We start from the raw sequence: 71,754 nt of genomic DNA, 5'->3' as shown, positions 1-71,754 counted from the left end.
TGCGATTTTACCAAAAAAATGTAGAATACATATCGGCTTAAACTTGGGAAGAAATTTTTTTTTTTATATATATTTTGGGGATATTTATGATGGCAAAGTGTAAAAAATATTGCTTTTTTTTTTTTTTTTTTTTTTTTAATTGTCGCTCTTTTTTTGTTTATAGTTTTTTTTTTTTTTGTTTATAGCACAAATTTTTTTTTTTCCAAACTTGTCCTTCGTTTTTTCGGCTCAAAAACATCCCAATGATTATCGATTTTGTGCCTGTTAACTGGATGAAAAACAAATGAACTGTCTGACCGAATTTTGGCCGATTTTTCATATAGTGTGTGGGGCCAGCATAAGATAAGATTTTCGAAAATTCTTTCGAAAATTCGCACAGATTGCTGCCATTACTATTAAAAAAAAAAAAATTATAAAAATGCCATAAATCTATCCCCTATTTTGTAGACGCTATAACTTTTGCGCAAACCAATATACGCTTTTTGCGATTTGTTTTTTGGCAAAAAACACTATTTTGTACTTTTTGCTATAATAAATATCCAAAACAATAAAAAAAAATTCATCGGTTTAGGACAAAATGTAGTCTGCGACATATTTTTTGTAAAAAAAAAATCACAAAAAAATCACAATAAGTGTATATTGATTGGTTTGCGAAAAATTATAATCGTGTCTACAAAATAGGGGATAGTTTTATGGCATTTTTATTTTATTTTTTTTATTAGTAATGGCGGCGTTCTGCGATTTATTTTTAGTTTTTTTAATCGTGACTGTAACATTGCAGTGGACAGATCGGACACTTGACACTATAAACAAAAAAGAGTGTAAATTTTGAAAAAAAAAACACAACATTTTGTACTTTTTGCTATAATATTGTTATAGCAAAATATAATATTTTGCTATAACAATAATAATAAAAAATGTCGTCCTTGGTTTAGGACAATATGTATTCTACTAAATACTTTTTTTTTTTTTTTCCCAAAAGTATTTTGCAGAATACATATTGTCCTAAACCGTTGAAGATTTTTTATTATTATTGTTTTGGACATTTATTATAGCAAAAAGTACAAAATATTGTGTTTTTCAAAATTGTCGCTTTTTTTGTTTATAGTGTCAAGTGTCCAATCTGTCTGCCGCAATGTCGCAGTCACAATTAAAAAAAAAAAAAATTGAAGATTGCCACCATTACTATTAAAAAAAAAAAATAAACGCCATAATTCTATCCCTTATTTTGTAGACAAAAAATAAAAATCGCATGATTTCCGCCATTACTAATAATAAAAAAAAGAACAAAAAAAGCCATAAATCTTTTCCCTATTTTGTAGACGTTATAACTTTTGCGCAAACCAATATACACTTTTTGCGATTAGTTTTTTGGCAAAAAACACAATATTTTGTACTTTCTGCTATAATAAATATCCAAAACAATAAAAAAAAAATCTTCATCAGTTTAGGACAATATGTATTCTGCAACATATTTATGGTAAAAAAAAAAATCACAATAAGTGTATATTGATTGGTTTGCGCAAAAGTTATCGTGTCTACGAAATAGGGGAAAGATTTATGGCATTTTTATTTTTTTAATTAGTAATGGCGGTTTATTTATTTTAAAATTGTGACTGCGACATTGCGGCGGACAGATCGGACACTTGACACTATAAACAAAAAAGAGCATCAATTTTGAAAAAAAATATATATATATTGTACTTTTTGCTATAATATCCAAAACAACAATAATAAAAAAAATTCTTCATTGGTTTAGGACAATATGTATTCTGCAAAATACTTTTTTTTTTTTTTTTCCAAAAGTATTTCGCAGAATACATATTGTCCTAAACCGATGAAGATTTTTTTTTATTATTATTTTGGATATTATAGCAAAAAGTACAAAATATTGTGTTTTTCAAAATTGTTGCTTTTTTTTTGTTTCTAGTGTCAAGTGCCCAATCTGTCTGCCGCAATGTCGCAGTCACAATTAAAAACAAAAAAACGAAAAAAAAAATCGCAGATTGCCACCATTACTATAAAAAAAAATCTATCCCCTATCTTGTAGACAAAAAAAAATCGCAGATTGCCACCATTACTAATAATAAAAAAAGGGAATAAAAAAACGCCATAAATCTTTTCCCTATTTTGCGGACACCAATCAATATATACGCTTATTGCAATTTTTTATTTATATTTTGATACAAATTGTGAGACCCAAAGTTGCAGAATATGCAAAATGCCATGTATCTATGAGAGCCATTCGCTGCGACTTCAGAAAAGGCTCTTGAATTACTTTTACTGAATTACACTCTCCGGCATTAAAGTTTTGTCAAAGTCGTAACAAAGTCGGACTCCAAAGTTGAACTGAAAATTGCGCAACTTTGGAGTCGGCTAGTGTAAAAGGAGGCCAAAAGCTTATAGAAAATAAATATTTTTTGCAAGTTTTCCTGATGCATTCACCATTTTTGAAAAATGTCCTCCTCAAATATCAGATCTAAATAAATATATAAAAAAATAATTTTTTTATAGATATATATATATATAATTTTTTTATTTTATTTTTTTCAATAAATGCCAGTGTTCAGCTTTTTGCTTTTCCTCCTATCCATCCCTAGGGACGGAGATCTGCATTCTAAATGTTGTGATCCCGTAAAACATTTTCTGTTTAGTTGATATCAGTTCTCGCTTTATTTGTTTTTCAATATTTTCAGTATTTGCTTGAGTTATAACCACCTATGTATTATGTTGTTGTTGTTTTTTTTTTGCCCTGCACAGCACTGAATCTTATTGATCCAAGAAGAGGAATAGTCACTGTTTTATTGTAGAGTATTTAAATTTTTAGTATTTTTCGATGTCGCACGGACTGTGCTCATGTTGTACTGTACGATACCACATACTTGATTGGAAAAATAAAAGGAATATAATTTAAATGCAGACTGTGTGATCTGTCTTGCCTAACACACTTTTTTATAGTATACAGTGCCTTGAAAAAGTATTCATACCCCTTGTAATTTTCCACATTTTGTCATGTTAAAACCAAAAACGTAAATGTATTTTATTGGGATTTTATGTGAGAGACCAGCACAAAGTGGCTCATAATTGTGAAGTGGAAGGAAAATGATAAATGATTTTCAAATATGTGAAAAGTGTGTGGGGGGCATTTGTATTCAGCCCCCTTTACTCTGATACCCCCTAACTAAAATCTAGTGGAACCAATTGCCTTCAGAAGTCACCTAATTAGTAGATGGCGTCCACCTGTGTGTAATTAAATCTCATGTAAATACAGGGGTATGAATACTTTTTCAAGGCACTCTAGGTAAACCCAAGCACTACCATCTCATATAACACATTACAATGGTGCTCAAAAGTTTGCATACCCTGGAAGAAATTGTGAAATTTTTGGCATTTATATTGAAAATATGACTAAACATGCAAAAAAACTTATTTTAATTTTTTATTTTTTTCAAGTATTTTTTTAAGGCCATTTATTATCACGTATTTTTTTTTGGCTGCTTTTAAAATCATAATGATAATAGAAATCGCCCAAATGGCCCTGATCTATATTTTTATCTAGGGTGTCTGCTAAAAAATATAATATATATATGTGTGTGTGTGTGTGTGTGTGTGTGTATATATATATATATATATATATATATATATATATAATTTACCCCGTTTCCCCGAAAACAAGTCACTACCTAGTGACTGTCGGTGATGGCTGCAATATAAGCCCTACCTCCCAAATAAGCCCTACCCTGTTTCCCTGAAAATAAGACCTACAAGGACTTTAAGGCTTATTTGGGGGGGTAGGGCTTATTTGGGGGGTAGGGCTTATATTGCAGCCATCACCGACAATCATGCTAGGTCTTATTTTCAGGGAAACGGAGTATATATATATATATATATATATATATATATATATATATATAAAATGTGTGTGTTTGGGGGTTCTAAGTAATTTTCTAGCAAAAAAAATAAAAAATTATTTTAACTTGAAACCAACAAGTGTCAGAAAAAAGGTTTAGTGTTTTAAGCGGTTAAACTTTTTTTTCATTTACACATAAAGTCTATTCCATTGACAAATTGTTACAATGTTTATACTTGAGTTCAACTGATAAAGAATGTTTTGATTCTTGGCAGACTGCCCGTTTTTTTTTTTTCCTTCCTTTCTTTTGACAGCTGTGGCTTCAGAAGGGCAGAGAGAATTCTCTGCATAGAAAGAATCGGGAAACACTTTAGTCAAGATCGCGATAACGTTCACGCGGCTCTACTAGACACTGTGCCATGAGGAGGTAAAAAAGAACAGTCATTACCTCCGGGAGAATGATCTTCCTGACTGTGATCCGGGTGTGCTCTGGGAGGCTCACAAGACTGTAGTCAGGGGTGTTCTTATCAAACATGGGGCACGGATTAAACGTGAACGCACTAAACTTCTTGACCAATTACTGGAGAACCTACACATAGCGGAAGCCCGACATAAACATGCCCCTACACATTCCTCTGATACCGATATACAATTTTTACGGAAACAAATTACGGACATTCTTCATTACAGGGCTAAAGCGGCCATGCAATCCTGTCGTAAGATGACCTACGAGGCGGGTGACAAGTGTGGAAAGCTGCTGGCGCAGCTAATAAGGGAACGTAAACTTCTGACATATATCCCCCACGTTGTTGCGCCAGGGGGCCGGAAGGTTACTTTGCCTCAGGATGTTACTCAGGAATTCCGTAATTTTTATTCCGATCTCTATAATCTCCAGGCTGACCCCCCATCGCGGTCGGCCATGGTCGATTATATTGTGGCGTCCCGTATGCCCTCCATTTCGCCAGAGGCCAGTGCAGCACTGGAATCCCCAATAACTTTGGTGGAGCTTCATAGAGCTATGGGGTCCATGAAGCTTGGGAAGGCCCCGGGCCCAGATGGCTATACCCTGCAGTACTATAAAAAATTAATAGATCTACTGGGTCCGCCCATGCTCACGCTATTTAGAGCAATGGGCTCGGGCGGGTGCTTTCCTAGAGACTTCCTGAGTGCCCATGTCTCGGTGATACCCAAAGAGGGGAAGGACCCTACGTCTTGTGGTAGTTACAGGCCGATATCCCTTTTGAACATAGATTTGAAAATTTATACTAAGATCCTGGCCACTAGAATAGCTACCCATCTTCAACACTTAATCCACCTGGATCAGGTGGGTTTCATCCCCTCTAGAGAAGCCCGTGATAGTACCACGAAAGTTCTAAATCTGCTCCATTTGGTGATGACCGCTAAGACCCCATGTGTCTTGCTGAACACGGACGCCGAGAAGGCTTTTGACCGTGTGAACTGGTCATTTATGTTCGCAGTGCTCCAACATGTGGGGTTGGGGGAACAAATGCTCAACAGGATAGCAGGTGTTTATTCTAACCCCACAGCCCAAGTTAAAGTTAACGAGACTCTCTCGACCCCTTTCCCGATAACCAATGGGACACGGCAGGGTTGTCCCTTATCCCCTCTTTTGTTTGCGTTATCCCTGGAACCCTTCCTAGTCATGATCAGGCTTAACCCCGATATACAAGGGGTGCGAGTTGGACAGTCACAGCATAAGATTTCAGCTTATGCTGACGACATTCTTTTTACGCTGACTAACCCAGGGATATCGTTGCCAAATCTGCTTCGGGAATTTGAGAGGTATGGGAGGTTCTCCAACATGAAAATAAATTTTACCAAATCAGAAGCTATGGGTATTATGTTACCACCCCGATTGCTGCCTACTCTACAATCCACTTTCCAATTTAAATGGACGTCTACCACACTGACATATCTCGGGACTAGCATCCCCCCGAATCTATCGGACCTCTATGAACGAAATTTCCCCCCTCTCCTTGCTAGGGTGAGGCTGCTTTTGGACTCATGGCGGAAAGGGATCCACTCCTGGTTCGGTAGGTGCAATCTGCTGAAAATGTGCGTTCTGCCCAAATTTTTGTACCTTTTTCAGGCGCTACCGATTAAAGTTCCGCCCACGTATTTTAAACAGGTACAGGCGTTGTTTACCCGATTCGTCTGGGCCCAGAGGCAGCCTCGGATACCTCGATCCCAACTCTCTCTACCGAAACCTTATGGGGGGTTGGCACTACCAGACGTTAAACAGTATTATTCTGCTGTACACTTAGGTAGGATTCTGGACTGGGGTCGCAATCTCGATGCTAAACTATGGGCACAAATTGAGCAACAACAGTGCTCTATTCCGCTGCGGACGGCCCTCTGGTGCTACGAGGCACTACCGCGAGCGGTGAAATCCCACCCCCTCATAGGCAACACGATCTCTCAAGGCGCAAAGGCAGCACTGCAACAGTCTCTGACGACCACAGCGTCACCATTGACACCTATCCTTGGTAATCCCAGCTTTACACCAGGTCTGTCACGTGCACAATTTCAGCCGTTATGGAACTCCAATCTCTCTGCGGCCTCTCATTTTGTGCTACGGGGAAACTGGACTTCCATCCCCGGATCTTATGGACCCTTTGGGTCCGTACCGTCTGGATTTTTGGAACGCCAATCGCCTACACCACTTTCTCCATTCTCTCCCGAACCCCCTAGACTACTCCAGACTGCTTACTGCTTTTGAAACATACTGTTCTGACACTGAACCGATCTCCCGAACCCTTTCTAAAATGTACGCCCTACTTAATACACCGGCACACCCACAATGCGTCGCAGGTCTCACTAAATGGGAAGCGGACTTGGGCCACACCTTTACACAAGTACAAATTAACAACATACTGCGGTTCGCTTTGCGATCCTCAATATGCACCAAAATACAAGAGACGAATTATAAAATTTTTGTCCGGTGGTACCTGACACCTAGTCGCCTTCACCTTATCTACCCGGACGCATCTGAGTGTTGCTGGCGCTGTCGCGAAGGACGGGGCACAATTTTTCATATTTTTTGGTCCTGCCCTAGGCTCTCGGAGTTCTGGACTGCGGTCCGGACCATTTCTCAAAAATTTACCGAATGGCAGATCCCTAATGATCCAGCCTTTTTTTTACTGCATGTTTCGGACATACCCCCTAGGAAATACGCGCGATCGATACTACGACACTTAACGAATGCGGCCAAGTCCTGCATCCCCTTGCTTTGGAAACAGCAGACACCGCCTTCAGCGGCGATGTGGGTAAGGAAAGTGGAGGATATAAATAAAATGGAAGACCTGGTGCTTACAGCTCAGGATCGGCAGGAGGCGTATCGCAAGACTTGGTCTCTCTGGAACGTGTTTGTATACTCAGATGAGGGCAAAGTCCTGCTTGGCCATTAATTCACTTACTACTGGTAGCTGACAGACCGCATAGGTAAGGCCATTCCCACCCCGCCCCTCCCTCCTCCTCCCCTTATCCATAGTCTCCTCCCCTTGACTCTTCCTTCCCCCCCCCCGCCCCTCTTCCTTTTTCTTTTTTCTCTTTTCTCTGTCACTCTTTTATTTTCATCTCAGTTTTCGCTCTTTCTCTTGGCTGCGGCTCCAAACCTGCTCCCGTTGACCTTGTGCCGAGGCGCTAGGTTAGGCTTCGGCATGCCCGTTTTTTTTAGAGGGAGGCAGGAGCATCTTTACCAGTCCTGGCCAGGAAGGCTTAGCCTCCAAGGCCGGTGGATAGGACGTGTTTTACTAAAACTCCATATGTTGCCACGCCAATACATATACAGCATGTTTGTGAGGCTGCGACCTCTTTTGTTTCCTTTGTTTTCCTTATTACTGTTTGTTTTGGAGTTCTCCCCATGTGTGTTTTTGTTACTCGAAATACTAATAAAATGATATTTGTAAAAAAAAAAAAAAAAAAAAAAGAACAGTCAAAAGACCTGCATAACAAAGTAATGGAACTTTATAAAGATGGAAAAGGATATAAAAAGATACCCAAAGCCTTGAATATGCCAGTCGGTACTGTTTAGATACCTCATTAAGAAGTGGAAAATTCGGGGGTCTTTTGATACCAGGCCAAGTTCAGGTAGAGCAAGAAAGATTGCAGCCACAACTGGCGGAGGAATTGCTCAGGATACAAAGAAAAATCCCACAGGTAATCTCAGGAGAAATACAGGCTGCTCTCCAGAAAGACGGTGTGGTTGTTTTTAAGGAGCACAATTCAACTATACTTGAACAAAAAAGAGCTGCCAGAAGGAAGCCTTTACTGCGCCAATGCCACAAAAAAGCCCAATGAGGCACGTCATGGTGGTGTTGGGCATATTGTAACCAGGCTTTTGTGTGGAACTTGTACAGTAAAGGCTTCTTTCTGGCAACTTGACCATGCAGTTCTTTTTTGTTCAAGTATCATTGTATTGATACAACCACACCATCTTTTTCCAGAGCAGCCTGTATTTTTCCTGAGGGGTTTTTCTTTGTATCCCGAACAATTCCTGTGGCAGTTGTGGCTGAAATCTTTCTTGATCTACCTGACCTTGGCTTGGTATCAAGAGATGCCCAAATTTTCCACTTAAATGATTGAACAGTACTGACTGACATATTCAGGTTTGGGTATCTTTTTATATCCTTTTCCATCTTTGTAAAGTTTCATTACTTTGTTACGCAGGTCTTTTGACTGTTCTTTTCTGCTACCCATCGCTTAGTATCTAGCCTGCTTAGTGCATCCATGCGAGAGCTAACAAACTCATTGACTATTTATGCACAGACACTAATTGCGATTTAAAGTGGAAGTAAACCCATCGATTTACTAGTTTCAAAAAACAGTTACATTGCCGACATGCCGGAAATGCTAACTGTCACATTGGTTGTGCTCTCAACCAAACTGTCAAACCATCCAATGGTTGGTGTCATAACTGATCACATGCACAGCATCATGACAGTTGAAGATTAAACAGAGGCCAAGATGGCAGCCTCCTTGGCTGAAAATAATAGAAGGCTTTACTTCCACTTTAAAAAGCCACAAATGTGGGAAATTAAATTTTAATATCCATTTTAACCTGTGTGTGCCCCCTTCTGTGTCTGTACCAAGGCCAAAGATTCCAGGGTATGTAAACTTTTGATCAGGGCCTTTTGGGTGATTTCTGTTATCATTATGATTTTAAAAGGAGCCAAAAAACAATGTGATAATAAATGGCTTCATGTGATGTGATCACTATACTTGAATAAAAGACTGTTTTTTTGGCTTGATCCTTTGCTACATTTTGGCATTAATATTGAAAACAATTTCTGCCAGGGTATGCAAACTTTTGAGCACAACTGTATATCATTTTAAAAGTCATATTCAATATTTTTAAATCTGCACCTTGCATTAAAATAATATATGGTCCTTGTTTAGGCCCTTCCTGTTACAGGGTGACAACTCTCTGTCCCTGTCATGTCCCTCTTAGTCTGACGTGTCCCTCTGTCTATGACATATTCTTATCGATCTATGACATATCCCTCTCAATTTATATGTCCCTTTCAGTCTGACATGTCCCCTGTCCCTTATATGCCCCATTCAGTCTGACATGACCCTCTCCGTCTATGACATGTTCTTCTCGGTCTATGCCATGTGCCTCCTCAGTCTAAAACTATAACATGACCATCTTATGTCGCGTACACACGGTCGGAATTCCGGCCAGAAAAAGACTGATGAGAGCTTTTCATCGGAAAATGCGACTGTGTGTACTCTCCATCGAAATTTAGCTGTCCGAATTTCCGCCAGCCAAAAATTGATAGCATGTTCTCAATTTTCTCGACGGAAAAACTTTCTATCGGTAATTCCGATCGTGTGTATGCAATTCCGACACTCCAAAAAATCACTCATGCTCAGATTCAACTACGAGACAGAAGCTATTGGCTACTGGCTATTGAACTTCCTTTTTCTAGTTCCGTCGTACGTGTTGTACGTCACCGCGTTCTAAACTATCGGAATTTGGTGTGACCGTGTGTAGGCAAGACAGCTTGAGTGGAATTCCGTCAGGGAAAACCATCAGAGCTTCTTCCGATGAGAATTCCGATCGTGTGTACGTGGCATTAGTCTGTGACATGTTCCTCTCAGCCTGTGACATGTTCCTCTCGGCCTGTGACATGTTCCTCTCGGCCTGTGACATGTTCCTCTCGGCCTGTGACATGTTCCTCTCGGCCTGTGACATGTTCCTCTCGGTCTGTGACATGCTCCTCTCGGTCTGTGACATGTTCCTCTCGGTCTGTGACATGCTCCTCTCGGTCTGTGACATGCTCCTCTCGGTCTGTGACATGCTCCTCTCGGTCTGTGACATGCTCCTCTCGGTCTGTGACATGTTCCTCTCGGCCTGTGACATGTTCCTCTCGGCCTGTGACATGTTCCTCTCGGCCTGTGACATGTTCCTCTCGGCCTGTGACATGTTCCTCTCGGCCTGTGACATGTTCCTCTCGGCCTGTGACATGTTCCTCTCGGCCTGTGACATGTTCCTCTCGGCCTGTGACATGTTCCTCTCGGCCTGTGACATGTTCCTCTCGGCCTGTGACTTGACTCTCTGTATATGACATGTTCCTCTCAGTCTATTACAAGTCCCTTATAGTTTGACAGTGATCTCCAAGCTGTGGCCCAGGTGGCCGGGTGTGGTCCTTTGCTTGCCTTTATCCAGCCCTTGGGGCACAATTCCTACTGACACCAACAACGGAGCTTGCCTTTATCTGGCCCTTTGGCCACTATTCCTCCCACTGACAGCAAAAGAAAGGACAATATTGTTCCCACTGACATCTATGATGGGGCACTATTCCTGACCCTGATGCCACCAATGGGGGGAAAGTTCCTCCCACGAATAACCATGGTGGGGCATTGTTTACTCTTTTTTTTTTTGATTCCAGGGTATTTTGTACTCTCACTGGCCACAGTCCATCCCCCTCAAACTCTGAGTAAACTGGCCCTTTGTTTAAATAGTTTGGAGACCCCTGGTCTATGACCTGTCCAGTCTACTGCAGCTATTTTCACTGCCAACTCCTCTTCTCCCAGTAGAATGTGAAGTTTCCTCGTCTTCTCCTTAGAGGTGAGTCTGGGGTGAGAGCTTGGTGTCTATAGAAGCGTCTCTCACTTCTGAGTACATGGAAAAACCATACCAGAACGTTTGCCCCATCCTCCAAGCCCCCCCGGTCACAATGCTGGCACAGTCTATTCTTGAGCTTGTAGGTCTGTCTATGCCATCCCGATTTTATATCTAGGCTGTCGGTCTGTACAGGTTCAGGGCCTGTCTTTCTTTGGGGTCTTGTAGCATCTCCCAGTATGGGGACAATTTGTAGACCCTCTATAGTGACTGGTAAATAGTTTTTCTGTAAGTATATTTAACTTCTCAATTATTTGTGTAAAGTATGCAAAACTGTACACCCAACAAACAAAAATAAAATTTCAGTAATCCCACCCTGCAACTAAAACTCTATTTTTAGAGAGAGGGCACATTTTTCAAAGCACTCGTTGCACAGTAAGTGGAAAGGGGAACTTGTTTCTGGTGGGAACATCCTGTTGGTTACACCCCTGTTGCTTCAGAGTGATGAGTGTCTTCTATTTATTAAAACTCCCTAATTTCACCCACCCAGTTTAGTACTATGGAGATTATTAACCGCCATGTGCAACATTTTATGTGTTTTCCTTTGGAATTTGTCTTTCTCCATAGTTCCATTTCCTTCACTTCATCTTTCTATCTCTCTCTCCTTCTTTCTTCCTCCCTTTCCCTCTCCTCCCCTCTCTCAAATTCTTCACTGATACTCTCTCTAAATCCTTCTACCCTTCTCCCTCGTATCTCTCTCCTCCTTCTCACTCTTTTGTCCCTCTCTCCTTCTCGCTCCTTTTGTCTCTTTCCCAATTTCCTTTCTCTCTCTCATGCCTTTAATTTTCTTTTCCCTCTCTCTCCTTCACTTTTCTTCACTCTTTTTCCTTCTATCATCCTTCCCTTTTATTCCCTTCCTTCCCTTCTCTTCCTTCTTTTTCTCTTTATTTCTCTCTTTATCCTCTTTCTGTCCCCTCTCTCTATCCTTCCCTTCCCTTCCTTTCCCTTCCGGTCTCTTCTTTCTCTCTCTCTCTCTCTGTCTATCCTTCACCCCTCCTTTCTCAATCTCTTTTCCCCTCTCTCTCTCTTCTTTCCTTTTCTCCCTCTATTATCCTCATCCATCTCTCTCTATCATTTTCTTTTACACCAGCTCCCACCCTTCTCTTTATTTTTCTCTCCTTTCCTCCTTTATTCCCTTCTTCCCTTTTCTTCTCTCCTCCTCTGTCCCACTTTTGCCTTCTTCCATCCCCTTCACTTTTCTTCCTTTCTCTTATCTTTCTGCCTATCCTTCTCTCCCTCTCTTTCTCAATCTCTTTCAAACCAGCTCCCACCCATTCTCTTTCTCTAGAAAGTACTGGCCGGAAATTCAACAGCTTCTACATAGAAAATATTTATTTAAGCAGTAACATCATCCAAAAATGTTGACGCGTTTCGGCCTTAGGCCTTCATCAAAGGTTTTCTTTCTTTCTCTCTCTCTCTTTCCCTTTAGTTAACACTTTTTCTCTCTCTATCCTACATTCTCTATCCGCCTCTCTATCCTCCTTCCCTTCTTTTTTTTTCTTTTCCTTCTTTCTTTCTCTCTCTTCCCTTCTCTCTACCTCTCCTCTTTCCTTCTTTCCTTTTCTTCTTTTTCTTTTTATCCCCTTTCTGCCCCCTCTCCCTACCCCTCTTGCCTTCCCTCCCTTCTCTTTTCCTCCCTTTCTTTCCCTTCTCTCTTTTACTCTATCTTTCTCCTCTTGAAAAATATATTGATTTAGAATGTGCTTTTACAGGGTGACACTTTAAGTGCACAAAGTAGCAATGTGCCAACGTCCCGGTATTATGGAAAAGGAAAAAACTAGTTGATTTGGACTTTAAAAGGCACATGGGTAGCTGATCTAAAAATATATTTATTTTGTCAAGTAATAAAAACAATTACATATAGAGAATCGATAAAGTTGGTATTCATGGACCCTTGCACAACAAATCTGACCATTAGAGTAGTGATAGTAGCAGAATACACCATCAAATCCAGCAAATCGAGCTAATGACCCAACTACTTACGGATCCACACTTCTGACCCAACATCTCCACAATATTTATTCCTTTATCTGGAGACTGTACCTGTTTTTAAAAAAAAAAAAAAAAACAGATTTTGACCACTACTTGTAGATTTGATTGTGTATTCTGCTACTATCACTACTCTAATGATGTCAGATTTGTTGTGCAAGGGTCCATGAATACTAACTTTGATTCTCTATATGTAATTGTTTTTATTACTTGATTAAATAAATATAATTATTTTTCAGATCAGCTACCCATGTGCCTTTTAAAGTCAAGATCAACTATTTTTTTCCTTTATCTTTCGCCTCTCTCTTTCTCAATCTCTCTTTCACACCGTCTCCCACCCTTTCTCAAACCGTCTCCTTTCCTTTTCTCTCTCCCCTTCACCTTTCTTCACTTTTTCTTTCTCTTTCTCTATCTTTTCCCCACTCCCTTCCCTTCTCATTTCTTCTCTTCCTTTCCCTTCCATTTTCTCACTCTCGCAGCTCGCTCTCTCCTTTCCTTTTTTCCTTCTACCCTTTTCATCTTTTTCTTCCTATCTCTCTTTTTCTGACCCCTCTCTCTATCCTTCTATCTTTCCCTTTTCTTCCCTTCCTTTCTCTTCTCGTTTGCTCTATCTTTCTCTCCCTCTCTCTTTCTCAGTCTCTTACACACATCTCCCAACCTTCCTCTTTCCCTCTTCTTTTTTTTTTTTTTTAATTCTCAGTTTTATACTATAGCAATTAAAAAGACACCCTTGCATTTATAAGAAGATAGTTTCAATTACATTTGAGGATAACCTTCATTTGATGAACCCAAATAGTCAACTGGACGAACCTCGATTCAGCAATAGGTTTTTTTAACCTGAATTCCAGCAACTGGTTAGAAAAAAAAAAGCCCACATGGCAAGAGTTAGTACAGGTTCAGTGTAGAGAGCTCTTCCATATGGGTTGTCCATTGTGTGCCCATGGTATCCATTTGATGAACCCAAATAGTCAACTGGATGAACCTCGATTCAGCAATAGGTTTTTTTAACCTAAATTCCAGCAACTGGTTAAAAAAAAAAGCCCACATGGCAAGAGATAGTACAGGTTCACTGTAGAGAGCCCTTCCATATGGGTTGTCCATTGTGTGCCCATGGTATCCTAATGTAAGGGTATAAATCTATACAATACATTTTATATCCTTATTTACAGTATAGTTAATTCTTAAATGTTAACTTGTCAATATCTCTTCATAATGATGGTCCTCTCCTTATACATGTTATATTATTATTATGCATACTTATGCTATATGTTTATTTGATAGAATGGCATAACTTGCAATGGAAAAATATATCCCCTGAAGAAGCCCAATGGGAGGGGAAACATGTTGGGACCTTGCCAACCATGCCAAATGGGAACTGTATGAGATGACTTTCCAAATGCTTTTATATTGACAAATCATGTATATAATTTTTTCTTTTTTGTTATATACTTTTTTTTTATCATGTTTGCAAATAAATAATGGATTTTAATACAATTGTCTATATTATATATTAGCACCTTGCCAACCATGCCGAATGGTAACTGTATGAGATGACTTTCCAAATGCTTTTATATTGACCAATTATGTATATAATTTTTTCTTTTGTTATATACTTTTTAAATCATGTTTGCAAATAAATAATGGATTTTAATACAATTGTCTATATTATATATTAGCACCTTGCCAACCATGCCGAATGGGAACTGTATGAGATGACTTTACAAATACTTTTATATTGACCAATTATGTATATATATTTTTTTTTTATATACTTTTTTAATCATGTTTGCAAATAAATAATGGATTTTAATACAATTGTCTATATTATATATTAGCATCTTTAAAAATCCCCCAAAAATTCATGCATTTTCCTTATACAAGTAGTTTTTCTACTTGTTTTTCTACTCTCAGTACTCGAATCTCCGTGTATACTTTCAGTGAAAAAAGCAGCTCCAATTCTTGTTTAAAAGTTCTCCTGTTTTCTGCTTTTTCAGTTTCCTCTTCTTTCTTTTGGTTCTTTCATTATTATCTCCGTTTTCCAGACAGCTACCCACCAAACAGAACATGGGATTTTTTACGTCACTGGTTTCCACCCATTGTTACCCTGTAAGTATGAGGAACACGGAGACTTTATGAATCGATGCCCTTCTTCCCAGGTTTCATTGTTGAAGTGTGGAATGACAGACGTTCACACATAGTATATCCACCCACCAGAGAGGATTACAGGATCAGCCAGCTGAAAACTATAAACCAAACATGGATTCTCACCTTGGTTTTACGTTCGTACTCTTCTCACTCTTCCTGAGGATAAACCTAAACTTCAGTTCTATAGATATAAAAGGTATGTAATATGTAACTTCATATTTGTTCATATATTTTGGAAATGAAGAGTGGCCCCACGTTCTACTCACAGCCAAAGAAAGATGGTTTTCTACTAATAAACCTTGAAGATGGAAAAATAATGTTGTTTAACAAAATACCAGCTACTGGAAACTGGAACTTCATGAGTTATGTAAGAAGATGTCATGGATATCTTTTATAAAATCTGAAATTCTCAACCAAAAATTGGGGGAATAGAAATTAAATGGATGTTTAGCCCTCCATGTGTGGTTTAAAGGAAAAACAGCAAAAGCTACATATTCTTTACCAAGAATGGAATATCTGACCGGACTATCAGAAATTTTAGAAAATGTAAAATTGCTGTTATTGAAATTGTTGATGAAGTCCAGTGGAGGGTCATGTTGAAGTTGTTGTGTTCTAAGTATAAAGTATAATAGATTTGCATTATCGTGTCCGGTGGTGGGTCATGTTTGTGGTGTAGTTTTCTATGTATAGAGTGTAATAGAATTGTATGATGATCATGTCCAGTGGTCGGTCATGTTGGGGGATGTAGTGTTCTAGTATAGAGTATAATAGAATTGTATGATGATCATGTTCAGTGGTCGGTCATGTTGGAGGTGTAGTGTTCTAGTATAGAGTATAATAGAATTGTATGATGATCATGTCCAGTGGTGGGTCATGTTGGGGGTGTGGTGTTCTATGTATAGAGTATAATAAAATTGTATTATGGTCATGTCCAGTGGTGGGTCATGTTGGAGGTGTAGTTTTCTATGTATAGAGTGTAATAGAATTGTATGATGATCATGTCCAGTGGTGGGTCATGTTGGAGGTGTAGTGTTCTAGTATAGAGTATAATAGAATTGTATTATGGTCATGTCCAGTGGTGGGTCATCTTGGAGGTGTAGTGTTCTATGTATAGAGTGTAATAGAATTGTATAATGATCATGTCGAGGAGTGGGTCATGTTGGAGGTGTAGTGTTCTAGTATAGAGTGCAATAGAATTGTTTTATGATCATGTTCAGTGGTCGGTCATGTTGGGGGTATAGTGTTCTAGTATAGAGTGTAATAGAATTGTATTATGGTCATGTCCGGTGGTTCATGTTTGGGGTGTAGTGTTCTAGGTATAGAGTGTAATAGAATTTTATGATGATCATGCCCATTGGTGGGTCATGTTGGAGGTGTAGTGTTCTAGTATAGCGTGTAATAGAATTGTATTATGGTCATGTCCGGTGGTGGGTCATGTTTGGGGTGTAGTGTTCTACGTATAGAGTGTAATAGAATTGTGTTATAGTCATGTCCCGTGGTTCATGTTTGGGGTGTAGTGTTTTATGTATAGAGTGTAATAGAATTGTATTATGATCATGTCCAGTGGTGGGTCATTTTGGGGGTGTAGTGTTCTAGTATAGCGTGTAATAGAATTGTATTATGGTCATGTCCGGTGGTGGGTCATGTTTGGGGTGTAGTGTTCTACGTATAGAGTGTAATAGAATTGTGTTATAGCCGTGTCCGGTGGTTCATGTTTGGGGTGTAGTGTTTTATGTATAGCGTGTAATAGAATTGTATTATGATCATGTCCAGTGGTGGGTCATGTTGGGGGTGTAGTGTTCTAGTATAGCGTGTAATAGAATTGTATTATGATCATGTCCAGTGGTTGGCCAAGTTGGAGGTGTAGTGTTCTATGTATAGAATGTAATAGAATTGTATTATAGTCATGTCCAGTGGTGGGTCATGTTTGGGGTATAGTGTTCTAGTATAGCGTGTAATAGAATTGTATTATAGTCATGTCCAGTGGTGGGTCATGTTGGGGGTATAGTGTTCTATGTATAGAATGTAATAGAATTGTATTATGATCATGTCCAGTTGGCGGTCATGTTGGAGGGTCAGGTTACTTTTCAAGGCTTTAATTCTTTGTGTTTTTTGTAGGCTGAAATATCATCTTCCATATTAGTATCGTCTTCTATATTAGAATGGAAATTATATATTGCCCAGCAATCATTTTGGAATGAAAGGTTGCCATGTCAAATTATACAACTCGGAGAGTTATTCCCTTTAAATCACACATTTGAGAATGTTTCACGTGATCAGACTTCATGTTTTAATACTTTAGAAGCTCTGCTAAGACTGGGTTCACACCATTGCGAATTGGATGTGGGATCCCAGCATCAAATTCACAATAGCAGGAGATTTTGACCGGCTCTCTATGGAACTGGTTCACATATCTCCGCAGCAGGTCCAGTGCGTTTTGCGTATTTTTGGTCCATTTCAGGTCCGACTTCAACCCAAAACTCAGGCTGAAATCGGACCTGAAACGGTGAACCAGCACGTACCGGACCCCTGCTGTCAGCCTCATATGTGAAGTCCGCCTAAAAGAATTTAGTGTTTCCATGTTGGTGTGTACGGACCACACGCACATTTCCATGACATGTGCTTTTCCTGTTACTGCTAGGCTTTATGATTAGACATGTAACACCTTGTATGATACATACAGAGATTGATTTACTAAAACTGGAGAGTGAAAAATCTGGTGCAGCTGTGCATGGTAGCCGATCAGCTTCTAACTTCAGTTTGAGCAATCTCTTTTTTGGACTAGCAATCCAAAACAATGCAGTAAAATAAAGGTTGCATCCGCCTATATAGCCAAAGGCAGTAATTACAAAGACATTTTCAAACATAGGCGTCCGTGCCTTCACAAATATATTAAAGGATATACCGGCACAATACAACCATGACTCCGTCCCACCAAAAGTGCAGTCACAAGGAGACATCTAATGGAAGTAGACCTAAGACCTTTATGTTCTATTTGGGCACAGAAACAATCTCTGATATACAAGTTCCCATGGGCTGAGACCAGGGGTGTCCAACCACAGACCCCACAACTCTTCAAATTTGCCGGGGCAACCACATTGTGTAAAAATATGGTTTTCTAGGAGTAAAATGTCAGAGCGCACCCATGACTTGTGTGTAGGGGGATCCGGAGACTTCCACATTACTAGAATTAACCTATGGGTGTGGAAGAGAGTTTGTTCAATCCTTAGTTTAAAAAGAAGCAAAAAAAAACTGGAAGCTGATTGGATTCTATATACAGCTGCACCAGATTTTGCACTTTCCAGTTTTATTAACCGATTGCCGACCTGCCGCAGTAGGAAGACAGCAGCTGGTCGGCAATCGGTTAATAAAACTGGAAAGTGCAAAATCTGGTGCAGCTTTATATAGAATCCAATCAGCTTCCAATCAGCTTCCCGCGAGCCGTCATAGCTATATGTCGGCTCACGGGATCAGGATAGCAGGCGTGTGCCTCTGGAGGCTGCACTGCGGGGGGTGCTGATGCTCATGGCCGACAGTCGCAGGCACGAGAGGCAGAACAGGGACGTGTGTAAACACACAAATCCCTGTTCTGTTCCGTGAGGAGTGACAGATCGTGAGTTCCTAATAGCTAGGAATCATGATCTGTCATTTCCTGTAGGTCAGTCCCCTCCCGCTACAGTTAGAACACACACAGGGAACACAGTTAACCCCTTGATCGCCCCCTAGTGTTAACCCCTTCCCTGCCAGTGACATTTTTACAGTAATCCGTGCATTTTTGTAGCTCTGATCACTGTATAAATGCCAATGGCCCCAAAAATATGTCAAAAGTGTCGGATGTGTCCGCCATAATGTCATAGTGCCGATAAAAATCGCAGATTGCCGCCATTACTAGTAAAAAAAAAAAAATAATAATAATAAAAATGCTATAAACCTCGCATTTTGTAGACACTATAAGTTTTGCGCAAACCAATCAATATATGCTTATTGCGATTTTTTTTTTTTTTTTTACCAAAAATATGTGCAAAAATAAGTATTGGCCTAAACTGAGAGAAAATTTGTTTTTTTTTTTGTTTTTTATAAATATTTTTTATTTATTATAGCAAAAAGTACAAAATATTGTGTTTTTTTTTCAAAATTGTTGCTCTATTTTTGTTTAACCACTTTCAGACCGGACCATTTTGCTGGTAAATGACCAGAGGTCTTTTTACAATTTGGCACTGCGCTGCTTTAACTGGTAATTGCGCGGTCATGCAATGTTGTACCCAAACAAAATTTGCGTCCTTTTCTTCCCACAAATAGAGCTTTCTTTTGATTGTATTTGATTGCCTCTGCGATTTTTATTTTTTGCGATATAAATGGAAAAAGACCGCAAATTTTGAAAAAAAATGATATTTTCTACTTTTTGTTATTAGAAAAATCCAATAAATTCAATTTTAGTCATACATTTAGGCCAAAATGTATTCAGCCACATGTCTTTGGTAAAAAAAAAGTCAATAACTGTATATTTATTGGTTTGCGCAAAAGTTGTCACATCTACAAACTAAGGTACGTTTTCTGGAATTTACGCAGCTTTTAGTTTACGACTGCCTATCTCAGTTCTTGAGGTGCTAAAATGGCAGGGCAGTACAAAACCCCCCCAAATGACCCCATTTTGGAAAGTAGACCCCCTAAGGAAATTGATAAGAGGCATGTTGAGCCCATCGAATATTTTATTTTTTTGCCTCAAGCGATTGAATAATGACAAAAAAATATATATATTTTTTTTTTTATACAAAGTTGTCACTAAATGATATATTGCTCACACATGCTATGGGCATATGTGACACCCCAAAATAAATTCTGCTGCTTCTCCTGAGTACGGGGATACCACACGTGTGGGATTTTTTGGGAGCCTAGCCGCGTACGGGGCCCCGAAAGCCAAGAACCGCCTTCAGGTTTTCTAAGGGCGTAAATATTTGACTTCACTCCTCACTACCTATTACAGTTTTGAAGGCCATAAAATGCCAAGATGGCACAAAACCCCCACAAATGACCCCATTTTAGAAAGTAGACACCCCAAGCTATTTGCTGAGAGGCATGTTGAGTCCATGAAATATTTTATATTTTGCCACAAGTTGCGGGAAAATTACAAACTTTTTTTTTTTTTTTTTTTCACAAAGTTGTCACTAAATGATATATTGCTCACGCATGCCATGGGCATATGTGAAATGACACCCCAAAATAAATTCTGCTGCTTCTCCTGAGTACGGGGATACCACACGTGTGGGATTTTTTGGGAGCCTAGCCGCGTACGGGGCCCCGAAAGCCAAGAACCGCCTTCAGGTTTTCTAAGGGCGTAAATATTTGACTTCACTCCTCACTACCTATTACAGTTTTGAAGGCCATAAAATGCCAAGATGGCACAAAACCCCCACAAATGACCCCATTTTAGAAAGTAGACACCCCAAGCTATTTGCTGAGAGGCATGTTGAGTCCATGAAATATTTTATATTTTGCCACAAGTTGCGGGAAAATTACAAACTTTTTTTTTTTTTTTTTTTCACAAAGTTGTCACTAAATGATATATTGCTCACGCATGCCATGGGCATATGTGAAATGACACCCCAAAATAAATTCTGCTGCTTCTCCTGAGTACGGGGATACCACATATGTGGGACTTTTTGGGAGCCTAGCCGCGTACGGGGCCCCGAAAACCAAGCACCGCCTTCAGGCTTTCTAAGGGCGTTACAGTTTTGAAGGCCATAAAATGCCAAGATGGCACAAACCCCCCCCCAAATGACCCCATTTTGGAAAGTAGACACCCCTAAATTTAGGGGTACACTAGTGAGACTAGGTAATAAATGGCGGGTGCCCTGAAACTATAAAAAAATAACTAACCAACCAGCGTCACCTGTAACAGTTATATGGTGATCACTGGTGAAAGGGTTAACTAGGGGGCAATCAGGGGGCTTTATGCGGTAGTATATGGGGGTCCCTGGCGCTATAAAAAGCTGCGGCGAACCTAAATACCTACCTGCCTAACTAGCGTCACCTGTGACACTAATACAGTGATCAGAAAAACGATCGCTTATTAGGCTGGGTTCACACTGGAGCGATGCGGGAACGCCACGAATGCGCGGCGGGTTCCCGCATCACATGCCTCCCGGCGGCAGTTCACACTGCCCTATGCGAACTGCTGGGAGTGTCAGTGAAATGTTAATGACACCCCCAGATCAGTTCGCATATCGCAGTGCGATCTGCAAACTCGGATCGCATGGTGTGAACACCCATGCGATCCGATTCTGCTGCGGACCAAAAAAAGGGTCCCGTGCGAGTTTGCGGCGGGTGCGGCGGGTGCGACACGAATTCAGCCATACTATCTGTATGGCTGAACTCGAATCGCACAGAGATCGGATGTGATTTGCACTGCAGTGCGGTGCGAATCACATCCGTTCTCATAAACCGCTGCAATGTGAACCCAGCCTTAGTGACACTGGCGACGGGGGGTGATCACGGGGTTAAACCTTTATTGGGGGGGTTAGGGGGGTACCTTAGAACTAAAGGGGGCTAACCCTAACTGCCCTAACAGTTATTACAGTCACAAATGACACCCGCCGGGTGATCAGGGGGTTAAACCTTTATTAGGTAATAAATGGCGGGTGCCCTGAAACTATAAAAAAATAACTAACCAACCAGCGTCACCTGTAACAGTTATATGGTGATCACTGGTGAAAGGGTTAACTAGGGGGCAATCAGGGGGCTTTATGCGGTAGTATATGGGGGTCCCTGGCGCTATAAAAAGTTGCGGCGAACCTAAATACCTACCTGCCTAACTAGCGTCACCTGTGACACTAATACAGCGATCAGAAAAACTATCGCTTATTAGGCTGGGTTCACACTGGAGCGATGCGGAAACGCCACGAATCCGCGGCGGGTTCCCGCATCGCATGCCTCCCGGCGGCAGTTCACACTGCCCTATGCGAACTGCTGGGAGTGTCAGTGAAATGTTAATGACACCCCCAGATCAGTTCGCATATCGCAGTGCGATCTGCAAACTCGGATCGCATGGTGTGAACACCCATGCGATCCGATTCTGCTGCGGACCAAAAAAAGGGTCCCGTGCGAGTTTGCGGCGGGTGCGGCGGGTGCGACACGAATTCAGCCATACTATCTGTATGGCTGAACTCGAATCGCACAGAGATCGGATGTGATTTGCACTGCAGTGCGGTGCAAATCACATCCGTTCTCAAACCGCTGCAATGTGAACCCAGCCTTAGTGACACTGGCGACGGGGGGTGATCACGGGGTTAAACCTTTATTGGGGGGGTTAGGGGGGTACCTTAGAACTAAAGGGGGCTAACCCTAACTGCCCTAACAGTTATTACAGTCACAAATGACACCAATGCAAAAAAAAAAAAAAGCAATTGGTGTCACTGTGACTGGGGGGCAGGGGTAATTGGGGGATGATCGGGGGGTAAAGGGGGGGTGTGAGTGTGCCTGGCATGTTCTACTGTATGTGTGGTGTGTTGGTGCAACTCACCGAACCTCTCTCCTCGGTGCCGGAACGAAAAATACCGACACGGAGGAGAGAATACATCACTTCCTCTCCTGTGTTTACATTACAGGACAGGAAGTGATGTCGAGAGCGATCGCGAGGGGGTGGCCATGAATGAATGGCCGCCCCCTCATCCCGGATCGCTCTCGAAGGAATGCCGACCGCCGCAGGCACCGGGGGGGGCCCGATCGGGCCCCCCACCTGCGGGCAGGCAGGGACTTATATATACGCCCATATGCCTGCCCGTGCCATTCTGCCGACGTATATCGTCGTGCGGCGGTCGGCAAGTGGTTAAAGCACAAAAAAATTAAAAACCACAGAGCTTATCAAATACCACCAAAAGAAAGCTTTATTTGTTGTGAAAAAAAGGATGTCAATTTTTTTTGGGTGCAGCGCCGCACGACCGCGCAATTGTCAGTTTAAAGGGGTTGAAAAAGCATCTAACAATACCGGCCCCCCCAGCCCACCCCCCTGTTTTACTTACCTGACCCCTCGAAAGTCCCTCACTCGCCCCCGACATCCTCTTCGCCACTCAGCCTGGCCGTTGATTGGTTACAGTGGATGGATTGAAAGCAGAGCATCCATTGGCTCGCGCTGCTGTCAATCACATCCAGTGATGCGGCGCGCCGGGGGGGCGGGGCCGAGTGATACAGTGAGTGGCTGCCGCTGAGGGACCCCAGAAGACCAGGTTCAGGGCCACTCTGTGCAAAACGAGCTGCACAGTGGAGGTAAGTTTAAAAGAAAAAAACGTTGCTCTGTAAGTGCCCAGTCGTGGGTTGCGTGCACGCCGCCTGCGGCAGGCTTGCGACCTGGTCCTGAGCTCCATGGCCGCGGGACCCGCGGACCCGATCGCCGCTGGTGTCCCGCAATCAGGTCACAGAGCTGAAGAATGAGGAGATGTCTGTGTAAACAAACCTCTCCCCGTGCTTCCTAGTGTGGCTGTCACCGATCGTTTGTTCCCTGTTATAGGGAAAGACCAGGGCTGTCTTTAAGGCAGGGCGAAAGGGGCAGCTGCCCTGGGCATTGTCATTGTTGTGGGGCCCAAAGCAGCTGCCTCATACTTGCCAACTATCCTGGTTTAAATTCCCTTGTCCCTTGAAGTTTTAGTCCCGTGCTGTGTCCCGATATCTCGGTGTGAAGTGCTGGTACTAATACTACTCAGCTCTGCCCTATTATTGTGTACAGATGACTCACCTGCAGACCCTGTGTTTACTTGTAAATAATCAGCATTTGTATGTAAATAGCGGCCGCATTATTAAGTAAATAGCTGTGGCCGGCAGCATTGATATGTAACTAAAGGTGGCATTCATATGTGTATCATGCTCCCCTGCAGTGAGGAGATGATGTGCTGTAACCTCTAGCAACCAATCAGTGAACAGTATTACTGTACAGTAATATCTAGTAACCAATTAATAAGCAGAAATCATTTGCTGTAACCTCTAGCAACTAAACAGTGAGCCATAATGTGTGCTGTAACCTCTAGCAACCAGTCATTAAACAGTAAAGATATGCTGTAACCAATTGCTGCCTTGTCTGATACAGTAAACTGATTCTAATTCTAGCTGCTATTTATTGTATGTCTCAGAGCAGGTGGAGAGTGAAATTGCATGGGGGGGGGGGGGAACCCAAGAAAATTTTTGCCCAGGGTCCAATCAATATTAAAGTGACATCACATGCCAAGCTACGCCCCCAACAGTAAAAAAAACACACACGTCACACATAACCCCTCCCCGCCCGCCTAGTGGTTAACTCCTTCACTGCCAGTGTCCTTTACACAGGAATCAGTGCATTTAAATAGCACTGATTGCTGTATAAATGACAATGGTCCCAAAAATGTGTCAAAAATGTCTGTGTCCGCCATAATGTAGCAGTCATAATAAAAAACGCTGATCACCGCCATTACTAGTAAAAAAAAAATATATTAATAAAAATGCTATAAAACTATCCCCTATTTTTTAAACGCTATAACTTTTGCGCAAAGCAATCAATAATTGATAATTGCGATTTTTTTTTTTTTACCAAAAATATGTAGAAGAATACGTATTGGCCTAAACTGAGGGAAAAAATTTTTTTTTATATATTTCTTTGGGATATTTATTATAGCAAAAAGTAAAAAATAATGAATTTTTTTTTCAAAATTGTCGCTCTATTTTTGTTTATAGAGCAAAAAATAAAAACCGCAGAGGTGATCAAATACCACCAAAAGAAAGCTCTATTTGTGGGAAAAAAGGATGGCAATTTTGTTTGAGAGCCACGTCGCACGTCCACGCAATTGTCAGTTAAAGCGACGCAGTGCCGAATCGCAAAAAAGGGGCCTGGTCCTTTGGCTGCAAATTGGTCCGGGGCTTAAGTGGTTAAGCAACGCAGTGCCGAATCACAAAAAAGTGGCCCGGTCATTCAGCAGCTAAATCTTCCGGGGCTGAAGTGGTTAAATCAACCCCATAGTATACATATACATATACTAGTGCAATACCTGCCTGAAATTTTCTTGCCTAAGGCTAAAACCTTTGTTGCCTCTGACAGATCCAGGCCCATCACTGACTCTGCAGTTTTTGTCAGAGTAAATATTTTCTGAGCCCCTTAAAGAGGAAGTAAACCCCTTCAAACCACTTTGACCTACAGGTAAGCCTAGATTAAGGCTTACCTGTAGGTCCAAGCAATATCTCCTAAACCTATATGGTTTAGGAGATATTTGCCCGAAAATGGGCACCGCTGTCTACGGCGCATGCGCCGTAGACAGCGGCGCGCAGGCGCACTAAATGCGGCAAATCCAAGAATGGATTTGCCTAATTTGTCGACTCCCGTGCGCATGCGCGGGAGTGACGTCATCGCGGCTTCGCCGAATGGCAGAGGCGGAGCTGCGAGACGCGACTCCCGTGCGCATGCGCGGGAGTGACGTAATCGCGGCTTCGCCGCTGTCATTGGTCGGAGCTGCGAGACGCCACCAGCAAGATGGATGTGGCGGACTACAGGGATCAGCGGCGACTTCGCTGGCTCCTGTGTCAGGTAAGTGACACATAATGAGCTACTATGCGATGCATAGTAGTCCATTATGCTTTACCTTTGCAGGGAAAAAAAGAGGAAGTAAACCCATCAGGGTTTACTTCCTCTTTAATGACCTGCAGGAGCCTGCCTGTCTTTGGTGTGTTTCCTGTTTTTTTTTTTTTTGTTTTTTTTTTTAAATCTTTATTTAAGGAATGCTGAATACACAAGTATGCCAGAAAAACGACATAACAATCATCTGTAACTGTATTTAGTCTATTTATAATGCTGTAAGCCCTTGCACACACGGTCGGACATTCTGACAACCAAATCCGTTGGATTTTGTCCGACGGATTTTGTCCGAAACTGTTGCATACACACGGTCGGACAAAGTTCTTGGAAAATCCGATTGTACATAACGTGATGATGTTATTTGGTTACGACAGGACTACGGTCAGGCTAGTAGGCAATAGCTTTGGTCTAGGAATTTGATCTGAGCATGCGTGGCACTTTGTCCGTCGGAGTAGGCTACACATGATTGGAGTATGTCCGATAGGAGCATTTTGTCGGAAAATTTTACGGACAAGTTGGAAAACAGTCCGATGCAGACCACACACAGTCGGATTATCCGACAAAACGGTCCGATAGGACACATTCCGTCGGAAATCTCCGACTGTGTGTACAAGGGCTAATAGTAATCAACGATCTGACATAACGTACTGGTAGAGTTCAACCTGATTTATCTAGCAGATCAACCAGGACAGCAAGAGTAACCTTCCGCCCGGCAGGAAATATCAACATAGACTGAACATAGCACCAATAGACCTGTGTTGCTTATTTTAATATGACCATCTGAGTGGAGGGAGACCCTCCAGGGAACAAGACTAGTTTATCCCTATTGGTCAGATAACCAGGTAGAATATTTGAATGAGCTGCATCTAAGCCCCCGCACACACGGTCGGACATTCCGACAACAAAATCCGTCGGCTTTTGTCCATCGGATTTTGTCCGAAACTGGTGTTGCATACACACGGTCGGACAAAGTTGTTGGGAAAATCCGATCGTTCGTAATGTGATGACGTTATTTAGTTACGACGGGATTACGTTCAGGCTAGTAGCCAAAAGCTTTAGTCTAGGAATTTGATCTGAGCATGCGTGGCATTTTGTCCGATCGGAATTCTCTACAAACGATCGGACAAAGTCCGATCGGATCATGTTGTCAGAAAATTTTTATATCCAGTTCTCAAACTTTGTTGGTCGGACTTTCCGACCGAAAAAGTCAGATGAAGCCCACATGCGGTCGGATTATCCGACAACACGGTCCGATTGGACATTTTACGTTGGAATGTCCGACCGTGTGTACAAGGGCTAAGCGTCATCTTTTTCTTTAACATATAGGGCTCACTCCTATGACACTATTGGCGTCACTGAAAATAGGAGGGGATAGCGATAAAAAGGGGCAAGAGCAAGGAAATAAGAGGAAAGGGTGTGGATGAAGCCCTGGCGAGGCCGACAACCCCCAGCCGCAATCTGCCAAAGGGCGACCTGGTTAAATGTAGGACCTGTATTCATCTAAAAATCGAAACAGATCCCAATGTGTCCAACGTGCGTTATGTTCTTCCTCCCTTTCCCCCAAAGCAGCCGTGATGCGCTCCATCCGCTGGATGTCGCATACCCTAGCAAACCACTGCATCACTGTCAGAGGTGACCGCTGCTTCCACATACTGGGAATACACGCCCTGGCTGAATTCAGGAGGTGCTTCAATAGTGATTTACAATAGCGCTTACTGGACATTGGAGTTACATTCAGTAGTATTGCCGCTGGGTTGTCTTGAAGATCAACATCAGTTAGTTTGTGAATGATTCCTAATGCCTGTCTCCAAAAGGGGGTCAAAACTGTGCACTCCCAGAAGATGTGAAGCAATGTGCCATTCTGTGTGCCACATCTCCAACATAAGGGGCTATGTCCTGGGAAAATGGATGCTAGCACCAAGGGGGTCCTGTACCAATGGGTCAGTACTTTGTAGGTGATTTCTTGATATCTGCTACATATAGAGGACTTATGTGCAAAAAAGAGGATTCGATTTTCTTGATCTTCTGTGAACGCCGTATTAAGATCTCTTTCCCATTTCCTCAGGTACGGGGGATCATGTAGGGACGTATGAGTCAGCAAGATATTGTAAGAATAAGAGAGGGATTTCTGTATTGTTTCCTCTCTCAGGCATAAATCTTCAAAGGGTGCAAGTTGTCTGCGGAAAAACACTCAATATCTGGAAAGGGATCTGTGAAAGTGCGAAAGTTGTAAGATCTTCCATGTTCCCAAACCAGAAGAAGTAAAGCTAGGATATATGTTTGAAGGGTCACTCCATTCCGAAGGACCGCAAAAGGAGGAGGCACTGACCAATGCCTGCTCCGGGTGGAGCCGCAGTCTTGTCATATAAGGTCCCCCATCTGATAGTGTCCGCTGTGTACTGCGCATGAGCAGTACACAGCAACACAGATTCCGAAAATTGCAGAGGATGAACGGCGCCTGCGCCGTGAGTCCAGGTTCCATCCCCACTATCCAAGTGGGAATAAAAAAGAGCCGAGCGCAGCAAGGCCGAGCCCGAAGCATGGCGAGCTAAGCTCGCCCACGAGGGGCCCTCTAATATTCACAACCCTATGTCCGCTTGGATGGTGGGGCCACCACCTCCACTCACGGCGCAGGCACCGTTCAACTTCGGAGATTTTCCGAAGCTTCGTCTGCTCCTTACTGCGCATGCGCAGTACGGGGCGGACGCTATATGATGGCCGGACACTATATGGCACAACACCGGAAGGACTTGTCAGATAGACCCGTCAAAAAGTCTGGGTGTCCAATTATAGGTGTCAGCGGGGAGGGAAAACTGCGTCTCTGCTATTCTAAAGTATCTGTGATGCTCTTGTAGAGTGGGCTCGATTAATGGATGGGAGAATCTGGAAGACCTAGTTCCGCTCCATGGTAAGCCTCCAAGAGGAAGCGGTACTGATTCTTGTTCTAGACTGACCCATAGATTGTGTGATTCATGCCTGCACCAGTCCACTACCCTGTTCATGTGGACTGCTGTGCAATACAAGGCAGGGTCAGGGAGACCGGTCCCTCCTCTGAGTTTTGATCGTTGTAATAGCAAACTTTTGAGTCACGAGGGTTTGCCATGTCAGACATATTTAATAAAGACTGTGCGCAGCTTATGGAAGAAGTTCTGCGGAATCTTACTGGTAGAGATTGTAAGAGGTAGAGCAATCTTGGCATGACGTTCATCTTTAATACATTGCACCTCCCAAACCAGGAGACCGCCAGGCCCTTCCATCTGTCAAGGTCCGAGGAGAAAGTATCCAGGAGAGGTTGAAAATTGAGTCGGTAGATAAGGTGCAAGTCAGAGGTGATTTTTGTACCTAAGTACCTGATGGCTTGAGGCGACCACCGGAAGGGAAAGTTTTCGCTAAGGGAAGCCCGGGAGCTAAGAGTTAGAGAGACGTTCAGTGCCTCTGATTTTTGGAGGTTAATTTTAAAATCTGAGAGTACCCCATATTGGCGTATTGCCAACAATAGGATTGGGAGTGAGGTATGTGGGTTTGAGATGTAAAATAGCAGGTCGTCTGCATACGCGGCAATTTTATGGTGGTATGTGTTCGTTTCAATTCCTCTTATATCCGGGTTAAGCCTAATATGGTGTTGTAAGGGTTCTAGGGAGATTATGAACAGGAGTGGGGAAAGTGTGCACCACTGTCTTGTGCTGTTACTTATCTTAAAGGGGTTGGATGTCATAGGTATACCAGTGCTACTCCAGGGACTCCTGAGTCCTTATCCTAAGGAGCCTGTGACCTTCTGTGAGGAGGGATCACCGCTGGATGTCCTCTTTGATAGTGTAATTGTGTAAATGACAAAGGTCGTCCCTGGGTCTGTCTGCAGTGGGACCCCCAGGACCCAATGTTCTATGAACCCTGTCAATTGACACTGGTGTCTCTGGTGGGCGTTCCAGGCAGTTGTTAAATATGGCCGTTACGGTTGCCTTTAGGTCAATCTGTCGGGTCGCTTTTGGTAAACCGCGTATTCTTATATTACGCCTGCGGTTGCAATTTTCCAGGTCGTCTATTTGTCTATTTTGAGGTAAAACTGTGCAATTTGTTCTGTTACCTCTTCTTTAGTATTTTGTAGGTCAGAGACCTCTTGACGGAGGGTTGAGGTGTTTGTTTCAAGTGTGGAGACTCGGGCGGTCAGGTCTGTCATCTCCTGCCGCATCCCCGCTATCTCTCCGCGCAATGCCCCCTCGATTCTGGATGCCACTGAGTCCAAATCGTCTTTGGTGGGTAACGTTTGCAAAAGTGCCCCTATTGCTTGCTTATTACAGCGCAAGGATTCTTGTGAGAGTAATCCCTGTGGGGTCAGTGTGACTTGCTGCTGCTGCTGTATAGGAGGTAGCGTTGTGTGCATGATGAGGAATGCTGGGAGGCCAGGGAGCCACGCGGTCCCCACTGTACAGACCCGTGGTGTTCTCCCTCTGGGCTGCCCAGCGGTGTCAAAGTTAGTGAGCCGGGGAAGCAGGGGGAAAGATCGTTAGGCGAAGAGAACGGTGGCATGTCATTACAGAGTCCGGATCGCTCACCTCTCCCCGCCGGCGGTCCGGGCTCCGTCGTCCTGTCTGATGCCGGCTCCACCTTGGCCGGGTCCGGAGTTGAGGCCGGTGGCTGAAGAGGGACCAGAAATCTCTCCATTCTGACCGTGGAGGTCTTTGGGCTGTACCACCGTATCTCCGGGCACCAGTGCAATGCAGGGAGGCTGAAATGTGGGGTAATGCTGTAGCGAAGAGCCGCTAAGGAGCCACAGAGCTGATGGCTGCCAGCCAATAGCACGCCGTGCACTACAATTTAGGGTCCTCTGTACTTGGACAGCTGTCCCTGGTCCTGAAAATGCTTCCCTAGACATGTTTATATGGTATCTTGAAATGTATTCATCTAGCTCTTCAAACCAAGGATACTAAAATATACTACTTTCCTATGCACGCAGCCTTTCTCAACCTTTTCAACACAGAGGAACCCTTGAAATAGTTCTCCGGTCTTTAGGAACCCCTGCTAAAAATTATAAATCTATAACTCATGATACATTAGTGTGATGGTCAGTGGGAGGAATGGTCCTTACACTTGCGGTCATTGGGAAGAGTTACCCCCCTACAGATAGCTAAAAAGATCAATGGTTTCAGTGGGAACTTATCTGAGAGCCAGAAATTGCCCAATGCTGAAGGAACCCCTAGCAACCTTTGGAGGAACCCTGGTTGAGAATCACTGTATGCACGGCACATTCAATTCTTAATCTTTGTTAAAGAATTCAGGGTATGGCATTTTTACATAGTTACATTGGATTAGCTTGGACCAATAACTATGTATATATCATACCGGTGTGACCCCTCTGTAAGCTGAAAATCAATGTAGTGGACCTTACTACTCCAGTGATCTCCACTGGCTTCCGGGTCCTGCCCTGAGTGAGCAAACAAGCAGGACAAAACTCTGGATAGCCGCACACTGGAAAAAGACTTGAAATCCCACTTTTAATTGAAACAACATTGGTCACATCAAAACAAAGTAAAAAAATCCACAGCAAAAGGAATAACAGGGTACAGGAAAAAACTGGCGCGTTTCGCACCGCAATCAGTGCTTACTCATAGCTTGACCTTGAGTGGCTGCCCTGCTACATTCTGAACACAGGAGGGTCGGCCCCTTGGCACAGGCGCCATTTAGAGATTGCTTTGCATCTCCTCAATGAATGCAAAGTATTCTCTGATTGGACAAGGCAGAGTTGCGGGGTAGTGAGGTCATGATCTCCGCGTTGTCCATTGAGAAAATGCTTGGCACGGGGGACCCGGAAGCAAGTGGAGATCACTGAAGTAGCTTAGTCTACTATGGTCATTTCCAGCGGAGCTCCGGGCTCCTTCGGAAAAAAAATATAAAGGTCAGCAGCTACAAATGCTGTAGCGGCTGACTTTTAATATTAGGACACTTAGCTGTCCACAAATCCAGCGGTGTCTTCATCTCAGCCATTTTTTTTTCCAGTCGGCTGCTTTCCCGGCTCCGTCTCCACTAAGGGAAACCGGCAGTGAAGCCTTGCAGCTTCACAGTGGGTTCCCTACTGCGCATGCGTTTGTAGAGCAAACCAATTTGCTCTACAAACTTCAGAGATGGTGGTACCGTATTACTTTTAACTTGTTTGGAGCTGACCTCTGCCCATACTTTTGATTGTCTAAATATTTGTCGACTATTACTTTTGAGCCGAGGTGAACTTCACCCTATCAAAAATGACATTTAAAATCACTAACACAGTGTTGTGTTCATGGACAACCCCTTGCTCTACTCTCCGTGCTCTGCTCTTGTGCCGCCATTTTGCAGCAAGATGACAGCAGCCTGCCCCATACAGCCGATGCTTCAGTTATGAATGAACACAGTAAGTGATCAGTACCGATCACTCATTGTGTTTATTCTGGAATGGAAGCGGCTAGTAAATATGACATAATTCCTGGACCCATCTCCCGCTCTCAATTTTGAAGGATCCTAATGTGTGCTTGCAGCTGCCAGCGGGAAGGAGAGAAGGGAAGCATAATTCTATACATGACAATGAGAAAAATAAGATTGCGCTATGGACAAATTTACCTGTTCACTAGACAAGTTTGAAATAATTAAAGTAACTAAAATAAAGTGAACTGTGAGGGGTTAAAGCTGCCTGTGCTTGAAACCTATCCCTCTAAGTGGGAATAGGCTGGAAATCTGAAAAAGAAAATTAAGCTATGGCGCTAAAACCTTATTAGTGTACTATAAATATAAATGCTGATACTCTGCAAAATCAAACGAAACCTAATGTAGAATTTCCCAAACTCCACTATATGCGTGGTATTAAACAAATTGCGTGAGACGAAAAAATGTGAATGAAATGTGTGTCTTATCTTACAACACAAACATGCACAGGTGTAGTGAAAAATACGGTTAAACTAACACGGCTGAAAATATGGGTGCTTGAGTAAAAAAGTGCTTTTGCTCACATGTGTGAGCCAATAATTATACTCCAAAAGTGACAATCAGAAAAGCATTGTGAAAAAATATCAAATAAGAACACCAAAAAAATATTTTTTATAATGTCCAACTAAAAATATTTGTTCAAAGTCGCATCTTCTAGTTGTTATAAAAACGCATAAAACTTTTTTCTGGTAAGGAAGGTAAAGCAAGGTGACTGGTGTAAAGGGTTGGATTCCTCTCCGGTGCGCCACTCTGTGTTAGAGAAGAAATATATATATGCGCTCACCAGACATCAAACCCTTAATGGGTTAACCAAGCAGTCACAGTATGAGCCACTGTGCAGCTCTCGCAGGGCTCTGCCTCCGCTGTGCTGTGGAGATATTTTGCACTCTTCCTTCCGTGAATGGTCCGTTTAGCGTTTATGCATAAAGGGAAATAGAAGTACAGCCATAGTGCAATACTGTTGTATAAACGTACTTGTTTATTAAAATCAGGTTACTCACATAATCCAAAAAGACAAATCGCTGTGAAATTAGTTGCGCCGGCGTTACTGCTTGAATAGCGGTGTAAGGTGCACGTCCTAGGCCACGCCCTACGCGTTTCGTCAGAGCGACGTCATCCAGGTATAAAAGTGCCAGGGCAGCCGCTCACGCTAGCCGTAGAGTACTTGTACTCTATTTTCAATTTATTTGAACCTGAGGCTATACTCACATATTGTCAAATATGCATACATGTTGTATGATTTTTTTTAGATATGGTGTACAATAAAATTGTATAATTTTACAATTTTACAATATACTCCGTGTTTGGCCTATATAGTCCAATTTTTCTCTTTTAATTGTAGCGGATGACATTTGGGATCAAATGTCACACGCATGTCAATTTAGTTTTTGGCCTCAGAACAGTAAAGGTTCTGAGGGTTGATTATGTAGGTTAGACCTTAACATCAGTCTGGCCAGGCTGTGTTTGGAAGTTCTGCCTGGTGATGTGAACAGTGAGGTGCACATGACAGGTTAGAACCAGGTCTGGTTGAATGTTTAGGTATCGGCCTTCTCAGAGCCAATCAGTGGGAGTGCCAGGGCCCGCTGAGGAGTCTGGGAGGGGGTACTTAAGGGGGTGTGGGTCACGTGTTCGGGGTTCCGGAGTTGTTCGTGAGACCCGCATGGTCTGGTCTGGTTCCAGGACCGGGGTAGCTCCGTGAGGGGTCCCAGTCACGGGGTGTTCGACACCCCGCAACATGTTCCTGTCAGTGGCCCCTGATAGACCTGCTTGGTCTGGGGTAGGGATCCGTCCGTTCCCGAGTCTCGGAACCTGCTGGTCCAAGGCGCAGTAACTGAGGATTCAAGGTGTCCGGGTGCGCTCTCGGCTTGGAGGGACACCGCAGCTCGTGGAAGTGACCGGGGGAGGACTCTTCGCAGGAGGGCTGCCAAGTGGCATCCTGGGAAGTGCCTGGCTACTGAGTTGGGAAGGACATTGCCAAATTCATACTTTTTCAGTACCATTGAGGAGATCGGAAACGTTCCAGGTACGGAGGAAAAAGGTTCCTGTTCACCCTTAGTTGATTGTTCAAGTTTGAGTCAATGTGCTGACTGCCATGATCTCTGGCTAGAGATCTGTTCAGCCTTGAAGTACCCAGCTGCGAGTGGCTACTCTCTGGGTGGAAATAGAGACTTTACTAGACCTTCAGTTCAAGGTGCCTGAGTTCTTCACCCGTGCCCTCTGTTCCTTAAAGCGGGAGTCCGCCGGGACTCCGCGTTTTTTTTTTTTTTATTTAAAAGCCAGCAGCTACAAATACTGCAGCTGCTGACTTTTAAAATAGTGACACTTACCTGTCCAGCGCGCCCGCGATGTCGGCACCCGAAGCCGATCTCTAGATCGTCTCTCGGGTGCTGCCGCCGCCATCTTGGGTATGGGAATCAGGAAATGGAGCCTTTCGGCTTCATTTCCCGGTTCCCTACTGCGCATGCGCGAGTCGCGCTGCGCAATAAGGACGGTCCCCGCTGCCTCTGGGATCTGTGTGTTTCCCAGCAGGCAGCGGGGCACTTGCGGAAGGGGGCGGGCACTTGCAGAAAGGGGCGTTATCTACGCCCCTTTCCGCAGAGAGCTATCCCGGAAGTGGGTGCAGTTACCTGGATTATCCAGATAACTGCACCCCCCTCCCCCCTGAAAGGTGCCAATTGTGGTGCCGGAGGGGGGGAGGGTTCCGATGAGCGGAAGGTCCATTTTAGGGTGGACCTCCGCTTTAAGAGACTCTGTTAATTGAGAGTTCTTGCTGCAAAATAAAACCTTTGAAAAAGGACTTCATCTGTGTCAGTGTTCAAGTCATTGGGTATCAACCCTGGGAACCCCTAGAAGTGGAAGAGCAGGCCAAGAGAAGGTAACTGGTAAGCCCGTAACGTCAAGACCACCCTGCAACAGGTTATGGCCGCTACATAATCATATTGGAAGAGGGAGGATGAGCAGTGTTAATCAGCAGTTGTGGGACAAGCATTGTAAAAGGGCTGGCGTATGCCTCCCTTAAGCTATGAAGACCTCCAGCAGTACAGATTGCAGGTCCTGCCTTATTTGCACCCCCTTCTGCTGAAGCCCCCAAGGTGGCCACCTCTACAGCCTACTCAGACCAGCCCTGTCAGCCAGTCAGGGCTCAAAATGCTGAGCTCTGTGTTGTCAGTCTACAGGAGAGGGAGAGCATAGAGGAGCATAGCCTGGGGATGAAGAGGTGACACTACTACCTTTACTGTCGTATAAAAAACGGCAATGCACTTCTATCTAGGTAATGTAACGAGGGTGTGTGAACCCCAAAAGTGGCTTAAAGAGGAAGTAAAGGCAAAAATGTTTTTTAAAAAAACGCACCCTGTAAGGCAAAGGCATAATGAGCTAGTATGCATAGCATACTAGCTCATTATGAGTAACTTACCTGAGAACGAAGCCCCCGAAGCGGTCCTCCATCTTTCTCTTCGCCACGGTCATGTATCCCGGAGCGACTTCCGGGTCCCGCGGCTCTAGCGCTGTGATTCGCCAGAGCCGTGATGACGTCACTCCCGCGCATGCACGCGGGAGCCGACACTCGCGGCATATCGGCGCGATCTGCGGCCTGCCCAGTGCGCCTGCGCGCCGCTGTCTTCGAGTAAATATCTCCTAAACCGTATAGGTTTAGGAGATATTTCTTGGACCTACAGGTAAGCCTTAATCTAGGCTTACCTGTAGGTCAGGGGTGCCCAACCAGTGGCCCGCAGAGCCCTCTGATGTGGCCCGCGACCCCATGTTCTGGGATGGTGATTTGGCAAGCCCAAATCGTGGCTTGCCGACCCGCCATCCCAGAGCATCAGTGTTTTGAATGAAGCTGGCGGTAGAGGAAGCAAGCGGCTACAGAGCAGAGCCACATACAGTAAGCTGATGCTTCCTTTATAGCACCTATCACAGGTGGAGTGATGAGTGATGGTGTGACCAAATGCATCTGCCTGGGACAGCAACAGCTGGAAATACCTGAATGAAAGACTGTTATTAAAAGTAATTTTATTACTAAAATCACAGTATTTTTATGGGCATATCTGTCTGCAGTGGTTACTGGGCTACTTTTAAACTGATCTACAGGTGCAGCCCAGTGCACCTGCGGGTGACCTGCACCGAGCCATAGGCTTCTGTTATCTGCAGGTTTTGGTGCGCTTTCAGAAAATGCATCATACCTGCAGGATATAATGGGATTCTATGGCAAAGTGCAGCTAACCCACAGGAAAGCCACAGTTGCACTACGCTGCACCCGCGGTGCTGGTAAACCGCAGCAAATCAATGTGAAAGCAGCCTTGGGCACCCTTCACATGATCAGTGCCACCCCTTTCGGACCCTCCATTCACCTCTATGGAGCAGCAGATGTAATGTTCATTTACACCCACCTACCTTCAATCCAATCCCCCCCCCAAAAAAAAAAAAACAGAAGGAAATCCGTCCCCATCCGTCTGATCGGCCCATAGAGTAGAGCGGACTGTGCCCATTCTGCATATGGGGAGTGGACAAGGACCTGTCAAATGCCCGCTCCACTCGTTGTGGCCCGCGTCCGGTTACCATGTCGCTTAAGTGGCCTTCTCTCTTCAAAAGGTTGGGCACCCCTGCTGTAGGTCAAAGTTGATTGTAAGGGTTTGCAACAGCTTTAACTGAGTCAAAACATTTTATATTGGGGTATTTTTACTGTGTTTTTGTCTGTTTGGTTGGAGCTTGAATAAATACTGCAAATTCCCTCTTCTCACCCTTGTTTGTACTTTGCAGACCTGCTACCGTTAAAATGCCGAATAGCTGGAGTAGTTCTAGTAGAGAAGAAGCTTAACTACACAATGGCGGAGACTGCATGCGAGATTCTTGGGTTACAACTCGCCAGCAGGACCAACATACAGAAAGCTTGGAGCTTCGGCTTTGAGACATGCAGGTAAGTGGGCAAAGATGGTCTCCATCTGGGGTTTTTTTGCTGGACCTTCACCCTGGGGATATTCCTGATGATCAGTAGGTGAGGCCCATAGCCACCAGTAAAGGTGCTTTTTAACTGCCCCTAACCAGAAGCAATACTGGCGCCTGTCCTGCTTTCCAAAAGGGAATGTAAGCATTTGTTTTAGAATATAATTCTATGATACAGTGGGGGGGAAAATAATTATTTGACCCCTTACAAAGAAATGAAGGGTCTATAATTTTTTATCATGGGTGTATTTTAACCACTTGCTTACTGGGCACTTAAACCCCCCTCCAATTTTTCAGCTTTCAGCGCTGATGCACTTTGAATGACAATTGCGCGGACATACAACACTGTACCCAAATGAAATTTTTATCATTTTTTTTTCCACAAATAGAGCTTTTATTTTGGTGGTATTTAATCAAAGCTGGGAGTTTTATTTTTTGCTAAACAAACAAAAAAATATGCAAAAAAAAAAAAAAATCATGTTTAATAGTTTGTTATAAAATTTTGCAAACAGGTCATTTTTCTCCTTCATTGAAATGCGCTGATGAGGCGGCACTGATGGGCACTGATGGGCGGCACTGGTGGGCACTGATAGGTGGCACTGGTGGGCACTGATAGGCGGCACTGGTGGGCACTGATAGGTACAGTTAAGGCGACACTAATAGGCACAGATAAGGCAGTACTGATGGGCACAGATAAGGCGGCACTGATTGGCACTGATAAGTGGCACGGATGGGTGGCACGGATGGGTGGCACTAAGGGGCACTGATAGGTACCACTGATAGATGGGACTGATGGGCACTGATAGGTGGCACTGATAGGTGGTTCTGATAGGTGGCACTGCTGGGCACTGATGGGCGGCACTGATGGGCACTGGTAGATGACACTGATGGGCACGGATATGTGGCACTGAGGTGCAGAAATGTTGTTGAGGCAGATTGTGGGCACTGATAGGTGGCACTGTGGGCACTAATAGGTGGCACTGTGGGCACTGATAGGTGGCACTGTGGGTACTGAGATATGGCACTGTGGGCACTGATGTATGGCACTGCTGGGTGGCATTATGGGCACTGATGGGTGGCACTGCTGGGTGGCACTTTTTTAATTCTCTGGGGGTTACTGGCAGGGGGCAGGTGGGCACTGATACACTGGCCGTGATCGGGATTGATGTCCCGATCACGGCCGCCGGTGATCGGCTTTTTAATTTTCTCTCCTTGCGCTGTCAGCGCGAGGAGGAAAAATAGCCGTTTACCGGCTCTGTTTTGTCACATGATCAGCTGACAGCTGATCACGTGGTAAGGGGTCGGGATCGACCCCTTGCTCGGATCGGTGATCAGGCGAGTCTCATTGACTCGCCGATCACAGGGGGCGCGCAGGCCGCTCATGCACGGGACGACGTCAATAGACGTTGTCCCAGCAAAGGAGGTCCGCGCTGTAGCCGTCATTCGGCTATAGCGCGGATCTCAAGAGGTTACATGATAGAGACAGAATATCAACCAGAAAAAAAACATGATACAAATGTTATAAATGGAGTTGCAGTTCAGTGAGTAAAATAAGGATTTGATCGCCTACCAACCAACAACAATTCTGGCTCCCAAAGACAGGCTACGGTAGGTGCTCATGTGGTACAGAGATTAGTCCTGTCAATTTAAGAAGGTGCTCCAAAGACTCATTATGTGTATAAAAGACACCCGTCCATAGAATTACTTTCTTCCATTCAAACCTCACCGTCATGGACAAGACCAAAGAGCTATCAAAGAGCTATCAAAGGACGTCGGGGACAAGACTGTAGACCTGCACAAGACTGGAATGGGCTACAAGACCTTCAGCAAGAAGCTTAGTGAGAAGGAGACAACTGTTGGATCGATTATTCGCCTATGGAAGAAATACAAGATAACCATCAATCATTGCGCTCAGTCTGGAGCTCCATGCAAGATTTTGCCTCATGGGGTATTCATGAGAAAAGTGAGGGATCTGCCGAGAACTACACAGGAGGAGCTTGTGAATGGACTCAAGGCAGTTGGGACCACAGTCACCAAACCAACCATTGGTAACACAATACGCCGCCATGGATTGAAATCCTGAAGCGCCTGCAAGGCCTCCCTCCTCAAGAAGGCACATGTACAGGCCCGTATGAAGTTTGCTGATGAAGATCTAAATGATTCGGATAAGGATTGGGAGAAAGTGCTGTGGTCAGATGAGACCAAAATTGAGCTCTTTGACATTAACTCAACTCACCATGTTTGGAGGAATAAAAAATGCTGACTATGGCTGACCCTAAGAACGCCCCCCTATGGTCAAGCACGGTGGTGGAAACATGATGCTTTGGGGCTGTTTCTCTGCTAAAGATACAGGCCGACTTTGCCGCATTGAGGGGCCAATAGACGGGGCCATGTATTGTAAAATCTTGGATGAGAACCTTCTTCCCTCAGCCAGAACACTGAAGATGGGTCATGGATGGGTCTTCCAGCATGACAATGACCCATAACATACCACCAAGGCAACAAAGGAGTGGCTCAAGAAGAAGAACATTAAGGTCATGGAGTGGCCTAGCCCATCTCCAGACCTTAATCCCATAGGAAATTTTATGGAGGGAGCTGAAACTTCAAGTTGTCAAGCGACAGCCAAGAAACCTTAAGGATTTAGAGAAGATCTTTACAGAAGAGCGGACCAAAATCCCTCCTGAGATGTGTGCAGACCCGGTCACCAACTACAAGAAACGTCTGACCTCTGTGCTTACCAACAAGGGTTTCTCCACCAACTACTAAGTCATGTTTTGCTTGGGGATCAAATACTTATTTTGCTCACTGAACTGCAACTCAATTTATAAAATGTGTATCATGTGTTTTTCCTGGATGTTTGGTTAATATTCTGTCTCTATCATTTATAATACACCCATGATAAAAATGATAGACCCTTCATTTCTTTGTAAATAGGCAAACTTACAAAATCAGCAGGGGATCAAATAATTATTTTGCCCATTGTATGCAAATGTACAGAGCACATAAATGATCAGGCCCGCTAATATGGCAGTACAACTGGTCCCGCTCTACTGGCCCCAGGCCCCATCAGCTAAACAGGGGGGCCCAGGGCAGCTTTATTCATTTCTGCCTAAAAGAATAAATGGATTTTACTAGATCACACCCCACTCCTACTTGCTTATCAGAGCCTAACCACATGCCGACCTCACTGTCGCGGTTTGCAAGTGGTTTACCGGGATTCAGAGTGGCCTGTCCATTAGAGGCGCATGAGCGCCGCCACCTCTATCCATGCGTCTGGCCCCCGTGCGGGACACTGAATACACGGATTCCAATGGGAGGGGGCAGGGGGTGTTTTGAAGCACGTGATTGGGGCCAGAGGCTCTAACAGGCTTCAAAATAGGATGGGCTCGGGACGCAGAGCACTGCAAACCGAGCCCACCCAGTTGTGTGATAATAGCGAATTAATACAGTATTTGCTATTTTCACACCGATTCTCCCCCCTGGCCAATCAGGAAGCGTGTCGGAGACCCGTTTCCCGATTGGCGGAAAGAAGAAGCATTTTGATTGACGGCGAGGAGGCGGGCGGAGACGGAAACTGCCGTGATGCCCGTGGAGGAGAGAAGTGCTTTGTGCACTGGGGTACAGTCATGTTGGAACAGGAAGGGGCCATCCCCAAACTATTACCACAAAGTTGGGAGCATGAAATTGTCCAAAATGTCTTGGTATGCTGAGGCCTTATAAGTTCCCTTCACTGGAACTAAGGGGCCAAACCCAACCCCTGAAAAACAACCCCCACACCATAATCCCCCCCTCCACCAAATTATTTAGACCAGTGCACAAAGCAAGGTCCATAAAGACATGGATGAATGAGTTTGGGTTGGAGGAACTTGACTGGCCTGCACAGAGTCCTGACGTCAACCCAACAGAACACCATTGGGATGAATTAGAGTGGAGAATCCGAGCCAGGCCTTCTCATGCAACATCAGTGCCTGACTTCTCAAATGCGCTTCTGGAAGAATGGTCATTCCCATAGACACCCTCCTAAACCTTGTGGACGGCCTTCCCAGAAGAGTTGAAGCTGTTATAGCTGCAAAAGGTGGGCCAACTCAATATTGAACTCTATGAACTAAGACTGGGAGGCCATTAAAGTTCATGTACGTGTAAAGGCAGGCGTCCCAATACTTATGGCAATATAGTGTATATGCACAACCTATACTTCAGATAACTAAAAAAATGGAACTTGAAAGGACCATGAACACTCAGAGAAAAATATTTAGTAAAAAATAAAAATTGTATTTATTAACATCATATCATAAAACACATCGAAATACACATGAAGTTGCAACATAAAAAAGATGGAAGAAGCCCAAACCAACTGCCAACTAGACAGATAAATTTACTAACGCGTTTCGACATGTGAAATGACGGTCTTCTTCAAGCGAAAAGGAGAGAGGGGTGAAAGGTTTCCATAAAAATATGGACAATCTATAAAGTTAATACAAACTATAATAATCATATATATATATATATATATATATATATATATATAATGTCATACAAATATATACAATTCAATCATTTAACCACTTCCCGACCAGCGCACGACGATTTACGTCGACAGAATGGCATGGGCAGGCATATTGGCGTACAGGTACGTCCAATATTCAATGCCGCCCTGCCATCGGGATCGCGCCGCCGGCGGCGCACTCCCGCGCTGGTCGGGACCCCCGTGAGTCCGGTCGCGGGACCCGCGGACTCGATCGCCGCGGGCATTCCCGCGATCGTCTCACGGAGCGGCCGAATGGAGGAAATGCCGTGTAAACAGCATTTCTCCATTCTGCCTAGCAACTAGTGACGCTAATCTCTGCTCCATGTGATTGGAGCAGAGATCAGTGTTCACTAAATGAAAGCCCAACCCCCCCACAGTTAGTAACACTTAACCCCTACACTGCCACCCACTGGTTAACCCCTTCACTGCCAGTGTCATTTACACAGGAATCACTGCATTTATATAGCAGTGATTACTGTATAAATGACAATGGTCCCAAAAATGTGTCAAAAATGTCCGATGTGTCCGCCATAATGTCGCAGTCACAATAAGAATCGCTGATCGCCGCCATTACTAGTAAAAAAAAAAAAAAATTTCTCTGAGTGTTCATGGTCCGTTAACCACATGCTGACCAGCCGCCGAAGTTGTACTGCGGCAGAATGGCACGGCTGGGCGAAAGAAAGTTATATAACGTCGCTTCGCCCTGTGGCCACTAGGGTTTGCGCGCGCCCGCCCCCCGTGCCAATGCAAGTGCACAGTGGTCTTGATGACCGCCAGGCTCCTGCGATCGCCTCTGAGACACGGAGAACCCGGAACTGTGTGTAAACAGATCGTCTGTTCATACAGAGTATGTTATCTTCACTGCACAGTCCCCTCCCCCCTTCAGTTAGAACACAAACTAGGACACACTTAACCCCTTGACCGCCCCCCTAGTGTTGACCCCTTCACTGGCAGTGACATTTTTACAGTAATCAGTGCATTTTTAATCGCTCCGATCGCTGTATTAATGCCAGTGGTCCCAAAAATGTGTCAAAATTGTCCGACGTGTCCGCCATAATGTCGCAGTCACGATAAAAATCGCATATCAATGCCATTACTAGTAAAAAAAAAAAAAAAAAAAACAAGAATAATAAAAATGCTATACAACTATCCCCTATTTTGTAGACGCTATAACTTTTGCGCAAACCAATCAATAAACGCTTATTGTGATTTTTTTTTTACCAAAAATATGTAGAAGAATCCGTATCGGCCTAAACTGAGGAAAAAAAAACGTTTTTTTTATATATTTTTGGGGGATATTTATTATAGCAAAAAGTAAAAAAAATAATGCGTTTTTTTTTCAAAATTTATGCTCTTTTTTTTGCTTATAGCACAAAAAATAAAAACCGCAGAGGTGATCAAATACCACCAAAAGGAAGCTCTATTTGTGGGGAAAGAAAAGACGTCAAATTTGTTTGGGAGCCACGTCGCACGACCGCGCAATTGTCAGTTAAAGCGACGCAGTACCGAATCGCAAAAAGTGCTCTGGTCAGGAAGGGGGGTAAAATCTTCTGGGGATGAAGCGGTTAAAGTCCCGTTTTTGGAGGAACTTTTCTTTTACATGTTGCACAAGGGATGTGGACCTGAACCTCATTTTTCCCATCCAATTAGTCCTATCCACTTTTCATCTATACTTCAGGTAACCAAATATCTGAATCAATATGAATGAAAAATAACCATACAGGAGTAACATTACATAAACTGTTGGTAAACATCATCCACTTTAAATATACTATGACATCATCGCCTTTATGATACAATGGCTATTCCTCTCCTCTACAGCTATGGGTGGGTGATGGAGAAATATGGAGTTATTTCACGAATTCAAAACAATGAAAAATGTGGAAAGAACCTAACCGGGGTCCTCACCTGGACTGTACCGCTGTCCCGTGACTTCAGCGCCTATTGTTTCAACGCTTCTGGTGAGTATGCTTTTTTTTTTTTTCTGAAAATGCTGGTTGTCTGGCTGTATTCACTTATCTGATGGCTTCTGAGTCACTGATCTCATACAAAGACCGCAACACACAAGAGGCTGAGACTGGAAGCAGGTGAAGAAGACGCCCGGTGTACACCCACATCAAATATTTGCTGGACGTATCGCTTAAAGGAAAAGTACAGCCAAACCTCATTTTCAATTTTTTTTAAATGTAAAAAACTATTTTTAAAAAAGTATGCCAATTCACACAGGTTCTCTGTTATATTTGCGTCCGCTAATAATGACTTTAGTGTATTTTTAGTAAAAATATGGTCTTGATATATAGGGGGGGGGGGGGCTGCCAGGTAGGCTGTATGGGCCCCCAGTGATTTCTAACAGCAGCCCTGGGTGTGCTGCAATTACAAGGAAGCATGCTGATAGGTGGAGAAAGCAGAGTGACAGAGGTGAACTCATCAATGTGCTGCTTCTCCTTTCACTGTCCAGTCACAGGGTGCCATTTTAAGAGCATTATAGGCCCCCGGACAATATAGTGCACTGGGACCCTGTCTACACAATCCCGCACGTTTGCCCATCAAATGCAGCCTTACTGTGCCCGTGAATGCAGCCTCATTGTGCCCACCATTGCAGCTTCACTGTGCCCACCATTGCAGCCTTACTGTGCCCGTGAATGCAGCCTCGCTGTGCGCATGAATGCAGCCTCACTGTGCCCACCAATACAGCTTCACTGTGCCCACCATTGCGGCTTCATTGTACAAACCATTGCAGCTTCACTGTGCCCACCATTGCACCCTCACTGTGCCCAACATTGCACCCTCACTGTGCCCACCATTGCACCCTCACAGGGCCCACCATTGCACCCTCACTGTGCCCACCATTGCACCCTCACTGTGCCCACCATTGCACCCTCACTGTGCCCACCATTGCACCCTCACAGGGCCCACCATTGCACCCTTACTGTGCCCACCATTGCACCCTCACTGTGCCCACGAATGCAGCCTCACTGTGCCCACAATTGGACCCTCACTGTGCCCGTGAATGCAGCATGGACCTAGATCAAAACTAGATCAAACCTTGATCTTGGTATTTTTCTTTATTTTTCTTTTATTTTTTTACACACACTTTTTTTTTTCCTCTGAAAGGAAAGAGAAACATACAATGTATCTTTTCTCTCCATTCATAAGGGGAAGGAGAAACACAGGGGAGGGTTTCACAGCGAGTGTTCATGGTGGTAGCCGACCAGAGGCTACTACATCGATCAGGGGACTCGGAATCGAGAGTTCCGGGTCCCAATTATTAGTACGGGTCCGAGGCTCTCGGCGAGACCCCAGTCTCTGTGCTGGGAGCACGCTGGGGTCTTATTGACCCCTTGTCCCTCCATAAATAGTACCTTTTACATGCCTATTGATGTCACAAGGGATGTTTACATTCCTTGTGACAGCAATAAAAGTGATCAAAAAATAAATAAATTTAAAGCAACAGTGTAAAAAAATAAATAATAATAATTAAAGAAAAAAAAAAATGAAAGTGCCCCCCCATCCCCCCATGCTAGCACCCAAAGGCAAATGCACATGTTGGTCCCGCACACACGCAAACAGCGATCATCCCATTAGATATCGTCACGCACGTCAGATCCTGGGCAGTAATTCTAGCACCATACCTCCTCTGAAAATCTAAAATGGTAACCTGTAAAGGCTTTTAAATCGTCACCTATGGATAGTAAAATTCACGTAGTTTGCCGCTTTTGCGTGGCTGTGCGCAATTTTATAGCGTGATATGTTTGGTCTCTATTTACTTGGCGTGACATCATCTTTTATATTTAACTAAAACAAAATTGTTTTTTGGAACCAAGGAACAGTGCTCAGAGGTGGAACCAAGGAATGGTGCTTGGAGGTGGGTTGGGGGAGGAACCAAGGAACAGTGCTCAGAGGTGGGTGAGGGGTGGAACCAAGGAATGGTGCTCGGAGATGGGTAGGAGGTGGAACCAAGGAAAAGTGCTCAGAGGTGGAACCAAGGAACAGTGCTCAGAGGTGGGTGGGGGTGGAACCAAGAAACGGTGCTCGGAGGTGGGTAGGTGGTGGAACCAAGGAACGGTGCTCGGATGTGGGTAGAGAGCGGAACCAAGGAATGGTGCTTGGAAGTGAGCAGGGGGTAGAACTAAGGAATGGTGCTCGGAGGTGGATAGGGGGTGGAACCAAGGAATGGTGGTCGGATGTGGGTAGAGAGCGGAACCAAGGAATGGTGCTCGGAGGTGAGCAGGGGGTAGAACCAAGGAATGGTGCTCGGAGGTGGATTGGGGCTGGAACCAAGGAATGGTGCTCAGATGTGGGTAGGGAGTGGAACAAAGGAATGGTGCTCGGAGGTGGATAGGGGGTGGAACAAAGGAATGGTGCACAGAGGTGGGTAGGGAGTGGAACCAAGGAACGGTGGTAGGGAGTGGAACCAAGGAATGGTGCTCGGAGGTGGGTAGGGGGTGGAACCAAGGAATGGTGCTCGGGGGTGGGTAGGGGGTGGAACCAAGGAATGGTGCTCAGAGGTGAGTAGAATCAAGGAATGGTGCTCGGGTGTGGGTACAGAGCAGAACCAAGGAATGGTGCTCGGAGGTGAGCAGGGGGTAGAACCAAGGAATGGTGCTTGGAGGTGGATAGGGGGTGGAACCAAGGAATGGTGCTCGGATGTGGGTAGGGAGTGGAACAAAGGAATGGTGCTCGGAGGTGGATAGGGGGTGGAACAAAGTAATGGTGCACAGAGGTGGGTAGGGAGTGGAACTAAGGAACGGTGCTCGGATGTGGGTAGAGAGCGGAACCAAGGAATGGTGCTCGGAGGTGAGCAGGGGGTAGAACCAAGGAACGGTGCTCTGATGTGGGTAGGGGGTGGAACCAAGGAATGGTGCTCGGAGGTGAGCAGGGGGTAGAACCAAGGAACAGGGCTCTGATGGGGGTAGGGGGTGGAACCAAGGAATGGTGCTCGGAGGTGGGTAGGGGGTGGAACCAAGGAATGGTGCTCGGAGGTGGGTAGGGGGTTTGAACCAAGGAATGGTGCTCGGAGGTGGGCAGGGGGTGGAACCAAGGAATGGTGCTCAGAGGTGGGCAGGGGGTGGAACCAAGGAATGGTGCTCGGAGGTGGGCAGGGGGTCGAACCAAGGAATGGTGCTCAGAGGTGGGCAGGGGGTGGAACCAAGGAATGGTGCTCGGAGGTGGGTAGGGGGTCGAACCAAGGAATGGTGCTCAGAGGTGGGCAGGGGGTGGAACCAAGGAATGGTGCTCAAAGGTGGGTAGGGGTTGGAACAAAGGAATGGTGCTCGGAGGTGGGTAGGGGGTGAACACAAGAGGTGACTCGGAAGGTGGGAGTTCCTGCACCTATTCTCTGAGAAAAAAAGCCCTGGTTACATGTAAACAAAAAGTGCCAGAAAAGGCCTGGTCTTCAAGTGGTGAATATATTATTTGCTTTTCATATGTGGAAACACATTGATTGTATGCAGCAATATCCACAGGTGTACAATTAGATAATCATCTTGTCTGAAGCAATTGCACGTTCATACTCATATACAGCGGGTAAAATAAGTATTGAACATGTCACCATTTTTCTGTGTAAATATATTTCTGAAGGTGCTATTCACATGAAATGTTCACCGCATGTCAGTAACAACTCCATACATACATACAAAGACACCAAAACAAATAAGTTGAGAAATGAAGTTCTGTGTTATCAAATGGAATGACACAGGGAAAATGTAGTGAACACGTGAAGAAAGGGAGGTGCAAAAAGCCAAGACACCAGCTGAAATCTATCAGTAATTAGAAAGCAATCCTGCCCCTTGTCAGTGCAAATTAATATCAGCTGGTTCAATCTCAACTGATGGCCTATAAAAAGGTGTCTCATTACCGAGGTGCCACACAAGAAATATCTCATGATGGGTAAAAGCAAAGAGCTCTCTCAAGACCTTCGCAACCTTATCGATGCAAAACGTACTGCTGGCATTGGCTACAGAAGTATTTTTAAACTTCTGAATGTTCCAGTGAGCACTGTCGGGGCCATAATCCAGAAATAGAACATAATTTCACCATTAACCAGCCACGACCAGGTGCTCCTCGCAAGATTTCTGACAGAGGAGTGAAAAGAATTATCAGAAGAGTTGTCCAAGAGCCAAGGACCACTTGTGGAGAGCTTCAGAAAGACCTGGAATCAGCAGGTACAATTGTTTAAAAGAAAACAATAAGTAATGCACTCACCCGCCATGGCCTGTATGCACGCTCAACACACAAGACTCCATTGCTGGAGAAAAAGCATGTTGAAGCTCGTTTAAAGTTTGCTGCACAACATTTGGACAAGCCTGCGATATACGGGGAGACTATAGTCTGGTCAGATGAGACCACAAATGAACACTTTGGATGCCACAGTGAGGTTTGCAGGTGGGAACATCATGGTGGGGGCGGGGCTGTTTTTCAGCAAACGGTACGGGAAAACTTCAAACTACACTGGCTTCCCGATCACCCAGCGAATTTAATTCAAAATACTAACCACTACATACAAAGCCATTCACAACTCTGCCCCGGGCTACATCACCAATCTTGTCTCCAAATATCACCCAAATCATCCCCTCCGCTCTTCTCAAGACATCCTACTCTCAAGCTCTCTCATCTCCTCCTCCCATGCTCGTCTCCAGGATTTCTCCAGAGCCTCTCCCATTCTCTGGAACTCGCTACCTCCACCTACTCTTGCTACCTTCAGGTGATCCCTGAAAACTCATCTCTTCAGGAAAGCCTATCACATCTCCAACTAAACTTCTATCACTTCCATCAGCTCGTTCCCCACAGTTACAACCTTTTGTACCACCTGCCCCACCCTATTAGATTGTAAACTCTCCTGAGCAAGGCCCTCTAAGCCCTTGTACACACGGTCGGAGAATCTGTCGGAATGAGTCTTATCGGACCGCGTCTTCAGATAATCCGACTGTGTGTGGTATGCATCGGACTGATTCCATCCGAATCTCCGTCCGACCCAATTTTCCAACATGTTGGAAATATTTCCTGACCGAATGGGCCGGATGGACCTAATCCGATCATGTGTAGAGCATTTTCATCGGACCAAGTGCCACGCATGCTCAGATCAAATTCCTACATCAAAGCTATTGGCTACTAGCCTGAATGTAGTCCCATCGTAACGAAATTACGTCATCACGTTCTGAAAGATCGGATTTTTCGCCAACTTGGCCCGACCGTGTGTATGCAACAGTTTCGGACACAATCCGTCGGACTAAATCCGACGGGCAAAATCCGACGGATTTGGTTGGCAAAATCTCCGACCGTGTGTACGTGGGCTTAATGCTATTGTGTTTTATTGTATTATAACTGTATTGTCTTGTATTGTGTTTTATATTGTAAAGCGCTGCGTAAACTGTTGGCGCTATATAAATCCCTTGAAGGAAGGAGGAATGGGGGAAAAAATTCTGCTGCCGTCTACTAGGGCTGGAGAAAAAAATCGATTTAAATCTTCACTCGAGTTGAGAGGTCAAATCGATTCAAAATTTCAGCAAATCGTTTTTTCTTAGATTTTTTTATTTTTTTATTTTTTTCACCAGGACCGCCGGACGCCGTGAACTAGGCCGAAGCTGCGGCATCGCCTAAAAACTCCTGCCCGCAGCTCCTCAGGACCGGCGCGGTGTCCATCAAAAAAAAAAACTCAATTCGAATCGTTTTTTTTTTTTTTAATCGCCCAGCTCTACCGTCTACCAGGATGATGAAGATGAAACGAGGGAAAGACAATGATCCCTAAAAAAAAAAAAAAAAAAAAAAAGGCCAGGGAACTCTCAATTGGTTTCAAAGAAAGAAAACAAAGCTGCTAGAATAGCCCAGCTAATCATCTGACTTGAATCCAATAGAAAAATCCAATTGAAATCCAATAGAAAAATCTATGGAAAGAACTAAAGATCAAAGTTCATAGAAGAGGACCACAGAACCTTCAAAATTTGAAGACTTTGTGAAAGAATGGGCCAAAATCGCCCCTGGGCAACGCATGCGACTCGTATATTTGCTTTTCAATCATTTATTTATCACCAGGGGCGTAACTATAGGGGGTGCAGCAGTAGCGACCGCAACTGGGCCCTGTGCTGAAGGGGGCCCATGCAGCCCCCTCTACATATGGCCGGCAGCAGCATAGGCAGCTAGGGTTACCAGTGCAGCATGCACACGGGTGGCTGGAGGTGGAGGGTGACTAGCAGAGCTCCATGCTCGACTATCGCACTGGCTGCTCTTTAGTTGTGCATTCCCTGCATGACCTGTGTCCTTGGCCGGCTCCTCAGAGTGCCCCTCTCCTGCTCCATACATTGCCGCTCAGTGCGATGTCTGTTCTCCCCAGCCAGAGTCCCGCCCCCCCCCCAAGTCCGGCCCACACTGCACTGCATACTTCTCCCAGGTAAACAAACTTTAAGCACACAGATGCAGTGCAGCCCTATGAGAGCCGGCTCCCCGGAGGACACTGCAGGCTTGTCTGCCAGCCCCCCTCCTCCCCCGTCGTACACAGATGATGAAAGGTCTTTCTGGGAGATATGCTGATCACCCGTCCAGCACACTGGATGGAGCCCAGGCCAACATGGATGAGTGCGCGGCCTGCAGCTTGGTCATGGTGAGTGAGAGGACCCCCATCGCCCACACACCATTACATACCCCCTCCATCTCCCCCTGGGGACAGGGACCCTCATCTCCCCTGGGGACAGGGACCCCCACCTCCCCTGGGGACAGGGACCCCTTCTCCCCTGGGGGCAGTAACTTCATCTGCCCTGGAGAAAAGGACCTCATCTCTTCTGGGGACAGGGACCCCATCCTGCATAGGGACAGTCCCCCAATGGGGCACCTAAAAATTTAAAAAAAATAATAAAAAAAACTACTGATGCCAGTGGTGGAACTACAGGGCTCACAAAGGTTATACCTGTAACCACGCCCTGGAGTTCCACCGCCGGACTCAGAGGGAAGGGCCCTGGCTGGGGTTCAGGGGGGCCCTTCATAGTTTCTTGCATTGGGGCCCTGAAGGTTCTAGTTACGCCACTGTTTATCACTATGCTCACACCATAGCGATTGCACTAAAGCCACAGGAAAAATCATTCAGAATGAGAAAAAAAAAAGTAGTTTACAGCTTTATTATCTGGATGGCAGCAATTAGACATGGGCGCCGTCAAAAAATTGGTTTCGTTTCTGTGCGAAAAAAAAATTGTAATTCGTGTACGAAATTCAATTCGGATTCGTATGAAATATGAATTTTCGTTAGATTCGTAAACTTTTCATTAAAATAACGAAAGTTCATTATGATGAATTTATCATCATGAGGGGTTCAAACCATCCCTGTGCTGTGCCAACTTCCTCTGATTGGTGAACAAAACACCAGTCATGTTTCTGTTAATTTGGATCCGAAATTCATAAGCATAGAAATTGCCCAAAGGGTTCCCACCATCCCTGTGCTGAGTTCCCAGGTCTCTATACCTGCTGTGTGTCTATTATGAAGGGTTCCCACCATCCCTGTGCTGAGTTCCCGGGGTTTTAACTTTTAGGTTCGTTAACTTTTCGTAACAATTACGAATTTTCGTTATGATGAATTTATCATTTTGAGGGGTTCCCACCGTCCCTGTGCTGTGCTGACTTCCTGTTTTTTTTAACTTTTAGGTTCGTTAACTTTTCCTTAATTTTTGTTATGAATTTGGATCCGAAATTCATAAACGAAATTTCGTACGGAATTTGTATGCATAAAAATTCGGATTCGTACGAAACTAATCGCACATGTCTAGCAGCAATGGGGAGAGACACGTGTACGGTGCCATCTTGTTCAATTAAGACGGTACAAAAATACCTGATATGCTAAAAATCATAACATTCTTTTTCTGGCCCCATTTGAAAAGTGTGCTGGGCATGTGCAGAACGACTACATTCCTTTCAGGAACAAATATATGCAAATATGTGAAACTTACTTGATTTAACTTGTCAGCTGCTCAAGACATATCTCATTCTTTTCATTCTGGGTTCGTGTCTAACCAGCATCTTGAGGGAGGGTGACGGCCTTCCTAATCTTAAACCATTACTTCGCAACCACTGGTCTGTGGCCCACTGCCAGACCCTGGTCTCCCCTGTCCTGCATCCTTCCATCGTGGCCTCCAGGCCCTCTGAAACCCCACAGCCTCCACAGCGGCCCCGCCCCCCAACCTCCCACATGGCTGCTGCAGAGCCACCAGCCCTCCATGATGCCCCATCCCCCAAAAGTATCCCATAGTGTCCCCCAGACCCCCCCCCAGAACCATCATCTACACCAGCAGTCTCCAAACTATGACCTGGGGGTTGGATGCAGCCCTTTGCTCACCTTTATCCAGCCCTCTGGACGCTTTTCCTCCCAATGACACCAACAATGGGGCATAATTCCTACTACTGACATCGACAATGGGGCACTATTCCTCCCACTGATACCAATGATAGTCCACTAGTCCTCCCACTGACACCAATGATGGGCCACTATTCCTCCCACTGATACCAATGATGGGCCATTATTCCTCCCACTGATACCAATGATGGGCCACTATTCCTCCCACTGATACCAATGATGGGGTACTATTCCTTCCACTGATACCAATGATGGGGCACTATTCCTCCCACTGATACCAATGATGGGCCACTATTCCTCCCACTGATACCAATGATAGTCCACTAGTCCTCCCACTGACACCAATGATGGGGTACTATTCCTCCCACTGATACCAATGATGGGCCACTATTCCTCCCACTGATACCAATGATGGGGCACTATTCCTTTCACTGATACCAATGATGAGGCACTATTCCTCCCACTGATACCAATGATGGAGCACTATTCCTTCCACTGATACCAATGATGGGGCACTATTCCTTCCACTGATACCAATGATGGGGCTCTATTCCTCCCACTGATACCAATGATGGGGCTCTATTCCTTCCACTGATACCAATGATGAGGCACTATTCCTCCCACTGATACCAATGATGTGGCACTATTCCTCCCACTGATACCAATGATGGGGCATTATTCCTCCCACTAACACCAATGATGGGCACTATTCCTTCCATTGATACCAATGATGGGGCACTATTCCTCCCACTGATACCAATGATGGGGCACTATTCCTCCCACTGATATCAATTATGGGGCACTATTCCTCCCACTAACACCAATGATGGCACTATTCCTTCCACTTATACCAATGATGGGGCCAGTAAACTGGTCCTTTGTTTATAAAGTTTGGAGAGTGGCAGCCCATGCACTGTGGGCGCCAGAGGCTTAAATAGGCTTCAAAATAGGGTGGGCTCGGGGCGCAGAGAGTGCTCCCTGATCCCACCCAACTGTGTGACCATAGCAAATTAATTTTCACTATTTTCACACTAACCTTCCTCCCCACCAGTCAGGAGGCAGGAAGAGGAGCGAGGAGACTTGCTCTGGAGTGGAGGTCGCCGCCCCTGTGAGAGGTAAGTCCCCACGGCTGAGTCGGCTGCATCCCGACCACCAACCCCCCAACATGCGCGGACAGCGGCTCTGGCACCCCCCAGCCAGATCCGCAAACCCCGCAAGTGGGGGGGGGGGGGTGGGCGGATCGATGGGCACAGTGGCTGCATTTGATGGGCAAGTGGCTTCATTTGATGGGCACAGGTGGCAGCATTTGATGGGTAATCAAGATTGTATCCAAATCCGGCTTTAAACTTCTCCACAACAGTATTACGGACCTGCCTGATGTGTTCTTTGGTCTTCATGATGCTCTCTGCGCTTTCAACAGAACCCTGAGAGTATCACAGAGCAGGTGCATTTATACAGAGACTTGATTACACACAGGTGGATTCTATTTATCACCATCAGTCATTTAGGACAACATTGGATCATTCAGAGATCCTCGCTGAACTTCTGGAGTGAGTTTGCTGCACTGAAAGTAAAGGGGCCGAATAATTTTGCACGCACCACTTTTCATTTTTTTATTAGTTAAAAAAGTTTCAAAAATCCAATAGATTTCGTTCCACTTCACAATTGTGTCCCACTTGTTAGTGATTCTTCACAAAAAATAAAAATTTTATATCTTTATGTTTGAAGCCTGAAATGTGGCAAAAGGTTGAAAAGTTCAAGGGGGCCGAATACTTTCACAAGGCACTGTATATTTTGGCTAATAGAAATGGCTGCTATGGCCAATTTACTCAAATTCTGAGTGGTGTGGTCATTAGATGGAAGGGTAGAGCTATTGGCATAGCAGGTAACAAGCCATATTTAATAGCATAGTCATGGCAGATGAGTGTCATTAGCTTAAATTGATAGTATGTGGTGGTCTAATGCAGGCCATACACGGTCGAATTTCGAACAAATTTTCTTTTCAAAATCAGAAATTTCGTTTTTTTTGTGATCCGATGGCACCACCATTGATTTTCGAAATTCGGCCGACCAAGCCTTCAATTTCACCTCATGTTGCTACAGAAAAGAATTTTCTTGGCTGGGAATCTTCTTTTCTCTCCATAAATATTCTTTTATCTCCGTACATTTTCTTTTCTTATTACGTTTCTCGCACCATTCTCCCATCATTGATTAGAAAATCGTTAGTTTTTCTAAAAATTTCCAACATGTCCGATTCCTCAAATTTTATTTCCGCACGAAAATCGGCTGTTGCTGCAGCCCACTAATGGTGCGAAATTCATACGAAAATTCTTAGATACGATTTTCGAAAGAAAATTCTTTCGAAATTCGAACCGTGTATGGCCGGCATAAGAAGAAAGGCTTCCATAGGGTGTTTGATATGGCGTATTTAGTATTCAATATGTGGCAACATAGGCATGTTCATACCACTGGACATGTCCACCATACTCACAAATGCATTTTACTGGCTTGGTCATCGGCTGGCCTGGTCATTTGTAAATAGCAATTGATGGAGACCAATGAGGGACAAGTTCTTGGAGTTGTAGTCTAGAAAGCCAGGATATGTTGACCTGATTAAATCCAATTATCACTGCTTTCATTTCAGATCTGCGGATCAATTCCTGTAAACCAGAGCTCATGGTACCTCTACCCCCAAGCACCGTGGAGCCAACCACTGCACCCCCGCTACTGCCAACCACCCACCAACAGATCCTGGAACCACAACAGAGATCAACAGCCTGGCCGATCTTACCAACCACATTAGGAGAGTCAACAAGCCGTCCATTGCTTACCACGCTGATAGCAACAGTAAGATTGCCACCAAAAGTGGCTCCACCAGCTACGACACCAAAACAGGTTCCACCAGCTACGACACCAAAACAGGTTCCACCAGCTATGACACCAAAACAGGTTCCACCAGCTACGACACCAAAACAGGTTCCACCAGCTATGACACCAAGGATGGCAACTCAACCACCAACAGAAGAACCGACTAACCCACCGGAAAATCAAGCAGCACGACAGAGCGAAAAAATTGTATTTGGAAGTAAAGTCATTTTTTTTTTACATTTTTTATTGTTGCAAAATGTAGTTTAAATGTATTGCCTCCATGAACTGCTGATCTGTAGCAGCTGCATTTCCTGGAGACAAAAACAATGCTATTCTTTCATTGAAACAAAAATAATTGTATTGTTACTAGACATGTGCACTGACAAAAAAAATTGTTTTTCGTTTCATTTGGTTTTTTTGCTTATTTTGAAAATTCAGAATTCGGAAATTCGGATTTTTAAATTTTTCAATTCGAAAATCTGAAAAAAAAGAAACTCAGTAAAATTCAAAATAATAACTATTAAATTATAGGTATTGGAATTTCCTTTCAAATTTGGCTTTTTGTGAACGTAACAGATTTAGAATTTCGGAAATTTAGAATTTCCGATTTCGAATTCCCGAAATTTTGACGCTCCGAAATTCTGAATTTCCAAATTTTTGGAAATTCAAACTTTCGGAAATTGAAAAATTCGTAAATTAACAAATTTGTCAAGATTCATTAAATAAATTAATTCGAACAAAAAAAAATCAAAAAAACGAATGAAGCGAAAACTAACAAATTTTTCGGTAGTGCGCATGTCCATTGCAAAGGTTACATGATTTCTTTACACCAGCTTAGCGTTTTAAAAATATATTTAATGATTTTCTTTTACAAAATGCACCTCAAAATACAGAACTATATTAATGTATTTATTTATTCATTCAAAATATTTCCAGTGTAATAATTTAGTTTTCTTACACAGAATTACCGACCGCACTGCTCATCCTGGCTCTAGTGTTTTTCGTAGCAGCCGTGGTCCTCGCCATCTGCTATATTAGGAAGTAAGTAATACCTAATACTAACTAGTTTCTAAAAAAAAAAATAATAATAATGATACTTATTGTGGCGAGGTGCCAGTGAAACACTGTAAAATGGCAGGAAAGGTTATTGATGGGATTTATGTTCCTCCATGGAGTCTTAGATTTGCAATCTAAGGTAATATCAGAAGTTTACTTTCGTTTGGTGACAAGAAGCCTTTTTCTACTGTTTGTGAATATCCTGTACATGAAATATGATGTTTTTCCTAAAGAAACTGTGAGTTTTTCCCTGCATTGAGTCTGATCTCCTACAATATATATATATATACACACACACATATACCTCCTCTTCTCAGGTGGCTCTTCGACTCTTCTGGCGCCTCCATCCTGACGAGTGCCCCCACAGCAAGCCGCTTGCTATGGGGTCACCCGAGCTAAGTCACAGCTTTGTGTGTCCATTGAGACACACAGCTACAGCCAGGCCCCACCCCCTTTTCTCTCCTCATTGGCTGACTGACTTGGACAGCAGTGGGAGCCAATGGCACCACGCTGCTGTCTCAGCCAATGAGAAGGGGAGTCCCAGGCAGCCAAAACGATCCTACAACATCGTGGGATCCAGATGGGGCTCTGGTAAGTATAAGGGGGGTTGCTGCACACAGAAGGCTATTTACCTTAATATATAGAATGTATTAAGATAAAAAAACTTCTGCCTTTACAATCACGTTAAATGGCATCCCAGTCTTAGTCCGTAGGGTTCAATATTGAGTTTGCCTGCCCTTTGCAGCTATAACAGCTTCAACTCTTCTGGGAAGGCTGTCCACAAGGTTTAGGAGTGTGTCTATGGGAATGTTTGACCATTCTTCCAGAAGAGCATTTGTGAGGTCAGGCACTGATGTTGGACAAGGAGGCCTGGCTCGCAGTCTCCACTCTAATCCATCCCAAAGGTGTTCTATCAGGTTGAGGTCAGGTCAAGCCAGTCAAGTTCCTCCAACCCCAAACTCGCTCAGAGCTTGTTTTTCGTCTGTTGCTAGTGGTAATAGCCAGCCAACATCCATAGACCTTGCTTTGTGCACTGGTGCGCAGTCATGTTGGAACAGGAAGGGGCCATCCTCAAACTGTTCCCACAAAGTTGGGAGCATGAAATTGTCCAAAATGTCTTGGTATGCTGACGCCTTTAGCTTTCCCTTCACTGGAACTAGGGGGCCAAGCCCAACCCCTGAAATACAACCCCCCCCCACACCATAATCCCCCCCTCCAATAAATGATTTGGACCAGTGCGCAAAGCAAGGTCCATAAAGACATGGATGACCTGACTGCAGCTTCTAATGCACATTATAAGAAGCTCACAGTGAAATCAGAGGAAGCCATTTCAGTCCAGGACAGGAGCCGGTACAACTATATGTGAACAGAAAAGTCCAGGAACAAGTTACGTCCTATCAGGACTTCGTCAGCAGTGGGGTCTTACATTACATGTTACATATCGCAATGAACTTCGGAGGAAAGGTGGGAGGAAAAATTTTAAAAAATCGAGAGAGCTAACAATACAGATATTGTAGAAAACTAATTTTTATTGTATGTCTTCTGCTGCAGGTACAAAACCAATGTCTTCTTCAGAAAGATAAAAGAGGAGAAGGAATCTGTGGAAACCAAAGTGTTCAAGGAAACCGCCACCGCCGAGAACACGAAAGAGGAAGAAGTATCCTCCAATGGGAGGGAGAAGAGGCCACCAACTTCTGAATCCAACGCCGGGAGCAGTGTGGAGGCCGAGGTGTAGCCGGGGACATGTGCTCAGAGATGAACTGCCAATGGAGGAACCCAACCAACACCGGACAGCCAATGGGCAAAACCAGACAGAGCCGTGGCCTTGGGAAATCCCCCCCCCCCCCCCAAAAAAAAGAGTAAAAGTCACAGATGGAGACTTTTGGATTTTACTGATGTGCCCAATAAAAAAGGAAAAAAGAAAAAAAAATTTGCTTTATAAGCAATGGGATTTCTCTTGCAAAGGAGACAATCTCAGACCTCTCGTCATCTACCTGCAGCAGTTCTCGAAACCTCCTTAATCCAGACAGAAACCTGTTGCAGTCGGCCAGCTTGGCACGGGTTGCAACAACTCTTCATTTGAATCACTGTTCATTTTTACTTCCCTCATCGCTACAAAATAAGAAATCTAAGAATGGATGGTTCATGGCCAGGCCATTTTTTTTGCCCTACTTTAACTGGCAATTGCACAGTCTTGCAACGCTGTACCCAAACAAACTTTAGATAATTTTGTTCACACAAATAGAGCTTTCTTTCAGTGGTATTTGATCACCATTGAGTTTATTTTTTTATTATATAAACAAAAACATTTTTGAAAAAAATCAAAACAATATTTTTTATCTAAAATATATACAATTAAAAAAAAATCAAAAATCAAATCTCTTAATAAATTTTGGCAAAAATTTATTCTGCTATACATCTTTTTTTTTTTTTTTAAGAGTTTTTATCTCCAAAAAAAGAGATAGTTTGCATATAAATAAAGGACAATTCTACAAAATATAATGTCCCATTAAATAGTACAGTGTACATTAACCACTTGACCACTGGGCACTTAAACCCCCTTCTTAACCACACCAATTTTCAGCTTTCGGTGCTCTCGCACTTTGAATGACAATTACTCAGTCATGCAACACTGTACCTATATGAAATTTTTGTCCTTTTTTTTTTCACACAAATAGAGCTTTCTTTTGGTGGTATTTAATCGCCACTGGGTTTTTTTTATTTTTTTGCGCTATAAATCAAAAGACTGAAAATTCGGTAAAAAAAAAAAAAAAATTCTTTGTTTCTGTTACATTTTTTTTGCAGAGTATTGGCGAGTATTGGCGAGTATTGGCGAGTATTGGCAGAGTATTGGCAGAGTATTGGCAGAGTATTGGCGAGTATTGGCAGGGTATTGGCAGAGTATTGGCAGTGTATTGCAGAGTATTACACATGTTGCAGAGTATTGCAGAGTATTGCAGAGTATTGCAGAGTATTGCAGAGTATGGCAGAGTATGGCAGGGTATTGCAGAGTATTGGCAGGGTTTTGCAGAGTATTACACATGTTGCAGAGTATTGGCAGAGTATTGCACAGTATGGGGAGAGTATTGGCACTGAGCAGCGCTGTGGGCCCTACACATCCAGCCATCTCTCCACCTCTCCCCTCTCACTGTACCGATCGGTACAGAGAGAGGAGGGAGGAACCGGCGTCATGATATGACCACGCTGTAGCCGTCTTTCGGCTATGGCGCTGTCAGCAAGTGGTTAAGGCACCAAAAATACAACAAAATATGTAACATAACACATAATACTTCTATACCAAATTTGTAAAGAGATTCCACAGCTTTAGAGGACGGTATTATTTACTTAGTGGTTCAGATAATTTCTCATGTCTGGAAGGAATTATCTGCTATACATCTTTGTTAAAAAAAAAAAAAAAAAAAGTCCCAATAAGTGTATATTGATTGGTTTGTGTAAAAGCTATAGCATTTACAAACAATAAAATGTATACTGGAATTTTTTTTTATTTTTTTTTTATAATGGTAATAGTGGTAATCAGTGACTTATAGCGGGACGGTGGGTAATCTAACACTGACACTTTGTGGAAACTATTTAACTGCCACTGACGTCACCAATGACATTTATTACAGTTATCAGTGCTAATTATATGCACTGTCACTGTACTAATGACACTGTTCAATGCATCTAGTGCAATATTACAAGCGTCATCTTTTAAACCCCTTAATGCTAGCATGTTTCTTCTTTTCCAAAATAAAAAAAAAAGTGAGATCACCCCGGGTTGTTTGGGGTGTTTTGTACTGTCCTGCCATTTTTATTTGCTATGTTTTATAATAGAAAGGGGAACAAAAAATAAAAGTTTTTGTTTTTTTTTTCATCGTGAAAATAACCCAAAAACCCACTAGTTGTTAAAGTGCTTGTAAAGGTTGACGATTTTCCATATAGTCAGGTAAAAAAAAAAAAACCTAGGTGCTCAGCCCCCCTCCCACCTTGATCCAGCGATGTGCACGAGAGCCTCAGATCTTAGGGGTCTCTCCCTCCTCATCGCACACCTCCCAACTTTTTGAGATGGGAATGAGGGACACCTATCATAAAAAGTATGCAGGCATAGGTCACGCCCCCTGCCACACCCCCTTAAAGGTGAACTGTACAAAAAAACAAACAAGATGGGTTAAACCCACAAGTGCTTTTTTTTACCACTACTATTCCTTTATATTGGCTTTTGTAATTGACAAATGCAGCAATTTAGAAATCAGATGAAAGGTTTAGCGCTGGAAAACACTTTTTGATAGATAAAAAGTGCATTTTATATACATCTATATGAATCAGACCAAAATGAGGGACAAATGAGGAGGAATGAGGGACATTGTTCCAAATCAGGGACAGTCCCTCGAAATCGGGGACAGTTGGGAGCTATGCTCATTGGCTGAGACAGCAGCTGCTGCTCTGTGTGTCCATTCACACAAAGATCACGGCTCGGCTCCGCCACAGCCCTCTCCTCATTGGCTCCTGCTACTGACAATCACAGCCAGTGAGCCAATGAGGGAGAGTGCAGGGGCGGAGCCGAGCCGTGAGCTTTGTGGGAATGGACACACAGAGCAGCGGCTCGGGTGGGAGGGGCCAGGAGCTCCGGCGAGGGACAGAAAAAGAGGGGGATCGGGGCTGCTCTGTGCAAAACCACTACACAGAGCAGGCGAGTGTAATTTTATTTTTTTTTAAGCAAAAAAAAAAAAAAAAAAATCTCTAATATTACTTTAAATTCCTCAAAAAGAAAGCTCTATCTGTCTCCAAAAATTATTTTGTGTACAGTGTTGCATAAAGGAGTATTTGTCAGTCAAACTATCACAGCCCTGAACAATGGGCCGGACAGGAAGCGTATATACAGGCTGGTACTGGAGGGGTTAAGGGAGTTTTTTAGTGTAACACTGCAAAACTACAAGTCCCATGAGGCATTGCAAGGAGCTGACGGTTACAAGAATGACTCCCACAGGCAGAGGCATGATGGGACTTGTAGTTTCGTAACAGCCGAAAGGGCCACCAGTTTGAGACCCCCCCCCCCCCGATGTAGGGAAGGACAACTGTATTCCCTGAAGGCCAAGGACGGCTCAGAGAGAAAGGAACCACCCGCAAAACAGGAAGCCTGGGGCAATGACCATGACGCCAGCCTAAATCAGAACATAATATCACTTTACAGAAAAGAGGCCCTTGAGATCCCGACCCTGAGAACCAATGAACATTTGTGAACATTTACTCCTCGTTTCATCCAACAGTGGGAAAGCCAGTAATCAGATCTCCTTCTGAAAATACTAGTTACCTGGCAGTCATGCTCATCCTCGGATTTAAGTATTTTTTTCCGAGTTACTGAGCCAAAGCGAGCCTACAGAGAAGGAGCGGCAGAGCAAAGTCAGAGCCTCTGATACGCATGCTTGTTCCGGGACGCTGAAGAAAGCCGCTCAGGGCAGCCAGGAAACGCGCATTTTTCAGCCAAAGAGGTCAGCAATAGGAAATGTATTATGCCATCATAGCCTGGAATAAACGTTGGCAAACATGGGCAATGTGATATTTTGTAGGCGTTAAAAAATCAATCGTACAATTAAATATTTGAAGCGCCGGCTCCCGGTCTGAATCGCTAATGTGCCCGACCATGGGGGTCACTGATAACTTTCATAGTTATAATTTTTTTGCTTTTTTTTTTTTTTTTTTTTGTTTTTTACTTTACAGTAAAAAGAATATAATTGTTTTTTTAAATAAACGTCTTGTGCCTTCCTGTTCAATATTTTTTTTTTATTATTATTTGTTTTGAAAAGATGCTTTATTATTGTTCAGCATACAAATAGATGCACTGTGTAACTATCTGCGCCCACTTCCTGTCTTTGATACATTGATGAGAGCTCAGCACCAGCCAAAACCCCCAGGGGTGTGTTTTAAAAAAGAAAACATGAATTGCACAAATGTCACAACCATTCGGCCAGGCGGCACGAACGATCCTTGTATGCGCTCTTATACCATGCCTTCCCATGACCTTCAACTCCATCTAGTGGCCAAAATGCAGTATTGTTTTTCCTGAAATACCTCAATCAGAAAATATACCTCTGCTACATGGAGATGATAATTATCATAGAAATAATCGTACAATTTGGACAAATGCCTATAATATTCGTCAATCAAATGTTTTATAAATAGAACCCTTATGTCTGGGCAAAATAAAAAAAAAAACATATTCAGTACACCTGTGCAATACAGGCACAGTTCCCCCCGTCAGTTGACGTGTTTCAGCCCATAAGGCCTTAGTCGGGCCTTATGACTAAGGCCTTATAGGCTGAAACACGTCAACTGACTTAATCTGTGTTTGTTCTATAAATAGACCCCTTATGTCTGAGCAAATGAAAAAAAAAAACATATTCAGTACACCTGTGCAATACAGGCACAGTTCCCCTGTTAGTCCCCCCACGTCAGTTAACGTGTTTCAGCCTATAAGGCCTTATGACTAAGGCCTTATAGGCTGAAATGCGTCAACTGACTTAATCTGCATTTGTTCTATAAATAGACCCCTTATGTCTGGACAAAATAGAAAAACCTATTCAGTGCACCTGTGCAATACAGGCACAGTTCCCCCCGTATAAACAGAAAAGTCAGTGCTACTACCCAGACACCACATAGGTAGCAGAGCTTCCTGGTGCTCGATCCACAGTCGCTGGCTGAGTAGAGTAATGTAGAAAAAATGAGCCGCACTCTGGTTGTTGCTCTTAAAATTTCTTCATTTAATGGAATAGCCACAGTGAAAAAATGCAGATTAAGTCAGTTGACGTGTTTCAGCCTATAAGGCCTTAGTCAGGCCTTATGACTAAGGCCTTATAGGCTAAAATGTGTCAACTGACTTAATCTGCATTTGTTCTATAAATAGACCCCTTATGTCTGGGCAAAAAAAAAAACATATTCAGTACACCTGTGCAATACAGGCACAGTTCCCACCGTATAAACAGTAAAGTCAGTGCTACTACCCATACACCACATAGATAGCAGAGCTCCCAGGTGCTTGATCCACAGTCACTGCCTGAATAGAGTAATGTAAAAAAAAAGGATCCGCACTCTTAAAATGTCTTCATTTTATTGAATAGCCACAGTGAACAAACGCAGATTAAGTCAGTTGACGTGTTTCAGCCTATAAGGCCTTAGTCAGGCCTTATGACAAAGGCCTTATTGGCTGAAACGCGTCAACTGACAATCTGTGTGTGTTCACTGTGGCTATTCAATAAAATAAAGACATTTTAAGAGCAACAACCGGAGTGCTGATTATTTTTTCTACAGTTCCCTCGTGTTTTATCTTTAGAATATCTTTAAAAATATTGCATGCACAAAAAAAGTACCTGTTGATCCTGCCAGAAATTCGGTAAGCTCCTAACTTCCTATTTGAGCTGACAATGTGCCTCTGCTGGACTGAAATGGCAAGCAGTGTTGTCAATTCTGCCCAGTTTCCCTCCTGCACCTCCTCCCATCTTCATAACATAAGAGGGGGGGGGGGGTGTTATGTAGTACCGCAGTGATGAACTGGACAGGCCTGACACTGCATGGGATTTCAGTGTAGCAGAGGAAGTGTTGTCAGCTCTCCCACACATACACTTGAGTTACACCAATGATAAAGGGTCCAGGTAGGTCTTTATTCCAGTAGAAGTCAGGGGGGCAATTAAACGAGAATCCAAAGCATTTTCGGGGATCTCAAACCTCCGTCTTTATCAGGCCTAGAAGTTTTTATTGATGCCTGTGCACCTTTCGGAGAGATTTCCCCACACTACCTGTTAATAGAGGAAAGAATGAAAAACAGAACACAGAAAAACACATTTTTGTAGAACTGGGTAGGCTTCAATTATGTCCCAGAGACAGGAAGTGAGCGAAAATCTCACCAATGAGGGGCACAGACAGAAGGAAAGTTCTGACAGATCTTGGCTTTTAATCACTCAAGAAGGTAAGGGAGAGGAAGAAGGAGAAGGAAAGGAAAGGAAAGAGGGAAGGGAAAGGTGAGAGGAAAGGTAAAGGAAACTAAGAGGGAGAAGGGGAAAGGAAGTGAAAATCAGAAGGAAAGCAAAGGAGAAAGAGGGAAGGGAAAGGAAAGAAATTGAAATAGGAAGGGAAAGGGAAGGGGTAAGAAAATGGGAAATGAGAAAGGGAAGGGAACAGAAAGAAAATAGGAAAGGAGAAAGGAAAGGGCAAAGGAAAAAGAAAGGGGAAAGGAAAGGTGAAAAGAAAAAGAAGGAAGGGAAAGGAAAGTAAGGGAAGGGAAAGGAATTAGGAAAGGATAAAAGAAAGGGATGGGGAAGGAAAGGGAAAAGCAAAAGAAAAAAAGGAAATTAAAGGAAAGGGAAAGGAAAGGAAAAGGGAGAGGGAAAGCAAAGTGAAAAGGAGAATGAAAGCAAAGGAAAGAGGGAAGGGAAATGAAAGGAGGAAGGGAACGGAATGCAAAAGGGAAAGGAAAGGGAAAGGAGAAAGGAAAGGTGAAAGGAAAAAGGAGAAAGGGAAAGGAACGGAATGGAAAGGAAACTAAGGGAAGGGAATAAAAAGGAAATAGGAAAGGAAAGGAGAAAAGAAAGGGCGAGGGAATGAAAAGGGTGAAGGAGAAAGGAAAGGGGAAAAGAAAAGGGAAAGGAAAGGAGAAAAGAAAGGAAAAGGGAGAGGCAAAGGAAAGTGAAAATGAGAAGGAAAGCAAGGGAAAGGAAAAGCAGAAAGGGAAAGGAAAGTAAAGGGAGAAAGGAAAGGGGAAAATGGAAAGGGAAGGGAACAGAAAGAAAATAGTAAAGGAGAAAGGAAAAGGCAAAGGAAAAAGGAAAGGAGAAAATAAAGGGGAAGGGTGAAAGGAAAAAGGAGAAATTAAGGGAAAAGGTTAAGAGAAAGGAAAGGAAAGAGGGAAGGGAAGGCAAAGGGGAATAGGAAAGGAAAGTCGGGGGGGGGGCAATTGGAGAATCCAAAGCATTTTTTGGGGTTAAAAACCTCGCCCTTTCTCGAGCCTAGGTGTTTTTATTGATGTCTGTGCCCCTATTGGGGAGACTTCCCCACACTTCCTGTCAACAGAGGAAAGAATGAAAAACAGGAAACAGGAAACAGAAAAAGAAATTTTTACTAGAAGTGGGTAGGCTGCCATTTTTGTATGTCCCACTGGCATGAAGTGAGAGATAATCTCACCAATGGGGGGCACAGACAGAAGAAAGGGAATAGGAAAAGAAAAGGAATACATCCACTCAATAAAACCTTTAAGCTTCTCTTCCTGCTGTTGTGTTTCTCAGCCAAAGTCTGGATCATCCTTAGAGCCGTGCGCTACTATCTACTATCATTACTACTCTCATTGTGACACACGGAGACGGCACAGAAAAGAAGCTGCAATGTCCTCACGCTTCTTACAGCCGCCTATGTGTCTGTAGCTGACATTGCTGGCCAAGGCAGAGGTATACAGGGTGGGGGTGACTGGAGGAAATACTGGGAGCAGGCCACACCTGCAGAAAACAGAAGTGGGTGGGGCATGTGGAAGGTCCTCAGGGGTGGGGCACTTGCTATTTTTCTTCCAGGACAGAGATAACTCCAACCTCTGCTAAACTCTTCCTATCATCGGGGAATGTGCAGAGTGTTGGTGAAGAACAGAAATCGTATAAACAGAAGAAATGGTGGGGAGCTTCATCATAATATTATTCATGATGACATAGATAGATAGATAGATAAAAAGAAAGGAATGTCTCTGTGATACGGTAAGTCACACACACAGCACTCTGTACGTCTCGTGCTCCGGGGACAGATGGGGTTATGGTGGTCCTGTAGTCAGCGGGGACACGGACATGTCGGGGGTCACAGACGTTTGCTGACCTCACAGATTACATACAGAGGACAATGACTATTCTATGTACACAGCACTGACACCACAACCCATCCAATAGCACCGGGATTTCTCTATACTGACTATTTAAAGGAGCCTTCCACATTCACCAAGAGTGGGGGAGAAGTTGGTCTTGATCTGCTTTGTGACATCATTATTCAAAGCTGCCGTAAACTCAACACACAGACTTCCTATTCTACAGTGCAAAGGAAAAGTTCTCAGTGACATTCACCATGGCTTTAATACAGCTGCCACCCCCAATAATGTCAGGACAAAGAATTAGCCAATAGAATAATAGGGGGCACATGATGAGCCAATAGATTAATAGGGGGGCACATGATGAGCCAATAGAATAATAGGGGGGCACATGATGAGCCAATAGAATAATAGGGGGGCCCATGATGAGCCAATAGAATAATAGGGGGGCACATGATGAGCCAATAGAATAATAGGGGGGCCCATGATGAGCCAATAGAATAATAGGGGGGCACATGATGAGCCAATAGAATAATAGGGGGGGCCATGATGAGCCAATAGAATAATAGGGGGCACATGATGAGCCAATAGAATAATAGGGGGGCACATGATGAGCCAATAGAATAATAGGGGGGCCCATGATGAGCCAATAGAATAATAGGGGGCACATGATGAGCCAATAGAATAATAGGGGGGCCCATGATGAGCCAATAGAATAATAGGGGGCACATGATGAGCCAATAGAATAATAGGGGGCCCATGATGAGCCAATAGAATAATAGGGATGCACATGATGAGCCAATAGAATAATAGGGGGGCACATGATGAGCCAATAGAATAATAGGGGGGTCCATGATGACCCAATAGAATAATAGGGGGGCACATGATGAGCCAATAGAATAATAGGGGGGCACATGATGAGCCAATAGAATAATAGGGGGACACATGATGAGCCAATAGAATAATAGGGGGCCCATGATGAGCCAATAGAATAATAGGGGGGCACATGATGAGCCAATAGAATAATAGGGGGGTCCATGATGACCCAATAGAATAATAGGGGGGCACATGATGAGCCAATAGAATAATAGGGGGGCACATGATGAGCCAATAGAATAATAGGGGGACACCTGATGAGCCAATAGAATAATAGGGGGCCCATGATGAGCCAATAGAATAATAGGGATGCACATGATGAGCCAATAGAATAATAGGGGGGCCCATGATGAGCCAATAGAATAATAGGGGGGCACATGATGAGCCAATAGAATAATAGGGGGGCACATGATGAGCCAATAGAATAATAGGGGGGCCCATGATGAGCCAATAGAATAATAGGGGGCACATGATGAGCCAATAGAATAATAGGGGGGCCCATGATGAGCCAATAGAATAATAGGGGGGCACATGATGAGCCAATAGAATAATAGGGGGCCCATGATGAGCCAATAGAATAATAGGGATGCACATGATGAGCCAATAGAATAATAGGGGGGCACATGATGAGCCAATAGAATAATAGGGGGGTCCATGATGACCCAATAGAATAATAGGGGGGCACATGATGAGCCAATAGAATAATAGGGGGGCACATGATGAGCCAATAGAATAATAGGGGGGCACATGATGAGCCAATAGAATAATAGGGGGCCCATGATGAGCCAATAGAATAATAGGGATGCACATGATGAGCCAATAGAATAATAGGGGGGCACATGATGAGCCAATAGAATAATAGGGGGGCACATGATGAGCCAATAGAATAATAGGGGGACACCTGATGAGCCAATAGAATAATAGGGGGCCCATGATGAGCCAATAGAATAATAGGGATGCACATGATGAGCCAATAGAATAATAGGGGGGCCCATGATGAGCCAATAGAATAATAGGGGGGCACATGATGAGCCAATAGAATAATAGGGGGGCACATGATGAGCCAATAGAATGATAGGGGGCCCATGATGAGCCAATAGAATAATAGGGGGGCACATGATGAGCCAATAGAATAATAGGGGGGGCCATGATGAGCCAATAGAATAATAGGGGGGCACATGATGAGCCAATAGAATAATAGGGGGGCACATGATGAGCCAATAGAATAATAGGGGGGCCCATGATGAGCCAATAGAATAATAGGGGGCACATGATGAGCCAATAGAATAATAGGGGGGCCCATGATGAGCCAATAGAATAATAGGGGGGCACATGATGAGCCAATAGAATAATAGGGGGCCCATGATGAGCCAATAGAATAATAGGGATGCACATGATGAGCCAATAGAATAATAGGGGGGCACATGATGAGCCAATAGAATAATAGGGGGGTCCATGATGACCCAATAGAATAATAGGGGGGCACATGATGAGCCAATAGAATAATAGGGGGGCACATGATGAGCCAATAGAATAATAGGGGGGCACATGATGAGCCAATAGAATAATAGGGGGCCCATGATGAGCCAATAGAATAATAGGGATGCACATGATGAGCCAATAGAATAATAGGGGGGCACATGATGAGCCAATAGAATAATAGGGGGGTCCATGATGACCCAATAGAATAATAGGGGGGCACATGATGAGCCAATAGAATAATAGGGGGGCACATGATGAGCCAATAGAATAATAGGGGGACACCTGATGAGCCAATAGAATAATAGGGGGCCCATGATGAGCCAATAGAATAATAGGGATGCACATGATGAGCCAATAGAATAATAGGGGGGCCCATGATGAGCCAATAGAATAATAGGGGGGCACATGATGAGCCAATAGAATAATAGGGGGGCACATGATGAGCCAATAGAATGATAGTGCTACACAGAGTGGTGAGCCAATAGGATTATAAGGGGACACAGAGTGAAACAATAGGATAATAGTGTGACACTTGATGAACCAATAGGATTATAAGGGGGTCACAGAGTGAACCAATAGGATAATGGGACAAAGAATGACCCAATAAAATAATAGGGACACACGTGATAAGCCAATAGGATAATAAGGAGAGAAAGCGTGAGCCAATAGGGTAATAGGGGGACACAGAGTGAGCCAATAGGATAATAGTGTGACACATGATGAACCAATAGGATCATAAAGGGACACAGAGTGAGCCAATAGGATAATGGGACAAAGAATGACCCAATAAAATAATAGGGAGACACGTGATGAGCCAATAGGGTAATAGGAGAGAAAGTGTGAGCCAATAGGGGGACACCGACCGAGCCAATAGGCTCCTAAGGAGAGTAAGCCAATAGGATAATAGTTGAACACAGAGTGAGTGAATAGGATAAAATTGTGACATGTGATGAGCAAATAGGATAATATGGGGGCACAGCGTGAGCCAATAGCATTGCAGGGGGACAAAGAGATGATAGTTGTACAGGGAGTGAGTAAATAGGATAAAAGGGTACTATGAGTGAGCCAACAGAATAAAAGGGGACACACTCTTAGCCAATAGGGTAATGGGGGAACAGACTGAACCAATGGGATATCTGTGGGAGCTCGGTGCTGCCCCCAGCGGCGGGAATTTGCAACAAAATGATCATCAAACCCAGTAATTGGCAGTGAAGGCGAGAGCTGCCCACATCAAACATGGCGGCGGAGTTGTTTACGTTGCGGGCGGGCGCCGCGCTGGTTAATGACGTTGCTCGTACAGTGACAGCGGAGAGTGTCCAACACTGCGGGATCTGTATGTGTCTATGGAGACCCCTCTGAGTGTCATCACACGGCCTGCCAGAGGTAGGTACACAGAGAGGGGATGTACATGCCTACCGGGGACTCCACACATAGAGACAGGCGTAGGTATATTCTACACACACAGGTGTACATAGGGGCAGGGGCCGGAGGTAGGTACACAGGTAGGGGGAGGGGCAGAGGTAGGTGCACAGGTGGGGCAGAGTTAGGGACACAGGTGGGTGGGGGCAGAGGTAGGTACACGGGTAGGGGCAGAGGTAGGTACACAGGTGGGGCAGAGTTAGGGACACAGGTGGGTGGGGGAGGGGGCAGAGGTAGGTACAGGGGTGGGTGAAGGAGGGGCAGGGGTCGGTACACAGGTGGGGGAGGGAGGGGAAGAGGTAGGTACACAGGTGGGGGAGGGGGCATAGGTAGGTACACAGGTGGGCGAGGTAGGTACACAGGTGAGGGAGGGCCAGAGGTAGGTACACAGGTGGGGGGGGGGCAGAGGTAGGTACACAGGTGGGGGAGGGAGGGGCCAGAGGTAGGTACACTGGTGGGGGAGGGAGGGGCCAGAGGTAGGTACACAGGTGGGGGAAGGGGTCAATGTAGGTACACAGGTGGGGGAAGGGGTCGATGTAGGTACACAGGTGGGGGAGAGGGTCGAGGTAGGTACACAGGTTGGGGAGGGAGGGGGCAGAGGTAGGTAAACAGGTTGAGGGGAGGGGGCAGAGTTAGGGACACAGGTGGGGGAGAGGGCCGAGATAGGTACACAGGTTAGGGAGGGAGGGGGCAGAGGTAGTTAAACAGGTGGGGGAGGGGGTATAGGTAAGTACACATGTGGGGGGGAGGGGCCAGAGGTAGGTACACATGTGGGGGGGGAGGGGCCAGAGGTAGGTACACTGGTGGGGGGAGGGGCCAGAGGTAGGTACACTGGTGGGGGAGGGAGGGGCCAGAGGTAGGTACACTTATGGGGGAGGGAGGGGCCAGAGGTAGGTACATAAGTAGGGGAGGGAGGGGCCAGAGGTAGGTATACAGGTGAGGGAGGGGCCAGAGGACCTCTGATGTCTCTTCTGCCTTGCGATGTTTATAAACGTCTCTGCAGAGACAGAAATCCACCAATCCCTGTCCAGGAAATGTCTCTGCAGTCACATTGTATCCGTTTGTTCTACTTGAGTGCCGACAGTCTGTATGGAATTGTATCAGGACTGTCATCATTCTAGAAGGACTGTCATTAGAAGTTATCGGTTTAGCGCTCTCTAGTGATCTGCCATCAACAAGGTCAGCGCCCGCTCCCCGATCCCTATTATTACAGCGAGGGGGAGGAGTCGCATCCTCTCTGCCGGTGTCCCCATCAGGGAAATCCCATCACCAGGACACAGAGCGGAGCTAAATCTACTCACATAACATTTGGGCCAGAGTTGAGCTTTAAAAATATTAATAATAAGGAAAAATGTTTTGAATATTTCACCTTAACCGCTATAAAAACCGGCACAGTCCCCCCCCCCTCCCCCCTCCCGTCCTGCCCAGACCAATTTTCAGCTTTCAGCGCTCTCACACTTTGAATGACAATTGCGCGGTCATGCTACACTGTAACCATGTGAAATTTGTATCATTTTCTTTTCCTCACAAATAGAGCTTTCTTTTAGTGGTATTTAATTACTACTGCTTTTTATTTATTTTTTTGCTAAATAATTGAAAAAAGACCAAAATACGTTTTTCTTCCTTTCTGTTGTAATATTTTGCAAATCTATAATTTTTCTTCATGAATTTAGGGCAAAATGTATTCTGCTCCATTTCTTTGGTAAAAAATAACCCAAATCACTGTTTATAATTTAGCCTGTGGGAATGTTATGTCTATGGGATGTGTATTTGAAAATCGATCAATCCCGATGTACTGACATCCGATCTGCCATTTTTGGGGCCTCAAAAAATTAGAACAGTACAAATACCCCCCCCCCCCCTCCCCATTACCCTTTCTCTTTTTTTTTTTGGAAAGTAGACAGTCTGAGGTATTTAGTAAAAGGCATGTCATTATTATTATTATTTTTTTAAGTTGTAGTTTTTTTTTTGTCATTATTAGATATTTTTTGGGGTAAATTTAAGAAATAAAAAAAAAAAATTCACGGTTTAATTTCGTTTACATACTGTCACCAGTGCAGTACAGCATCATATAACTGGTGTGGCGTTGATCAGAGACACTGACTGGTGACAGTACAAAAAAAACTAAATTAAAATAAATCATTTTTTTCTATTTGTTTCAGGTTTTTTTTTTTTTTTTATTACATTTTCTTTTTATTTTTTTTTGTTTTGTTTTTTTAAGTTGTAGTTTTTTTTTGTCATTATTAGATA

General features: G+C 44.1%; 2 protein-coding genes across 3 annotated transcripts in view; both read left to right on the top strand.

Moving 5' to 3' along the window:
• The first annotated feature begins 15,123 nt into the window (after positions 1-15,123).
• On the top strand, positions 15,124-57,742 carry LYVE1 (lymphatic vessel endothelial hyaluronan receptor 1). Of its 2 annotated transcripts, none has more exons than XM_077453553.1 (7): positions 15,124-15,327; positions 36,931-37,087; positions 43,463-43,602; positions 54,619-54,896; positions 54,951-55,059; positions 55,805-55,883; positions 57,450-57,742. In XM_077453553.1, exons 1-7 carry the CDS (start codon positions 15,243-15,245, stop codon positions 57,631-57,633), a joined length of 1,032 nt encoding a protein of 343 aa, XP_077309679.1. In that variant the 5' UTR covers positions 15,124-15,242; the 3' UTR covers positions 57,634-57,742. The 2 variants fall into 2 exon arrangements, with proteins under 2 accessions (XP_077309679.1, XP_077309680.1); XM_077453554.1 differs by having other exon boundaries at positions 15,125-15,327; positions 54,619-54,869.
• Positions 57,743-69,328: 11,586 nt separating this feature from the next.
• RNF141 (ring finger protein 141) overlaps positions 69,329-71,754 on the top strand; it is a 41,268-nt gene continuing 38,842 nt past the window's right edge. Inside the window, exon 1 of the mRNA XM_077453552.1 lies at positions 69,329-69,468. The gene's annotated coding sequence lies outside the window, so the exon portion shown is untranslated. The remainder of the gene's footprint in view (positions 69,469-71,754) is intronic.

The sequence above is a fragment of the Lithobates pipiens genome, unplaced genomic scaffold (genome assembly GCF_037356315.1).
Source record: "Lithobates pipiens isolate NorthernLeopardFrog02 unplaced genomic scaffold, aLitPip1_a1.2 Scaffold_24, whole genome shotgun sequence".
Lineage (NCBI taxonomy): Eukaryota > Metazoa > Chordata > Amphibia > Anura > Ranidae > Lithobates > Lithobates pipiens.
The sequence above is the reverse complement of the archived record's forward strand: the minus strand, read 5'-3'. Positions and strand labels throughout refer to the sequence as shown.

Excerpts from the sequence above, each read along its gene's own strand:
- LYVE1 (XM_077453553.1), top strand. The coding sequence starts at position 15,243 with ATGGATTCTCACCTTGGTTTTACGTTCGTACTCTTCTCACTCTTCCTG. Across the intron at positions 15,328-36,930 it reads CAGTTCTATAGATATAAAAG|ACCTGCTACCGTTAAAATGC; the intron begins GTATGTAATATG and ends TGTACTTTGCAG. Across the intron at positions 37,088-43,462 it reads TTCGGCTTTGAGACATGCAG|CTATGGGTGGGTGATGGAGA; the intron begins GTAAGTGGGCAA and ends TCTCCTCTACAG.